Source organism: Vanellus vanellus (assembly GCF_965231255.1).
Source record: "Vanellus vanellus genome assembly, chromosome: 1".
Taxonomy (NCBI): Eukaryota; Metazoa; Chordata; class Aves; order Charadriiformes; family Charadriidae; genus Vanellus; species Vanellus vanellus.
The window spans coordinates 192,887,676-192,959,764 of NC_138905.1; the positions used below are offsets into that span (position 1 = coordinate 192,887,676).

Consider the following 72,089-nt stretch of genomic DNA (forward strand, 5'->3'; position numbering starts at 1 on the left):
TGAGAGATAAATGCCAATTTTAAAGTGATTAGCTTTAAACAAAACTACCACAAACCATCCCCTACCAAAGTTGGGTGATCCCATTGAACCTCTGTATCTCCATCAGCATCTTTGGCACTGCCTGGGAACTGCTCCTCTTCCTCTTCAGCAGCCGGTGTCACCTGGGAGCTCCTCACGCTGCTGGGGGCTGAAGGCAAGCGGGGCTACCGTGGTTTAAATTTTAACACAGAGTTACAGCACTTCGTGACAGCAGCACTGCTGCATTTCACAGCAGTGACATGCCATCTGCCAACCACATACACGTGTCCCACACCGTGTCCATCTTAAAATGAGGTGACAGAGGAGGAAAACCAGTTTAGTGAATTTCTTTCAAGCCCGGTCTATTTATTTATTTTAAAGGAAGTAACCTGAATTTTGGGTAGCTCCCTAAGTGTGTGGAGGCCTCAAATATTCAGATTTATGCCTACTTTTTTTTATATCTATCATGAGATACATGCAGCTGTAGTTTAGAGAAGCGTTGAGCATATGCCTTATCTTCATTGATTCCAAAAGGATTTACACTTGTGCCTTGGTGCTCCCCTGAACAGAAACACATTCCTGGAGCCTTATGGTGGGTCTACACCGTGAATTCCCCTAAAGTAAGAGTCTGCAAAAAAACCAAAAACCGACCAAACAAGCAGTCTTGCACCCTCAGCTGCCTGGGGAGTTTAAACTCGCATCACAAGGTGCAGGTTTGCTCTGAGGGCGCAGGCACCATGCTTCACCTTACTGCAGCACTGCTTTTCTTCTCGAATCTCATCTTGTCGAAGGAAAAAGAACACCAACAATAATTTCAGCAGACAGCATACGTGGAGCTCAGGATTTACTTAAGAGTCAAATAATACAAACAAAGTAGCAATTCAAGCTCAAGGCAAATAAATGCTAGCCTAAAATGTGTTCCTGGGCTATATAATGCCAAGTCAGCCCAAAATTTTAGACATGCTATATTATTTGACTTAAACTATTCCCTTTGCTTTTTTGTCCCTTGCTGCTAACCAGCATTCAATGTATTGGATTTTCAGAAGCTTTACAGATTAAGGGGATTCTCTGGCTTGGGCTGGACCTGTAGTGACATCTCGTGGTCCCCAGTGAGGTGTGAGGTGCTGGCTGTCAGGCACTACAGCCCCCCGACCCGAAACTCGTACCAATGCCCCTAGACCATAGCACTGACCAGCACGAATCTCCTGGGGGATTTACCTCCACCTGGGGCGGCTGAACGCCCAAGTGGGGAAACAAACACACACCTTCTCCTGTGACATCCCTTCCCCTTCACCTGCAGCACCAGGGGAAACTTCAGAAATCATCCTTTTATGCATGAAGGTAAACAAAACATGAAAATCAGATCAGTGCACAGAGAGCCTGTGGGTGGGCTGTGCTTGCCTGCAAAGTCTGGGTGCTTTTAACTTGAGACAAGGAGAGGAATTAATCTGCCTCCTCCCATGTTTCTGCCTGTCTAAGACTCACATGTGAGCAGGATGCTTTGCCCGTCACCACGTCTTTTGTTGTGACTCTCAAATGATTTCCCACTGAAAACCAACACGCTTGCTGTTGGCGTCTTGGTAGAGGAAATTAAATCCGACATTTCAGTGTTATCTGATTTCCCATCCCTGTACACCATTGTATAATTTCACCACCTACTCGTTTGTTTTCTTTGCACACAAGTGCATTTAGAGAAAATACAATCCTTGGAAGAATTTTTAGTCAGAGAAAGGTTGTAATTAGCTCGGATAGAAATCAGACAGTCATTTTGACTAAAAAAGGGGGAAGGGAGAAAGAAATGAAATGGAATAATTTCTGTCCTGTGAACTTAGGGCACCAAAAAATTTTATGGCAAAACTATAGCGTGAGAAGAAAAACAGTTGAAAAACTTCACAGGAAACACTGCTCCTGAGCTATTGCACTAAAAACTACATGAAAGCCAAAGATCTGATTCATTAGGTGTCTTCTGTGTTCCTAAAATAAAAAAAAAAGTTACAGGAAAAGGCTCGCTCCAGGGCAAAATAACAAGATGTCCCATGTAAATCATCAGATATATCAATATTTAGGGTCAGATCAGCAGTAACTGAGTCATGCAGGGAGAACACGTGCAATGCAGACACCTAAGGCCAAAGCTGGGATTTGAAAAGCTCCTCCACACTCTCTAACCCATCAAGATACTCAGTCCTGGGAAAAAGTTGAAGTGTGGTGTACTGGCAAGCAGCCAGGGCACCGAGCTTAAGGATTACCCCAGGAGCCCGTCCTCTCGGGCACTGTCCTCCAGCCCTTTTACTGGACCTGGGTCACAGCACAGAGGACCACCAGTTCCAGGCCAGCACCTTGCTCTGCTGGAGGCTCTGCAGGCACGTGGTCACAGTGAAGTTAAAGAAAGGTCATAATTATGTTACACAGAAATGTAGATGCTGTCCTCTGTCGTACCCCTTCCAGTGAGTCAGCTCAGGTTTAACAAGAGCACATGATCACAAGTGTCAGAACTAGCACTTATATTTATTTTTCTTGACTATGTGTAGCTATGCTAACTTCCTTATCGGCATTTATGCAAGTTTCACAGCAGTTTACAGTCTAAGACATAATGCAAATATAGTTAGGAAACCTTAACATATTTTCCAGTTCAAGTTATTAGATAAGTCAAAGCCAATTTTTCTTCCAGTCCTTTGGCACCTCTTGAGAGCAGGTTAGTGTGATCAGTCCTCTACTCCAATAATTTTCCAGTTCATGTTACGTTCACAGAAATAAGAGAAAGGCCAGCTGGAGAGAAGGTCAGGGGATTGTCCAGGGCAGTTGCCTGCCCCAAGGCAGAATTCACCTCTGGCTAACACATTGTCATCAGATACGTGCCTGATGATTGCCATGTGCATCCGAAGAGCCCCCTTGGTGATCTCTTCCAGTGATCCATAATCTTTCCTGTTACACAGTTCCTTCCTAGTGACTAATCTAAATCTACTTTGATTCAATAAGCCTATTATTTCTTGTTCTAGCCACCACGAACATAAAAGACACTGAAAAGATGAAAGGAATAAATTGTTCTCTTTGTGTTTGGAGGTTTGTATTTCCTTTGAGTATTCTGTAGGCAAACCTACTTAAACTCTTCTTCTTATATTTCTCATTCTCATGTACTTATGTTCACATGTTTTCTAGATTTCTGTTAAATCTCATTGCTTTTCTCCGTTTTTTCCTAACAAGTATGCCATATAAAACTAGACCTGATACTTCAGCTGATGCCTCTCCAGAGTTGAACAGAAAGAGGTATTTTATGTCATATGGATGATGCAGTCTTTATACATCTCAAAGCTTCTGTCCATTTTGTAGCACCACTATGTTTTTAGAAGGGGTCACAAAATGAATGCCAGCCAACTACCTGACCTTTTTCTGCCAAGCTGACTTTTAATTCCTCTCTTTCCTGTTTGCAAAGTTTGTCAGTTCTGTCCAATTTCTCAAGATGATTTTGAATCCTAACTCCATCCTTCAACATGCTTGCAACCTCACCTGCCTCAGCATATAATATGAAACTGTCTCTTTTTTCCCTGCTATATACCCTGCCTGAAATAGATCACAAAGCAGTCACAAAATCTCTCTTGTGCATTTCTATCCTGCAAACCAACAGTCACTGCTTATGCTCTTTTTCTTTTTTGCTGTACCCCTCTAAAAAAAGAAAAACAAAGACACAAAGTTGTTTGTTTGTTGGTTTGTTTTTTAAAAAAAACACAATATTTTTACTGTAAGCACTGGTAAGAAAACATAAAACAGTGAAACAGTAGACCATCTTCCCCACAGGGACATGTATAGGAACCTATGGCATGTTTGAAAAGTGTGTGTGCTGTGAAAGTAATCTCTAAAGGAAAGTAACCTTTTCCTCTTTGACGTGTTTTTCATTTTTACATTAGGAAGAGCAGGATTTGAACCCGTGTTGGAAACAATTCTGTATTTAAGTGAGTGAAACTAAGTGGTTATTTCACATTGCTGAGCGCTGTAATTCCTGTTCATTCACTTTTTAGATTAGACTATAAAACTCTGGTCTGCTTGCTTCAGAGTCCCACAGTGGAGCAATGCAGTACCCTGAGACCGGATCCAGTGCACCAAAGCCATTGATTCCTACTGTCCTGACTAAAAGGTGTTAAGGGATGAATCTGACATTCACAGTGATAAAGTTACTGCAAGCTTTGGTAAAGACGTTAAAGTGAAAAAAGGGTTGTTCAGCACCTTGATTTCTCATTAAACTAGAGCAAAGAAGGAAATTAAAACCAATTCAAAACATTAATACAAATTTACATTAAAATTCACCCTATGACAAATCTTCTTAGTTCAAGTCTTTCTGTAATAAGAACAGGTTATTTACATGACAAAAGCCTCACATTTTAAGGCCATTTTTCCACCTTTACCATTTAAACTTTTGGCTCCATTTTAAGCAACTGGCAAGCTGGGGTTAACTTACACAATAAACTCACTCCATTTAGCCATGCTGGAGTCACACCAGTGCTAGTTCTGCTCTCAGTCACACAATGGTAAATACCACCTTCACTCACACTGGCATAAATTTTTCACTCTGTCAGAGAGAAGAGACAGACAACTGCCCAATTGTCAGGAGCTTCACAGGGTTCTTCAAGGTCTCCACAGGTAAATGATATGCTAACTTGGACCAGGAATTGTTTTGCCTTCGTGGACTTCAATAGGAACAGAAAAGTTCCTGGTGACTTAAAGGAGTTTGTCCCAAACAACAATGTCTGTAAACACAATAATAACTCACAGAACATATATTGCGCAAAGAAAGGGGAAAAAAAGGGCTCATATGGAGCAAAAGAGAAAATCCAGGAGAGCAGTGGAAATGACAGAACAAGTTTAGCACTGGAAATGTGCATCAAAAGGATGCTGTACTTGAAAGCAAGTGAAAATCTTTGAACCAGACCTTTCAGACAGTTATAGTCAGTGAAACACCAAAGCATTTTTGGTCCAAGGAGATGCTCGTGAATCCTAAATACAAAGTGCTCTCACAGTGACATGACTAGTTAGGATTCTGTATAAAAATACCACTTCCAACCACAGAGCTCCTTATGCCCTGGCTGTTTTCACTTGGACACAGAAATCAATATTTGGCATCTCTGAAAATACTTTTGCTTCATGTGTTCTTGAAAGCATTAAGTTAGAAAGAATGAAAAGTATGAAATTTGGTGCCCAACAAACAGTTTAGAAGACAGAAATTCTCTTAGACTCTGAAAATTATCATTTTACATTATTTCACTAATTGCTCTGTGCAAAGGAGCCAGTTCATTATAGAGCCACAGATCGTTTCTATGACTAGAAATAACTGGTGACCTGAAAAAAATCCACAATCAATACAACTCAACATTGAGCTGAGTTGCAATTGTTTTGTGAGCTGAAGGAATGACTTCACTTACAACCTTGAAGCTCTTGATGGCATAAGTTGGTCCCTCCCGTCGCTGGTGAGGAGGAATGTTTCCTCCTGTATTGAGTACAGTGCTTCAGATGTACTGTTCTTCATCTTCTCTGTTCATGAGCAATGACCACTTGTCCCCTTCCTCCTCAACAAAACTGTTACGTCTCGGCAGCTTGTCTGAAGTCAAGGAAGAGAGAGACACTTGGCTAATCTGATCCCAAGGAGCTGGTCTAGAAGAATCCCTCCTCCTATCATCCATTCCAATATGAACACTGATTTGGGAAGGAGTAAGTGGCTTCATGTGGCCTTGAGCTTGTGCTTCATAACTTTCTGTGTCTGGCTTCTTATAACTAAGAATAGAAAGAGAAGATATGTTTAGTACCAAGAGGCCAATGTGTAGAAGTGTCTTCGGCATTATAACAAATCAGAAACTTCTGACAACCTAAACGTTACCTGCACTTCATACACAACATTAATGGCTAAGAGTACTCATCACACGGCATTAAGACATTTCAATAGTAAAAAAGAGGGACTCTCAAAGTGAGATTCTTTAAGAAAAATTATGAGTCTGCTGGATTATGAAAGGGTTTGTAGTAGAAATTGCAGAGAAATTGAGTTGATGACCCAAAAATCACTTTCTGATTCAATGTATTCTAGGTCCAAAAAAGCCCAGCAATGGCAAGGATGCATAGTCTTCTTCACATATACGTATTATCGTGTTCTTTGGAATCTGAAGTTCTGTTCAGCCGATGTGGAGCTTCAAGAAAGGTTATTGTCCTACAGAGTGTACTGTAATACAGCTTCCATAAGTCTGAAGCCAAATATGTTTGGGGGGGGGGTTCTCAATATCTAACCACAATGGTGTCCGATACTTAAAGTAATCTGCACAAGATGAAAAGAATTGAAGAATAAAGGAATCCCTTTATAGAAATTTCTCATCCTTGGGATAACTACACACAGAAAGTTTTTAGGATGAAAATCCTGTAGCAGTAGTAGTGCTGATTCTGCAAACAGATATGAGCACATATGTAGTTTTTATTCTAGGTTGTGGCCTTATTGAGCATTTGCAAGATCAGAATCATGATGCAGCAACAGATTTCCTATATTAGTTTACACTATACTGTACTGTACTATACTATACTATACACTACAGAAGAGCCCAGCTACAATAGAAATATTTGAAGGTTTGGACTAATTTCTGACACCATAAAAAGTCTTATTTTTGACAGATGTTTGCTCACAATGCTGTTAAAAACAGGTCTACTGTAACTGCACCAAAAAAACATAGCATAAAAAAACTAATGGAATTTGAAAAATCTTGTTATAGTACAGAAATTGGTTTGCTTCCAAAAAATTAAGCAAAATACTTTATCTGTAGCAAGGTCCAAAAGAATAAATACACAGCTTCTCTGTTTCTCTCTGGCTAAATTAAATAGACAAAAATGAAAACCAGGTACAAATCCTTTAAAAATCATCTACTGCTACATTATGGAGAACTGTCTTTTGAATGATTTGTTCACTTGATATTCACAGCAAAACCAGTGCTGATCATTACCTCACTTGGTATTTAACTAGATCTACAACACAGGTGCTCAGGTGTCATTCAGTCACACTTTTAGCTGCTAGTTAAAGAATGCTCAGTACAGTCTTAGTCCAGGTGTGTTCATAATAGTGACATCTGTCTCTTTTGAAGCCAAGGATTAGAAAGAACAACCCTAAGCTAAAGGACTGTCAGGTATGCTCAGGTGTACAAAGCCCAAAGTAACGTCTCACTTGAGTCCCAGCAACAGCGCTGCCTACAGTTCCCCAATGAATTAGTATAAGACAACTTACCATTTCAGCTGCAAGGAAGACAGCACAACGGACACAGAAGAAGCTGCCATTGCAGCTGATCCCATCCAAGGCTGAAGCACGAGGCCAACTGGCATGAACACACCTAGCAAAAAAACATATGGACATCAGCCAGAGCCGCCTGTCCCAATACAGACATTTCTGTCCCTGCATATCGTGGAACAGATCAGCAGTTCTACAACACGACTTGCTGAGACCTCCATAAAGACAAATAGATTGATATACGTTTACTCACTTATTTTTAAATATGTCCCTTCCGTTGCAAGGGATGACCTTTGCACCAATTCAGCTACAACACTGTGGCCACAAGATCAAACTATTTGTCCCTTCCAGCTATTCTGCACATGTGAAACAAAGCAAAAGCAACAGAACGACAAGGCAATAGTCCAGGCAAAGGAGGAAGAAGTTACTCGTGAGGAAAAAGAGGAATGCTTGAAGTAAGCTTTAAGGAGGAATTTGGAGCATGAGAAGATATCTGACAGAAGCAGAGAGAATACAAGTAGTGGGAGAGAAAATGTGTGATTCAGGGTGAATAGAAGAGGAAACACCAAGAAGTGGGACGAAATCTCTGATTAGAGCTGCATTTGAATATACAGAAACCAATCCCCCAGTACGGCTATATGAAATAAGAGCTCGGTTTTAATTTCATCATGTAAGAATGTATTCCTAAGGGTTTTAAATTTGGGAAACAAAGATTTTCTCTATAACATGAAAAAAATATTTTTTAAAATTTATTTTGTCCTTCTTCTGCCAAGTTTTAAATACTCTGGGAAACTCTCTTTGGTTCCTTGAGCAGGAAATCCTGCAAGAGGCACCACAGAGCTCAACTGTGCTGCTGTCTTTAACAAGCTGAGCTCTGACAGTCACATACCTGCTGCTATGGGTATTCCAAGGAGATTATAAATTAAGGCAAGAATCAGATTTATTCGTATTCTTCGAACTGTTCTCTTTGATAAGTGGATACTGGCAACTACATCCAGCAAGTCATTCTGCAAAACATAAGAGAAAGTTTTCCACATGTGGTCTTCAGAATACCAAACCAAAAAGAAGAGTGTCAGTAATAAAAGAGGACAGGTCAGAACTGTAGTGCTCACTCGGATAAGAACAACATCTGCTGCTTCAATGGCAACATCGGTGCCCGTTCCAATTGCAATTCCAACGTCGGCCCTGGCTAGTGCAGGGGAATCATTGACTCCATCACCAACCATCGCAACCTTCCTCTTCCCATTTTGGAGCTCCTGGACCTTTGCAACTTTGTGAGAAGGAAGAACCTCAGCAAAGACTTTTTTGATACCAACCTACATACAAAGAAAGAAACATACCCAGTTGGTGACGTGCTTCATGCTAAAAGGAAGAGTCATTTGCTGTTCTGGGTGAAGGGGTAACAAAGGAAGATCAACCAAACTGATTCCAGTGGATGCAACACTTGCAAGCTACACAGAAAGCTGAAAAGCAACATGCCTTTGGCATAAGAAGGGGACTGATTACAGCCCCCTCGATCTTTACTGCAGAGATGCTGGCAAACCACGCTCTGCCCTTAGTGTCATGCCCCACAGCATTTCTGAAGCTCTACTGCCCTGGCAATAAAGGTTGGATGGAGACAGTTTTCAGCTAATCATGCTGCTTGATGCACCAATAAAGGTTTCAGTGAAATGCAACACAGAAGCCATATATGATCAGGCAGTTACCCCAGGGGAAACACAGAAAGGCAAGTATGGGCAAGCGTCAAAGAAACTGAAAATAAAGCAGATGGCTGGCTAAACACTTGTACCCATCCACATCTCGACTAACACAGGGTTGCTACCAATGGCTTCAGTGCCGTAGTTGAAAAACAGGTGGGTGTAATAAAGAGGGCTGGGAAAACGTCCCTGGTTTAGCTGCCTTACCAGACAGAGATCAGCTTTTCACTACACAAGATAGAAGCTCTCTTTTAGCCTTTCAAAAAGTAACATTTTAAAAAGTTTTTATGACTGGCTTACCATTCTTCCATTGGAAAGGAAGTAAGTGCCAAAAATTCAATGAAAATACAGGTTGGCACAGATGAAGCTTGTTTGCAAACTTCACTTGCGTGCCTGGAACCATAAATTGAAGCTTGTATCTGAAAGAAGACTTCTCTTAACAAAGAAAGGTGGGGTGGGAAAATGCTTTACCACAATTGAACACAAAAGTGAAAGCATAACTCAAAACAGGAGTAGGAGGAAAGCATCATACTGAGAAACAAAACAAAACTCACAACATACGAGAATGTGCATACCACATTGCTAGTTGAGTTAGCTGTGTGGTGGGATACCTTAGGAAAGCAAGGTGGCACACAGTAGATTAGAAGTAGATCGATGCAAAGGGAAAGAGGGAAATGAAGATGGAGAGGGTGGAAATGTAGCATGGTAGAATGAGAATTTGTCTTTGCCTTTGGAGCAACATTTATAGTTTGAGATCAAGGAAATCTCATATAAACCCAACTTCTTTTAGACTGCTGTGGTTCTTAACAATAATTCTGTTTATTACTACTATATTTCCTGTAAAGATAACGACAAATCCCCATTTCTCTTATTGGGAACAGAACTGGACCTTAAAGGAACTTTTCGTTGTCACTAACCAAACACGACTGCCTGGCAGTGAAAGGAGGCAGGAGGCTTCAGTTTAGCAACAGAGTAATTACTACAAGAAACTCTGTACCTCTGGAGAAGTACTGACTGCTTGTCTTCAGTGGGATCTTAATGCAGCCACTGGCCTTTACTATGCCATTGTACCTGACCTGATTTTCAGTCCACTTCAAGAAAAGTTAGTCTTCATTTAATGTATCCAGGAAACCTGAGTTCCTGCTCCGAATTCACTCGGCTAGAGCAGAGTTTTAGAACCTCATCGTGTATTTTTTTCTTAAATGCATAGAAGCAGATACCTGAGTAGCAATGGCTTTTGCAGTTTTTCTGTTGTCCCCTGTTATCAATACCACATCTATTCCCATGTTTTTCAGCGTGTGCACAGCAAGGGCTGCCTCCTGCTTGACAGTGTCTGCTATTGCAATCATTCCACACAATACACCTGCACAAAGAAACATCCTCTGTTAGACAGAACTGTGGGAGGCAAAGTGGCAGCAAGAGAACAGGACGTCCCCTCCATCACACCATGGTGGCTTGTGAAATAACACGTTCTGGGCAATATTGACATTCATAAGCCTGAACAACTATCTACAGTTTTCTAAGTGATGGTCTCTTTCTTACACACAAACACACTTTTCTCATTTATCTGTTTCAGATCAAACAACAAACATCTTTGCTGTTTAGGGACCAGGAGGAAGGGGAGAAAAGGAGGGCAGCTTTTAAATATGCCCAACTTCTAGGTTTTATGGTATTGACAAATACAAGAGTGGGCCAGAGGAAGTTTTGGTATTTGTGCCCAGGTCAGATATTGAAGCCACTCCACCAGGAGGAAGCATGTACAGTATCTAGGTTTATGTCCCCTAATCTTTCTGGGTTGGATCCCTATTATAATTAATTACTTTCATACAAAAGTGTTGCACCTGCGTTCCAACACATTGACTCAAAGGTGCATCCACATTTCCTTCACGCGACTTACAAAAATCTCACATTGGTTTATCATTGCATGCTACCTTTCAAAAGTAAGTGCTTAAGTAGGTTTTGCAGCCCTGTATCTCTGTTTGCTATCACCAGCAGCAATAGGAATGCCAGCTGTACATCAGAGCCCTTATTTCCATGTTAAGTGCACTTGATTTTCCTGGACTGCTGATGGAGCCCAGGCTGAGACACACAAATGCCTCTCAAAATTGCTCTGGAGGAGCACCAAGAATATTTATTCAGTAATTGAATCAGAGGCCCCATTTCAAGATCACAGATGCCATGGCAATCTATCACTGTTACAGCTGTTTCTCATATAAAGGTGTTTGGGATCTCTTTCTGTGTAGCACAGAACAGAACCCCTCTGGCAAAACCCATTTAGTCTAATCTATTACACTTGAATGATCTAATGAATCATCATGTTTATTCATGAAATGTTTTGAAATCTGTGATGCAATGTGTTGGCCTGTGATCCTTAAGTGATGTAAAGTCCGGATGGGACAGGGCACTGCACTGGCACTGCTTTTCTGAAAAACAGTCCTAGACAACAGGAGGTTCAGAAATAATTATTTAAATTAAAAACTACCCAACAAAATCTTATAAACACTGTTCTGAGGGGAAAGCTTCTTTTAAGACCACCTTGATGCTTTGCAGTTCTGAATTAAAAGATTAGTAGTTTCTTGACACTAAGACACTGATCAATTGCTCCAGACTTTGTTTTTATCCATTCCATGGTAGGATCAACTGATATGTATTAAGTCACTCCAAAGAACAGCAGTTACCATCTATAGCCACTAGTATGGCAGTCTGTCCTTTTGTTTCATGGTCTGTCATTGCATCATTTACATCATTTGCAATATGCAAGCCATTGCGTCGCATCCACTCACGATTTCCAATCAACACCGAGTATGTATGAGAAGCTGATGGACCTTTGTGCACAAACAAAAAGAAAAATGAGCAACTCAAAAATAGTGAACACAAGCCAGAGATGTTTGAGGATGACAATGTCAGGCTGCATTAGGTAGAGAAAGACATTCTGAAGAAGTTTTCCTAATTTGTGTGTGTGTGTGTTCCAGACCGGCAATGGTCACACCCAAAACACAAACAGAATTAGTCTTGTTGAAGAGCTGCTGTCATGGCCAAACAAAAATGCATAGGTACTACCTGAAGATGGCCTCACAAAATTTAACCTTCAAGACTCAATCCGTGCCTGTTTATACACAGAAGTGCGTCATGAACTTAATGGAAGTATTTGTCTGTATTTGCCTTTTCCAGTTGGCATTGTTTTTCTGGATAAGTGCAGTATGCACATTTCATAAATGCCATGCTGCTTTGTTCTCACAACTAATGACTTCTTTCAAATATGAAGGCTATTTCTGGTAAGAAAAAAGTAGTTTTGTTCTAACAAACAATGAAACAGTATGTACAGCACCTCATTATGAATTCAATCCAGCTTCACAGGAGCTGTACAAAGCAGGTGAGAAAATATTACATTAACACCATTCATAAATGGCACAGTTCTGATTATTAAAGTTCTTATTTTATTTAATTCTTCTAATAGCTTTCTCAAAAAGGTCAGGAGACTCACAGTCTTCTGAAGAGAACTGATGAGCTTCTTAAGGAAGGTTTTAAATACTTTTTCTTTCTCTCCTACACTACAAAAGAGCAAAGTGGCTTCCACAAAGCCAGAAACAAAACCAAACATATAAGCCTAAACAAAAACATCAGGCACTGAAACTTGGTTTGCAGATATAACACACTTTATTGTGCATCTGCTGAACAGATATTTTTTTTAAAGTAAATGCCTTGAGAGCTCTATGAACAGAAAACAAAAGGTCCAAGGTAATACAGAACTAAAGGCTAGGATATAAAAAGTAGCAGTAAGATAACATATGTTAAAGGTAATTGCTCTAAATGGGAAGATAATGTTAATTGGCAAACTTTGCTCCCTGCTGGACCACTCTTCTCTCCAAAAAGGACATTGCTGGATATGCCTTATTGCCTATGTATTGTATGGGCTTTTCGAGTACCTGTCACTGTATCGTGTAAATTCTTATTTAGGTTTCTGAATTGCAGAGAGATCGAGAGTAAGGGAAAGAGAGAGCTTCAATTTTTGTTAACGTGCATTTTTGTTCCTTGTTTTCTTTGTCTCCATTTACCATAAATCCATCTTTCTGTTGTTCCTAGTCCAATAAGATTGTTTTACAGTGGTTGGCACTGTTGATACACTAGCCCTCTCATTGCAACCGGTGGTCACTTCAAGAGCGCAGACATACCATGTGATTTGGAGAGTGTGATCAGCTTGTTATCTCCCAGAGGAGCATTGCTGTCCCTGCTCCTGTTTGGATCCAGCTTATCAAGACCCTCCTCAGCTGTGCCCAGGACAGCTTCGACACCTCCAACTTTGCAGCTGATGCCACAGCCTGGGACTGCCTGGAAGTCAGTGCAGTATCCCAGGCTCTGAGTGCCAAGCTCCTGTGGATATAACCAGAGTTCATCATCAGTCTGTGCTGCTCACGTGGGGTACAAATATTAGATAATTCCTGCCAAAAAGAGGCCTCATTCCTCCTCTTGACAATGACTGACTGAAAGACAAGCAGCATGGAGTATCAGTAGCACAGGACTAAAAATAAGGATGTTCTGGATGTGCTGTGGTTTAGACTGGAAAGGGGCAGTCATACAGATCACATCCAGGTCTCAGCCCTGGCAGCAGCAAACCATAAAGGACAGCTTTTCCTGGTAGTTCAAGGGCAAAGCAGTTACATTGGTGGTTCATGACCCCAGCCAAGACGAGGAACTAAAGAGAAATACTGTAACAATAAGCCATACAACTTCTGGAAAGATGCAACTTCTAATTAAACTCACAGACAACTGGCTGTGGGGGATCAGGCCTTTTATATATATGTAAAAGTGCAGTGAAAAACTGTATCTAATTCCTGAAGTGATCTGGCTGGATGACAAAGAAACTGGGTCTTTCTGTTGAGTTAGAGAGAGAAGCCAGCGAGCACCTTCAAGATGAGAAAAGGGATTACCTATGAGTTACAAAAAGAATGGAGAAAATATGCATTTATAAACATGTTATTCTGGGTTGTCTCTGGAAGTTGGAATTACATGTACCTTTCAGTGACCTTCTTACAACAAAGGGATGATAAGGCAGGTAGTTAGAATATTAACAAAAAGTATAGTATTGCAGTTCATGTAAGCCATGATCCAGTAACAACTGTTGCATAGGATGACTACAGAAGTGTCAGGGAACTAAGACAAATTTGAAAACAGAAAATGTAAAATGCAAGAGAGAAAACTGAATCATTACCCATACTCTCTTTTTCCTTCTAAATTTATATGTTATCTTCCTAATTTTACCACTGAACAATCTATTACTAATAAGTTTGATATATTCATGCCAATGAATTTTTCCATAAATTAATTACTTGTCTTAGCAGAAATAACTTATTTATTTAAACCAGGCTTCCAATTTTGGTTGCTATTTGTGCTTTCATTCTTCCTGAAACATTTGAGGAACACATGCAATATATAAATGACCTTTGAGGATTTGCAAAATTTGCAAAGACTTGAGTAATCTATTAATTCATTTGTGAAATTCACAAATATCACAGTTTAATATTCAGGTTTAAAGCCTTTTGCCTAATCTATAAGCAAGTGACTAATACAAATTACTACAGTCAGGTAACATATGAAATGGCACCACACACATTCGCTTCATAATTCTATTCTAAGCATAAGTATTTCTCCTGCGCATATTCCACAATCCCTATTTTCTCATTAGTTCAGGAAAAACTTTTCAAGATCTTGAGAACTCCACAGCGTTACCAGAACAGCAAAGCTTAGAATATCCCTCCTGGTATTGTCCAGACTAAGATGCACAATCATAAAATCTGCCAGCTTTCCAGCCTGTTGCTTTTCAGGCAGGCCTGTCCCTCTGGGACTTGCTCATTTTATACACCATTACTGCATTTGCACACATTCCTTCAAGCCTTAGATGAAACAGGAAGGCTAAGTACCTCTTTGCAATATTTAGTGACTGCCACTCCTAAAGGATGCTCACTGCTGGCTTCTGCAGTGCCAACCACTGCCAGTACCTTCTTCAGAGAGAGCACAGCCGTGTCTCCCAGCAAAAGCACCCTCATGACTTTAGGAACTCCGCAGGTGATGGTCCCAGTTTTATCAAACATCACAGTCTTGATCTGCAAGAAACAAACCAGATTTACTGCTTAACCCTGCAAGCATAGGGATGCTCATATGCTTTAGGCACATAAATATAGGCAAGACCTTAATAATCAGTTGACTATATCCACACCAAGACAGAATAAATCTACAAAAGTAGGGATTCTTATATGTACCTTGACCTATCTGTACAGTAGGTCTCCTTAAGCTTTCTTATTCAATCCTCATACAGTGATTTCACTGAAGCTACAACACCATCTTGTATCTATATCAGGACCTCAGACAACAGAGTCATTGCAGGACTAGTACTGTCCTTTGTATGTGCATGTACGTATCCACACGCAGGATTCAGGTAAGGGCACCTTAATCACTTTTACCACAAGGCATATGATTCAAGGAGGGCTTTTACAAATCCTGTTCTAAACAATTAACAACAGCACTGAGGAAAGAGGACTCAGGAAGTTATTTGGTGATAAGAGCAGGTGGAAAGAGTGCAAAAAGCTGCAATAAGTTCCAGAAACAATTTAACCAAACCCAACCTCATGCTATTCACCAAATTCAGCAATCACTTGTTAGCCAGCTCAATGGGTCTTGAGGAATTGGGAATGAACAAAAAACCACAGCCCTGCATACCCTGAAACCCAAAGCTAAAGTCAATTCTAATCCTGAAAATAAACACATCACAGAGAAACAGACAAACCAAAAATCTCAATACAGTACCAAAAAACTCAATAAAGTAGGCACTATTTCCATTCCCAGTTATTCCAACCTGCCAACCTCGCAGAATCCAACAGGACACCTAATTTTCCAAGCCCTGACCCTAGCGTCACTTAGCTTCAAAAGGTAAAAAGTCCTGACAATATTTAGCAGTCATTTGGGGGTTTGATTTGGGGTTTTTTTGCAGAGCCTTGGAAAAACTTCTGGTCTATGCTTTATCATGTCCAGTAAGAACAAGAATTATCAGTCTGATTAACTTATTCTTACCATTCTTTTCACTTAAAATGTTCTGCCTATGTCTAATCCAGTCTACCACAGCATGCTTTAAACTCATATTCTTTTCACTGGCCAGGGACGTACCAAACCTCCTCCTCCTTCAAACTTCTTCTCTTTTCAACAGTTTTCTGTCTTTGAAGTGCTTTTCCTGCCTCCCTTCCATCTTTTTTTTATACACTAAAAGAACTTCAAATCATTTTGGTTTTCTCTTACACCCTACATTGTAAACTACTGATCATGAACAATATGCATTTCACAAGAGCCCTCTGAGGAAAGAGGAAAAACACCGGATTATGCTCTTTCACGCAAGAGGTAAAGGGAGTGCAAAAGTCAGAAACCTCCAAGGTCATGCAGAAGATTAGCAGCCTCACTGGCATAAGATTGCAGGCACTGTTAGCTCTGAACACTTTGCTGTGACTTCTTTGAAGAAAAAAGGTCAGATCTGTCTTCTTTACCTTAATGAGCAGCAACCAATAGAAAACAAAACAAAACAAAAACAACATTCTGCAGTCTTTCCCTGGACTAGCAGGATTTCCTGGGAAATTATATTTCACGTAGCAACAGCTGGGTAAGCTACAAAAGTACGGAATGAACTATTAACCTTGTGTGCCATTTCCAGGGGTTTTCCACCTTTGATGAGAATACCATTCTGCGCAGCAACTCCTGTGCCCACCATCACAGCTGTGGGGGTAGCCAAGCCTAAAGAACAGGGGCATGCAATGCTCAGCACAGTGATTGAGGTTTGAAATGCAAACCTCAGTATTAGTTCAGCTTTTGAAACGTGTTTGTTCTGATTCTGCAAGAAGAGGGAAGAGAGGGGGAAAAAAAGAGAGATGTATGATTGCTGGTAGAAGATAATACAAATGTATAATCAATCAAAGCCATTTCAAAAAACACATTTACCTGGAAACCTCCAGTATAGGAAAGCAATCTATTATTGCTATTGTAATGGCAGAGAAAGATCAATGTTACGAATTGTTTATGGCAGTATTTTCTGGCTTTTTTTCTGCTCAAGCACACATATGCTTGACTCTGGTCTCAGCTCCCAGATGACAATATGACTTGCTGGCATTTCCTTTACAGCTTAGTAAAGGAGAACCCTGTTTCCAGGTACACGGATCCCCAAAGTTACTGAGCATAGCAAATACACATCCTAAAAATAACAGAAGCTCATCTTCTTTCTACAGCCAAACCCACTATCTGCCATCAGGAACAAGGACATGCAAAAAAATTACAGGCAATATAGGAACGGCTTAGCTCCTTGCAATGCAGCTATAGATCATGTTTAGTCCAGAAAGACTGCCAATAATTTCAGTTTGTAGGAGCGCTGTGCAGAACTATGGGGTAAATGCAAAGGTATACTTACACCTGCAGACAGATTTTAATTAGTGTAATTATCTGCCCTGTGTAGAAAACACCACATTGTACAAAAGTATTTGCCAGGTTGCAACATCAAACCCTATGCACAGAAGATATCTTAATTACACTGGAAGATAACCTAACATGAAAATCCAGCTCTTAATGAAATTACTTACAGGAAAATATTTTTGAATAACATCAAAATTTATAAAACCGATTGTGATCCATGCTATCAATGTCAGTGTTGAAATGATGACGATAAATGGAACAAAATATCCACTAAACTTATCTGCCAGTTGTTGGATGGGTGCCTATAAAAAAGAAAAACAATTATTTGTATGTTTATGATCAAAACATGTAAGTATGTAGAGTTCATGAAAATATCTAATATTCTTCATCTGATTCGACTTTGAAGTCTGGAAAACACAGTTTGTTGAACAAGTAAATATATAAAAATATAGAATCTTTTCCTAATATAAACAAAATCTGTGAAGTTTTTCTTTTCTATTATTTTTACCTTTGACATTTGAGCTTCTTCCACCAATTTCACGATTTGTGCTAGAGTGGTATCATTACCAACATGAGTTGCACTAACAAGAACTGAGCCATGTGCATTTATAGAACCAGCAATCACAGTGCTCCCAGGCTTTTTAGTGACTGGCATAGCTTCCCCTAGAAAGAAAAGGTAAGAATAAATGAAGCAATACCACTAATAACAGTGAACATAGTTCATTAGCACACAGCTCATTATATGCTGGCAAAATCAGCATGCTAAGCGATAATAACAAGAAATCACATATTGTATACCTCTGTCAAGTGAAGACATGTATAAGTGCTGTCATACTTATATAAACCTTTTACTAGGTTTAGTTTCAAAGCAAGTGCTGTTTCCTTGGTCCTAACCCTCCAGTATGCCATCCTGCAAAATGGCCAGGAGCAAATTGATTGTAAAAGGAACTGCTAAGAATTTATCCAATTAATAATTTTCATAGCTATAGGAACTTGAGAAATCTGTCTTTATTTCCACCACCCTCAGTTTTCAAAGACTAGAAAAGTTGTCTCTGTGGGAAAGCCTCAAACCAGGACACTCCTGTTCTCACACTGCCTCTTCAAGAAGACTAGCTGTACAAAATCTTTATTTTATCTGTTTTTAGGGTTATTGATAATGACTGGTTCTCTTAAACTAAGGGTGTTCCTGTTCCCCAAGCAAAGTAAATAAATAACTAAAACATGTAAGCCAGTGCCAATGTAAAGGTTTTATATCCTTTATCTTATTTATAAGAATTACACAATGCAATAAATCCTTATTATATTTACAAAATGAAATGAAAATTTCAAAAGCTGTGAGAAAGTCCCATCACCCTTAATCAGTATCAAGTTCTGAGGCTTTCTTTCCCTCTTCTTGTTCACTGGGAGATCCCTGTCAGAAGCCCTGTTCAGTGCCCATACATACGCACCCCAACATCTCAGCAATATTTCCCCATCGCCCTTTAGAAGTTATTTCTGAGAAGGTACCATCCCTACAAATACATTCAGGGGAAACTCCCACCAGATCTATGTAATAATGACAATAGTGTTTACATTCTACCCATCTTATCTGTTAGTAAAAATGACCAAACTGAGCGGAAATTCTTCAGCTTTTTAGGGTGTGTGCAGACGAGGAATTTGGATTCAAGTTAACAAAGGCCAGGCACAGTGTCTATTAAGGTGGGAGGTTATTCAGACAGCAGCTTTTGGGTTGGGTCTACTCTTTTCTTGTAAGATAGTGTTTTAGAAGATGTAACTTCTTTGTGTAAGCGTAAGGGAAGTTACCAGTAATGAGAGACTCATCTGCCATAGAACTGCCTTCAATGACCTTTCCATCCACTGGGAACTTTCCACCAGGAACAACCTTTACAATATCGCCCCTTTGAACCAGTTCAACAGCTACCTGCTCCTCCCTGCAAAAAAACACAAGAAGAACAGAGATTATTTACGCCTTCAGCTTCAAAAGAATAGTAATGCTTTCACATTAACTGCATCAAGCCTAGTCTGTGCACTCAGGCAGGCTGAAGGGATTTTGGTTCACAAATATATACCTGATGATAGAGTGGTCAGGTCCAAGAGTGACCACAGTGGCTTCTGTGGCTTGAAGAGATATAAGTTTAGCAAGAGCTTCTGAGGTCTTACTCTAAGAAACAGAGAAAAATGTTTAAGATATGTTGAGATACATAAATGCTGATGTCTACTTAACACAATAAATGACCTTGTATAATATAGGCTACATCAGAAACATCTGACTCAAAATTCCTCTGAATAGTTTTATTCTCCTTTCATGATAAATACACAATAATTAGTGTGAAAATGAGTTACCTTTGCTATGTGTTCCAGCCATCTCCCAAGGGCAATGAACACAAACAGCATCGGAGGAGTGTCAAAGAAAGTGACAGGGCTTTTCTCTGACTTTTCAATTATCGCTACCAACAGGATCACACACGAATACACATAAGCAATCGTCGTGGCCAGTACGATGAGCACATCCATATTGGCCGTCTTGTGCTTCAGTGATTTGTAAGCTTGTACATAAAAATACCATCCACCAAGAAACTGTTGGTGTAAGCATGGACAGACTTGTATTAAGATCACAGCAGTGAAAGCACAGTACATAATACTGCCTATAGCAGAATTATAAACACAGAGTAGATAAGGGAAAGCATTGCTGCCCCATGCAAATTTTATATTGATAGAACTTCAGTGGAGTGGTCCACTAGGAGGCTGGCTCCACTGTCATCCTCTCACTTGCCCTTTCTTGTTCTCAAAACAAGTCTGCCAGCTAAATAGCATCCTTTTCCTCAGCAATGCAAAGTAAATAAGACACAGAAGCTGAAGCAATTTACCTATAGCTATCCAATTAATTGGCACCTGATCAGGTATTTCTTCATTTTAACACTAGCTTCCCCACTTGGAAAGGGGAACTTTGACACAACTTTGGCAGGAGTAAGTGCTGTGAGCAATTACAGAATGGACAACTTGCTGAAAAGTGCTACTTCATTCTGCATAGGTGGTACAGACAAGAGGGCAGTGCTAATCCACTAAACCTTTCCAGTTTCCTGTCTTTATCACATCAGATTGCTTAAATGGTAGGTGAATAGAAAGCAAACCCCTAGGAAGTACTGTGGACATACCTGAACAAAAGTGCAAAGGACAAAGAAGAGAAGATTTAAAATAGACAATCCAGGAATGAGATTCTGTTCCAGCGCCATAGACCCATGGTGCTCACCGCCGGGTATTAGCATATAAATCATTAGGATTAAGACAGGGATACCAAACAGTAGGCTGCACAAGAAAGATTTCCTCCACCTGAAAAGTAGAAGCTGTAAATCTCTCATTGCCATACATCCCACCGTACCCAGGCCAAACAGCATGCTTGCAGTGCAGAGCGTGGGGTATTAGTACCATACTAACACACAGCTTTGGGATATTTGGGACAGCGTCAGCATCTCCTACATGTTTAACTGTATAGATTTCTATAGACTTCTATCAGTTAAAAACTGAAATTAATGAAAGGAATACTCTGAAGGCAAAGGGGAAGGTCTGGAGAGAGGAAGATTTTCCCTCAGTTGAGGAGGACCGTGTCAGAGACCACTTGGCCAAGCTGGACATTCACAAGTCCATGGGCCCTGATGGCATGCAACCGCGAGTGCTGAGAGAGCTGGCGGATGTTATTGCTAGACCACTCTCCATTGTCTTTGAACGGTCATGGAGAACAGGAGAGGTGCCTGAGGACTGGAGGAAGGCTGACATCACTCCGATCTTCAAAAAAGGCAAGAAGGAGGACCCAGGGAACTACAGACCAGTTAGTCTCACCTCTGTCCCTGGGAAGGTAATGGAGCGACTCATTCTGGATGTCATCTCCAAACACGTTGAGGAACAGGAAGTTATTGGAAGTGGTCAACATGGATTTATCAAGGGTAAATCATGCTTGACCAATCTGATAGCTTTCTATGATGTTATAACTGGTTGGCTGGATGAGGGGAGAGTCGTGGATGTCATCTACCTTGACTTTAGTAAGGCTTTTGACACTGTCTCCCATGACATCCTCATTAGGAAGCTGAGGAAGTATGGGCTAGATGAGGTGACAGTGAAGTGGATTGAGAGTTGGCTGCGGGACAGAACTCAGAGGGTTGTGATCAGCGGCACAGAGTCTAGTTGGAGGCCTGTAACCAGTGGTGTCCCCCAGGGGTCAATACTCAGTCCAATTTTGTTTAATATATTCATTAATGACCTGGATGAGGGGACAGAGTGTATCATCAGCAAACTTGCTGATGATACCAAACTGGGTGGGGTGGCTGACACCCCAGAGGGCAGTGCTGCCATCCAGCGTGACCTGGACAGGCTGGAGAGCTGGGCAGAGAAGAACCTAATGAGGTTCAACAAAAGCAAGTGCAAGGTCCTGCATCTGGGGAGGAAGAATGCTAGGCACCAGTACAGCTTAGGGGCGGACCTGCTGGGAAGCAGCTCGGAGGAGAAGGATCTGGGGGTTGTAGTAGACAGTAAATTATCCATGGCCCAGCAATGTGCCCTTGTTGCCAAAAAGGCCAATGGAATCCTGGGCTGCATAGGGAAGAGTGTGGCCAGTAGGTCAAGGGAGGTCATTCTCCCCCTCTACTCTGCACTGGTGAGGCCACAACTGGAATACTGTGTCCAGTGTTGGGCTCCCCAGTTCAAGAGGGACAGGGAACTGCTGGAGCGAGTCCAGCGAAGGGCAACTAAGATGATTAAGGGCTTGGAGCATCTCCCTTATGAGGAAAGGCTGAGAGAGCTGGGACTCTGTAGCCTGGAGAAGAGAAGGCTGAGGGGAGACCTTATTATGGTGTACAAGTATCTAAAGGGTGGGTTGAAGGAGGATGGAGCCAGGCTCTTTTCAATGGTTCTAAGTGACAGGACGAGGGGCAATGGGCACAAGTTAGTACACAGGAAGTTCCGTTCAAATACACAGAAACACTTCTTTACGGTGAGGGTGACAGAGCACTGGAACAGGCTGCCCAGGGAGGTTGTGGAGTCCCCTTCTCTGGAGATTTTCAAGACCCGCCTGGATGCAGTCCTGAGTAATGTGCTCTGGGCAATCCTGCTTTAGCAGGGGAGTTGGGCTAGATGATCTCTAGAGGTCCCTTCCAACTCTGAAAATTCTGTGATTCTGTGAATAAAAGTACTTGAACTAAATGGCAACTTGTAAAAATTAAATATGTTTTACACAAGGATAAGGTAAATTAACTAGGTGGGGGGGAGTTACAAGAGATGATCTATACACATTTGTTAGTGAGAGAGAAAGAGAAATACTTACTGCTGTATTTCCTTTTTATGATCCAGGTTATGTGCATTTGGAACACTTCTAGCCACGGAAGCATGAAAGCCAATTTCCTTTTTATTGAAAGGGGAGCAAAAATGAGTTAGTTTTGATTAAACCAATTGTATTACTTATATTCAGACAACATTACTTTTAGAAGAAATGTCAGAAAAGGACACTATTCCATATTCGATAAATGCCAACCTCTTATATATTTTTAGATGCTGCCAACATGAGAGGATATTTCAGACAGCACTCAAAATGTGGACTGCAAAGGATTTCTGCTACCTACATATGGACACAGTGTATAGATGCTGTAAGTGTCCCAGGTTTCTTAGGCACAGGAAGCTCCCACTCATAGCTGGAGTTCTGCTGCCCTCCTCCTCAAGGGAAATTTATGCCCTTTCAATTCCACTGGAATGAGAGGTGGGAAATACCACAAGGAAGGTAAAAAAGCACTGTAAAAATGCTAGTCAGCCTTGCAAGCATCTCTTTAACACTACAGTTGAGTAGATATACCTGAAGTTGAAAATAAAAGTGGCTAGAATCAATTTAAACCTGTAAAACAACAAACTCCAGGGCAAAGGATCACAGAAACAAATACATGCAAAAAGCCAGTTTTGACTGACGCTTCAGTGGATTGCTGAAGTAGAACCACCTCCCACACAAAAAAAAAACCCAAAGCACACTTGCAAGCACAATACATTTAAACTTCATATCTGCATCATGAGATGCTCCTGTGGCAAGATGCACTCTACAGAACTGCTCTGCCAGCCTGAAGAGTCTACTAGATGACATGTTAATCAGGGCTGCCACACGAATTCTGCAATCTAGGAGCTTTTCTTCTGAGTAAATACGTTAGAACACAAAAGGCAAACAGTCTCTGCTGTCCTCCTGAATACTCACTGTGTGCACTTCATACAGTAAGTTCTCTTCCCTTCTGCTGGGGCAGAGAAAGAAAAAGTTTTATCCACACTTGGATCATGATAATGGCAGATTTTGATCTGTGTGGTTACTGGTAAGCCAGGATTTTTTTCCTTCAGTGGCTGTATCACAAGCTTTTTTGGTTTAAAAAGTTCTCTGAATTGACGTGGGAATAAATGCCACCGTATACAGAGATATGTAATACTTGTGGTATAAGCTGTTGTCCATTCTGTTGTTCTTTTACAGCTTCATTTACTGGCAAGAGAAGGTAGTATTTTCTTCTGAAGTATCAACACTTCACTGAAATGACTGGAAATCAGTGACACATGATTCTACACACAGAACTGCAAAGAATGACTATATGACACTTCCACCAGATATAGAGGAAAAAAGACTTCTTTTTGTAGTTTTTAGGGTGTGCTTTTAAAGTAACAACCTGGGACACTACGGACTACTGTGCAGCACAGCAGCTTCACCACAACAGCATAAAAACATATTGCAATTACCATGTCATCTGCAAAAGCCAGTGAAACCACTCAAATATCAGCTGCTTTATTTCCTTTTTAACTTCACCTTATAATTGTTCATACATAAAAAAATTTAAAGCTTACCTCAATTATTTTTATAATATCTCGAGGTCCAGTAATTTCAGGATCGAACTGGATGTGAGCTTTACAAGTAGCAAGTGCAACTGAGGCGTAGAATATGCCATTTGTTCTCATGAGTTTGGATTCAATACTGTGAACACAGGAAGCACAAGTCATCCCTGTAATCTAAAGAAAAGACAAATTTAGGTAGAGTTAGCAGTGCCCCACATTCACCTAATATTTTTGGGTGAATTTGAGACAAGGCTTCCTCATGTCACAAAGGTACTAACAACTATTCAAGCTCTGCTGGTACTGAGACAAGGCCTCAGCATGAATATTTTAGAGAGCTGTCTAAAAGAAACAAAGCTGAGAACATAACTATCTGCTTTTATTATAAAACTCTGCAACCGGCAGTTATAGTCACAGCTATGTATTTGTATATCAGCACTTGTACATTGTTATTAACTGTAGTAGTATTGCAAATATAGTTCTATCAGCAGCTATAGTAACATTGCCAAAGTCAAACTCTGCACGTGTAACTTCATCTCGCTTACTTAAATTTTCCTGTGGCTTCAATAAGGCATGTTCCCACTCTCTGATCTATTAGCACAATTGCAGACTATTGTTATCTGTCTTTTAGTAGGTATATGTCAGAGAATAAAAATAGACTGTTGAAGAATCTTTCCTTCATATAAACAATTTACTGATTTTACCCAAAGTTCTCAGACCTCTACACAAAGCATCGGGCATTACCAACACATATTTGGTGATACATTCTCAGTTACTCAGTCTGTACCGGTGACTGAAGAGCCTTTACAGAAAAGTTCTGTTTCGTTTCTTCTTACTAAGAAAAATCTATTCTGTACATTCAACTATCACTTTTTATTTCAGCACCTTTGGACAGGTTCTAAGACAAATTCATTTTGTCTTTTCAGCAATTAAGACAAAATAGTGTCACCAGCCAGAACTGACCTGCTGAAGCCACATCTCCTTAAACAAAAGCATTTGCAAGAAAATTAATCTTCTAGACCTGACTCTTCCAAAACCAACATATCATTTGAAATACACGTGACTTACAAGAAGCTCCACATTTCCTTCTGTTTCTGCATGATCTTCTATGACGGTAGCTTCAAAACCCAAATTTTGGATCAGCTGTGCTATTTCGAGAGGCTGTATGAATTCTGGTTTGTATTTTATCTCTGCTTTACCTGCCATCAGTGCTACCAACACTGAAACAATTCCTGCAGTGGCAATAATAAAAAATATTAGATAATGTAGCTCCTTTGGTGGGAAGAAAAATAAAACATTACAAGTGTTTGTTAATGAGGGCTGTAACAATTTAGAGATGTTATAAACCTAATGATTTCTCTCTGCCTCCTTCTACTGTTGTTCTCTAGTCACAACAGCAAAGTTTTTACTGAGATCCAGCAACGCTGTGGTTCATGAGGGTAACCGCATGAGTTACACAGGGAAGGAGGTGAGTTTTTGCTTTGATCTAATGAGACAAAAAGGATGTTCAGAAGCAATCTTTGTACTCACTGCTCCAAGCTCTACCCTGGACTCTCTGAGTTTGGAAATCCCTAAACAAACCCCACAGCACAATGCTTTTTTCTTTTCTTGTTTTTCCCTTTGTTTTTTTTTTCTTAAAAAAAAAAATAAACCCACAGAAATCTACACTTAGAATTGAAAAGCAAAACATAAAATTCACAGGCAAAAAAAATTGTTCTAAAGTGCTAATGGTTTCTTGCATTTTTAAATCAAGGCAGTGAGACCATCCCTGGGAGACTAGGGGCACAGGAATCAATAAGCAAAACCCTCCAAAGGGATGCCTATCCAAATTAAATCAGACATTGCTGAGGCTCATATGTTCATCTTCTATATGGCCAGGGGAAAGGCAGCTCCAGTCTGCAGACTTCTAACCTAATAAGCTTTGCTGTGCCTAAGCTAATATAATTACCCAGACACTGGAGCCATGCATTTGTTTGTACCTGCTTGTGCAAATGTGCCCTGAAGGGTAAGTTTCACATTGCAAATGTGTCAGAGCTCTCAACAGCTCTGGAATAGATGGATTGCTCTATAAAGGAATAAGGCCCTGAAAACTAAATGAGAACCATTTCCCTGTTCTTGTCTTGTGCCTTATTTGAAATTTTGATCACATTACAACTTAATCTTACAATACAAGTATGTCCATTGTGTTTGTCCACCAGTGCAGTAGGATAAACAGTGATGCAGTTACATTAGCACTAAGAAAGAGCATTGTCTATTTAACCTCCAGATGCCGTTCCACAGCCTCTTCCATCAACCACATAGAATACCTTTTCCATCCCATAGTCCTTTATAGACTCATTATAGGAATCTTAATTTTATTACCGTCTTCTTTCTGCAAATTTCTTTCAATGGTAGACACACACGATGCACAGGTCATGCCTGTGACTTGTAAAAAACACTTTTCAGCTGTTGCTCCACTTGGCTGGTTTGGCTCATCAAGGTGAGGACTGTCTGGAAGAGCATCCGAGGCACAGCCTTGGGGAGGAGGCTCTGGAGCTCGAGGCTGCACGGCAGCATTACTGGCATCAGTAAGGTGCCTACATCCTCCGGCAGCAGTATCTTAAATAAAAGCACAACAAACTGAACAAACACTATTTACAGTGCAACCAGATGATGTAAAAATAAAATCAGGTCACATTTATCAATCATTAAAAGTCTTTTAGTTGTTTGAAAGGTGACATGGTAATCTTGGTCTCTTCATGGAAATAATATAGTTACTATGCATATAACAATATAAACTCACCAGTACCACTTGCATGACCATTTAACTCTATGGAACTGATTTTCCACTTTCAGATGGCAAATGATTCCCTCCAATTTCAATGCCTAGACCTGACAGCTACCTCCACTCAATAAAGATACAGTGGTATCTAGAGGATACTTATCCAGCACAGAGAATGTGGTCCAGTCATATCCATTCTGTCCTTGTGCAGGACTCAGCACTTCATCTCAAACAAGGAAAAGGACAAGTTGCTCAACAGGTTTCTCTTTATGGCACAATATTTACACTGCAAGTATGGCAAAATGAGTAGTGGAAGGATTTGCAGCACCCAGAAGACCTCCACACTTACAGGTCTATCACAATCATTTTTGTTCTTTACCAGATACTGAACAGACACCCAACAGCTCCAGCTGCATTCACAAGCTGCCTCCCTTGGGCAGAGGTTTGTATAAAGGAATAAAAGCTGCTTCTGAACATGTTAAACACGGGAGCTCCCCTCCTTCTCTACAAATGATCAGAAGGTCTCCCACAAACAAATTATAAACAAAATAAATCATAATTAAACACCACATACAGTCTCCTGCTCCTCTGCAGCAGTTCCACAGACTCAGAGGGACTGGACTCATGAGACAAGCTAATAGGATGTGGTCTATTGTGATCAAACTCATTCATTCCAGGTAAACTACATCAGTATCCCAAAGCAAATCTGTTGAGTTGAAGCAGACAAATATTGCCATATTTGATATTCGCTAGAGAGGAGATTGTGCACCATAGCAACTTCTTAAACATTGAGCATGTATACAAAATGTACCAACTGTGCTGCAGCTGATATGTAAAAGCACCTGCTCCCAACAAAGAGTACCTGCACCCTGCCACTTGCCTCGCTTAAAGTAAGGCTTAGTAAAGTAGGGATAGTAAAAATACTCAAGAAATAAAGGTCAAAGGATTGGAACACCAAAAAGAGATTTTAACTAGGTAAAAAGTGGTTTAAAATGAAAGAGATTTCATTAAGTTTGTGGGGTTTAGTATTTTGGAACATAAATTAAAATATTTGGTTTGCTACTTCCAGCAGCCTATAGACATAGGAGGAAACCTACTTCAGTTGGTAAGGGGATCAGCTATTTGAAAGACCTTGTACCAAGTTCCAAAACCTTTTGGCTTCATAATGTAACTCCAGTCTTCCTCCCACTATTGCAGTTATTAAGGGCTGAAATAATGTACTTCATAGCTGAAATCTCTCTCCTTTGCTAAGTGAGGTCAGATCAGGCTAGTCACTCAGAAAAGACAATGCCAATGTGATGTTTTAAGAGTTTCTCTCCAGAAGAGAGTCTCAATGCAGGTGTCACACGGCCCAGCTTGGCATGCTACCCACGGAAGAAAAAACACTGTTACCTGTCAGCACAGAAGCATCAAACCCCATGTCTTCTATGGCAGCTCTTAACTCTTCTCCATTAGTAACAGCTGGATCATAATGTATGGTCCCAGTTCTGCCAGCTAGAGAAACTGCTATATGTTGTACTCCTTGTCTCTGTGATATGGTCCCTTCTATGGACTTTACACAAGAATTGCAGGTCATGCCATCAATTCTAAAAACAGCCGTGCATGTCGTGTCTTGCAGTGGCTCTCTGAAGAGATCGCATAACGAAGCAGGTGATGGAGATGCTCCTTTATTTGCTTCTGAACCATTAAGGAGGCATACTTTAAAGTTTCCAGGTGGAAGGGATTCAATAGCTTCCTGCAAAGCTGATAGGGTAATTAAATTTGGGCTATACTGTACCACAGCACGTTTATGCTCCAAAGACACTTTAATACTTTGTATGCCGGGAAGATCTGATATATTTCCTTCAATGTTTCTGACACAGGACTTGCAGTGCATGCCTTCTATCCGTACAGCCACTGTAGCTGTGCTACTCATCTCAAAGACCAGTGAATCCACCCCATCACTCTCAAGACTTGCTGGTGTCTCCTTGGGGTTTGCATTCTGCAAGCGCTCAAGATCGAGGACGCCCAGCTTCAAAGGGGCTGATTTACTTTTAATGGTGCATTCATACCCCAGATTACTGATATGGGTCTTGAGGTCGTCAGGCTGGATGATGTAAGGATAGTAAGCAATAATTGCTTCCTGGTTACCAAGTGACACCTTTATTTTTGCCACACCATGCAGTTTCCTAATCTTTCCTTCAATGTTGGTAACACAAGACTGGCATGTCATGCCTTCCACCCGAAGCTTAACTACTGCTTCTCTCAAGCGCGACAAATTTACGGTTGCTGTTGTCAACCTCTCTTCTGCAATGTTGGTGTCAAAGCCCATATTCTGAATTTCCTGGCAAATCTGTTCAGGACTTATTTCCGACTGCAGATACTTTATTACAGAGTTGTTCTGTTCAAGGGAGACTTTAATACTCACAATGCCCTTCACTTTGGAAATTTGGCCTTCTATCGACTGCACGCATGATTGGCAAGTCATTCCCACAATGTTGACTGCCACAGTGTGTTCTTGGGAGGATGAAGAGGGCACGGTTTCAAAACTCTCCTCATAGCCCATGTTGTCAAAAGCAAAATTATGTTTCATTGTAGGCTGCAGTTCACGGTCAGGAGAATCAGTGTTGGACAAAGCCTAAGGAGCAAGAGGAAAAATGAAAATAAATTGCATGTACCTTTAGACCTGTAAAGCAGCAATATTCTGCACGTGCTCTCAAGCATGTACTAGAAGTGCTCTCAAGTCAGTCTATAACGCCGAAACGCTTCACAACGTTCACTTACACTTTCACTATATTACCAGTGAGCTATGCCCAGGATGATGAATCAGGCCTCTGGCACTTCTCTTGAGCAGCAATTTAAAAAATATTCACTAGGGATATAAAAGCAAAATTGTCCCAATATTTGCACCCAATCCAATCATTTAAAGCTTGACCTCTCTGCAGCCATGGGCGCTTTCACCATGGAGCCCGAGCCCTGCTCTTCAGAGCACACTGACACTGGCACAAAGGGTCACAGCAGAATGTGCTGAATGCCCCTCCACAAACGTCAGAAGCTTGCTCACTTTGGCCAACCAGCCACTGCTCAGCAGGAGTTCAAACCAAAACAAAACAAAATACCCACAGAAAACAGAATCAAGAATTTCCCAGGAGCCTAAAACAAGCTGGCACAGGGAAGACCAGCTGTATGATAACTGAAGAGCTATACTCATGCACACAAAGGCCTGGGCTTTCTGCATATAGACAGATCTTTTAAGTTAAAATCTGACAAAGATTTTAAAAGACACAAAACTATATGCAGACACTTCCACTATGGTTTAGCTTCGTCTACCTCCTTGTGAGGCACCTAAGAAAGACCATATATCGAGCCACAAGAACTCACTGGTTTATCCAACACCAATTTTCAGGATGCAATGGCAGACCGGCCAGAAGTGGATTATTTCTCAGTCATATCACAGGCTCCACAGTACTAGGACTCTACAGTTTAATGCATTCAATTCAATTAAAAATGAAATATTAAAAAAAAATAGTGATAAAGGCAATGCTTCTCGCAGAACAGGTAATGGGAGCACAGCCTCTGTTGCCAAAGGAAATTGCTGGCGACAAGTGATGAGGAAGACTGAAAAGGGGAGGGACAAGTCCCACATTGTCAGATTTCATGGAAAGAACATCAAAATTCGTGTCCGTGACTTAAGGCAGTTTTAACACTAAAGATCTAGATACAACCTACTACGACACATCTATTCTGTTGTCTGCGAAGACATGGGCTCTCCAACATTCAATAAAGCGCCTGATACTGGGCATTACTGCAGGGAGGATCCCCTCGGAAGGGGCCACTGGATCAGGCTCAGTAGCACAAATCTTGTTCCTACCACCCACAAGAAAACTCCCTCCTCAGTACCACAGCACAGATGAGAAGCATTTAGGCTGCTTATTAACACTAGACTGCATCCAGTTCATTTGATGCAGTATTCAAAATTCATTAACTTGATTTTGTTTCACGCTTAGACAGCTTGGGAATAATGAGGTCTGGGGTGATGGCCAAAACGGCAAAAATTTAACATGAGAAATTTGCTTTCAGCCTTCTCCATACTGTGGAGGAGGAATGAGCAACTTCAACTCTTCAGCATTACGGTGCAGCCCCTCATTATTCCGACCATAAGGTCTCCCCCCGTGCCTCCTCCCTCTCTGCTTGGCCTCAAGGCTGTGCTCGAGGGATGCTGGGGAAGAAGAGTCATGAGAATATTTTAGCCTTGACATCCGTTTTTACTTCCCTCTCCCACAGGCCTGGCAGCACCTGGGGCACGTAGCCTTGTCCTTGCACTTCCCTTCCCAGAAGTTACTGAAATCCCCAATATACACGGAAACGTGCAGCCAGCCCCTCCTTTCAAAAGAAAACATAAACAGTTAATTGGACACCCCTGCAAAGGTGGTTCCCTGTTTAAGCGCACAAAGACTACCTCATGCTTATTTCCTCCTATTTGTGCCTTCCCACAGTTTAAAATAATATGGCCTTGTATACAGAAAAGAAGCCCATGTGAAAATGAAAACAGTCTCTCATCCACCGCATTTCAAATGCTGCTTAAACTCAAGCTTGCATTTATTATAATGTCTACCTCAAGAAATGTTATTTGAATATTGTCCCTCAACTCCTCTTCCCTATCTCCTGTCCCCAGCCCCCCAAGGACACTTTGCTCACGGTGGCCAGCTCTTATTTTCACAAATACCCAGTAAAGTGAAAGTCCACATGGGAGTTACAGGAGCTTACCCTGTACGTTTACTTTGGCTCGAACGACAAAGGCATTTGCCTTCCACATCCTTTGGTGAAACAGAGCGTGAGAGGCGGGTGAGAGGAACATCCTCCGCTCTCCTGCTCCCCTTCACCACCTTTCTGGCAGCCACTTGCAGATCAAAACCAGGAACTATCACAGGCCTTATGTCCTCCACTGCATTCCCTCCACACCCACTCTCACCAACTGCCTCAGTTTTCCTACGTACCCAGTGATATAAAAGCAATTAAAATTAAACCTATAAAAAGAATAAAGGGTATTTCTTATCCTCCAGTCTTTTGAAAAACATAAAAGCAAGGACTGATTGTACTATTTCAATGCATTGTAAGCCACAGAAACATCAAAACTTGGCCGCCGGTTTATATTTTGGATAAAAAGCTATCCCAACATTCAGAAGAATTGGCAAAAATATTTTGTTTATTACTTGGCAAAACCAGATGTTAATGCCTGTAGGAGAAAAATCCTTGCAAACAAATTTTTCAGTGAGAAGGAAAAAATTAGAGAGGGGGTGTGGGTATATAAAAAAAAAGGTTTATTTCCCTTTAAAAAAAAACCAACTAACACCTCCCTCCCCCAACATGCTAAATCATTGAAGAACCTCCCCCCCCAAAAGTGCACAGGTTCACATACAGTATTTACAAATCCTTTAGTATTGTTTAACAGCTTAAAAAAAAAAAAAAAAAAAAAAAGGTACAAATACATCTATGTGTGTATTTGCGAGAAGGGGTGTTTCTACACCAGATCAGAAGAAAACAGCAGGTTCACATAAGGACACAAAGACAAGGCATGCAGAAATGTGCCCATAGTTCTCCTCAGGCACATGCTAGGTCTCAAAAGAGGGTTTCCTGATACCAGCTAACACCCACACATAAAATGGCATCTATGAGGCGGTACAGTAATTCAGAGAGACCATCTGCAAGAGCATCAGAGAAGCAATCACTTCCAAAAACACCAATAAAGTGCCTGGGATTCTCCTCCTTGTCTCTGCCTAGAGAGAAATCCTAATGAAATAATGAAAATGCATCTGACCACATCCATACGAGAGTGTGAAAAACCAGTCACAGTTACCAACTGTTTTGTCTCTCACACCAAAGGAGTCCTATTTACTTTGAAGGGCAGGTGTACACCAAGCCTGTTAGTCTGTTTGCTCTACCAGTCTGACACATATTTTTACAGTGACTATGTAAAAAATATGTAAATAACGAAAACATGAAATTATGACAATTCTTTCCCTCCCCATTCTGCACATACAATTTTCAATTCAAAATGCACAGCACAGTGAGCCTCTAGTCTGAAAGCAAAGAATCCCTACAGAAAGCAGTGTTATGAAGTTCATTTAAACAATATAGAAGAAAAAAAAAAAAAGAAGGAAGAAAATTAAGACTCATTGACACAGAAGCAGCAGTAGCTGGAGGGAGCTTTAAAGGAAGCACCAGAGCTGAATGGAAAACATTCCCACCTGATGGCTCTAAACCAGTCCCAAATTGAGCCACAACTGAAACTGTTGATGTGCAGGAGTGAGGCCTCTGAAGTCCAGCTCTCAATATGAGAATTTCAGAGCAAACCCCCTGGCATGAAGAGGAACCCTTGCTACCCCAGACAGGAGTGGGAGCACTCATACCTTCCCTGGGGCCAAGCATGGCTTGGGGGCAGCAGGAAGAGGCAAAGGCTCCTCCTCCCCATCCTGACTGCCTCTGGCCAGCAGGAAGGACATAATCCAACAGGAATATGCCCTGGGGCTGGAAAACTTTTTGGGAAAGCATGGAGGTGGAGCAGGGCAGGGAGACACTGCTGGATTGGGAGCACCAAGTCTTGAGCCCTGGCTTGGCACGCAGCTCTTGGTGTTACGGCATCCAGAGCTCAGTGGCTTGTCCTGCGGGAAAAGAGGTTGTTGTCCATGGCCTGTGTGACTGGTGGGGCAAAACCACTCCATCAAGGGCTGCCCTCAGTGGCCTGGCATCAGGCTGACCCACTGTCCCCTAAAATGAGCTATTTCTTTTGGGTACTCACACTCAGAAGTGCAAAGGCCGAGGATTTAACACAGCAGTGAGGCGATACAGACTAAATGTAAGAAAATATGAGAAATAATAATAAATGTATATTTATGTATGAGAAATAATAATAAATGTAAGAAAATAAGAAAAATGGGACTCTTTAGCCTGGAGAAGAGAAGGCTGAGGCGAGACCTTATTAGTGCTTACAAGTATCTAAAGGGTGGGTTGAAAGAGGATTGAGCCAGGCTCTTTTCAATGGTTCACAGTAACAGGACGAGGGGTAATGGGCACAAGTTAGAACACAGGAAGTTCCTTTCAAATACACGGAAAAACTTCTTTACAGTGAGGGTGACAGAGCACTGGAACAGGCTGCCCAGAGAGGTTGTGGAGTCCCCTTCTCTGGAGATTTTCAAGACCCACCTGGATGCAGTCCTGAGTAATCCTGCTTTAGCAGGGGAGTTGGACTAGATGATCTCTAGAGGTCCCTTCCAACTCTGAAAACTCCGTGATTCCGTGATTCCATGAAAATCAACTGAACTGGGGAAAAACAACCCAAAGAACAAGAAACCACAGCACTGGGTGAGACCCTCCTGTAAGTGCACATGGTCACTGGCATCCTGAAAATGGATACAGCCCCATGGCTGTAAATTCAACAAGGTTTGTGCCCTCCTCAGCTTTGCACCCCAGCTGCTAGCTGCCCTTGGCTGGGTCCCCATGCTCTCCCTCCAACCCTGTGGTCCAGGGTCACCCTGTGGGGTGGTTTGTCTCTGGGAAAGCCATCCCTCTCCTCCTTACTTCCTCTTCTCAAGAGGTGCAGCCACCTCTAAAACACCAATGTAAAGCTCTCAGCCCCTGCAGCACAAGGCTGAGGCCATGCCCAGTGCGCTCCACACCTGCCTGAGCATCACCCACACCAAGATCCCACACAGCTGCTGCTCCTCTTCGGTGCTCCAGCAAGGCTCTCCCTCCAGAGCTGGCACTGCCCTCCCACCCTCCTTCTCCTGGCCTGCAGGCATGCCAATTTTCACATCCTGAAATTCAAGCACAGCACTTCTCACCTTGATGCCAGGCAGTCAGATGGCGAGGAGACAGGGCCCAGCCCATTCAGCACCTTCCCCTCTGCCTTTCCCTGTCTGCTCATCTACAAATGCCAGACCTCACTGAATCTCTCACCTGGTGTCTCCAAAGGTTTTGGGCTGCTCTTCTCTCTGTACCTCCACAGGCTGAAACCAGCTATCACCCTCTCACCTCCAAGCACAACTGCCAAAGAATTATCTTATCTGTGTCGCTGTTTTACCTTTCCTGCTTCGTTCTTTCACAACCCAGTGATTCATGGCTTTGGATTCAGGCAGGCAGTAACACACAACTGAAAAGCCACATACTATTAATTAAATACTTCAGATGCTTTCCCAGTTTGTTATAGGCAGCCAGCAAACAACAAAACGAGGACAGAGCTGCCTCAGGAACATCAAAGGTCCCGAGTCTTCAATTTTGTGCCTATAACAGCAGCACTTCTGAGTGGGCAGAAGTGCAACTCTCATCCTCCTTAACAAATTACAGTGCAACTTGTCCATCCATCTTGTTAGCCTGTTCTGTTTAAATGTATTACAACTTAAGTGGTTGTCCTTCCTTCCCTTTTCCCCCAAAGCTTAGCAAAGATTAGCAAATGTCAGTAGCTACTATTTTCAGTAACCACTTGTAACACAACTCATTATTTTTCAAACAGTTCCTGAGTCTTAAACGAGGGAAAAAACACCCTCTCCACCTGGATACCAAGATTCAATGAAAGTATTACTTTAAAGAAGCCTTTATGGTGTTTTTGTTTTCAAAATACTAAGTTAGTTGCCCTAATGCATCTGCCAAGGGACCGCCATTCTCCATCTGGGAACGAGTTTCTCCAACACTACAGATGATGGGGAAAGATTCAGGCAGTTGCAGCTAGTCTTACTGAAAAGATATCTACATACACTGTAGATAACAAACCTTAGACACCTTAACAGGTACTCTTAAATTAAAGGGAGCTACGTAAAACATGCTTGGTTTAGTGGGAAAGGGGAAAGCCTTGTTGTAAATGGACTGTTTCTAATTCAGAATTAAAGCAAAACACTTTGTGATGTTCTTCATGGCTCCAGTACAAGCAACATGTATATCCCAGTGAACTGAATACAGAAAAGAGATCCTTTGGTAGAACAAAGTCATTTATGTCATGATTGTTTTCTAGCAAACATTTACAATATGAGAAGTAACTCAAGGCAGAAAAAGCCTTCGGGTATATTTGGTCTGTCCTGACTGTTATTTCATTCCAGTCTGACACTAATTACTTAAGCCATTCTCAGCATACACAGTTTCAAAGGACACAAAATTTGTTCTGAGAGTTTCTTTTCCTTAAATATTCCAAATATTCACATTCCAAATATCCAAATTACATAATTGTAATTTACATACCTTTTAAATAGCAAAACCTCTTTTTAAAAGAATAAACTTCATCATGTTTTCATCAGCATTTATCTTTCTATGCCTCTTCTCCATAACAGTTAATCTCCAAAAATACCATAGTTATATACAACACTGAATAAAAAAAAAATGTTGCCACAGATGTATTATCAAGAACTTTCATGAGCATCTACTTAGTAGTTATAAATAAACTACTTACCTACAATTAGGACCTTTTAATGTTTCTGAAATTTCTATTATTCCAGAGAATACCTGGTAAGAGCTGCTGTCAAACTACTCAAGCAATTGCAGTTTAAAAGGAGAAACACTAATATGTTTCCTTACTAAGAATCACCACTGTATATTATTAGAGGTGGAGCTGAAAAAATACTCATTAGTTACTAAGCATAACTCATCATTAACACCTGCTTTCAAAGATTACTTTCAGAGGATCTCCAGGGGACTTTGCATTTGAGTACTGCTTGTTATGGGGCAGGCATTTATGCTGGGGATTGAGACAATTTAGATCAGGAAGATTTAACATCCTTTAATACACAACCCACATCCACAATGCTTTGTTTTAAATTCTCCAGTTCAGAAACACCTCTTCCCTCCCAACACACACACACCAGCTCACTGACCTGTCTTTCAACTGTATCGACTTCTGGCATTCCCAAGGAATAACTCTGCAAAAGTTTTTCTTCTTTCTGCAAGTTACTGCTTGCTTTTACTGGAGATCCTGTCTTGGACTTTTCACCAATAATCAGTAGTTCAGGCACATCATGAGCTGCCTGCCGCTTCCGAATAGACACCAGGGTTATGTTTTTGTTGTTTAAAGTAGCTAAGCAGGACAGTTCCCTTTTCATTTTATTGTCCAGTTTTCTCTCCATTATCTTTCTGGGCTTTAAATATTGCAACGCCAAAAGAAAGCTTTACAAGAACGGTTATTCAGTGTCTTATCGGCCACGCTTCTTTCAGCTACATTTACAACAGCTTGAAGAGTTCTGCCCGCCTAATCAACGTGCTCATTAGGTATTCATCACGAAATCCCAGGCGGAACCTGTGATCCTTGTGTACACTGCTCGCTGCACTCAGTTACCTGCTCTTCCTGCCAGTTTAAATGCTTCCCACCAATTGCCATCCCTTGTGCTTACCGAGCGAGCGGCGTTCGGCACTGCTAATCTTTGCACACGGCGTTGCAGCAAGCTCAGCCAAGGCTGCCTTTCACAAGCTAGTCAAACATGACCTGTGTGCAGCAAGCCAGTGCATAATTAACTCAGCCAGCCAGGCATTAGCTCCTCGTGGCCATGTACATAATCACAGCTCCTACAAAGGGCAATGATATTCCATGTCTTTCTTCTACGAAATTGCTAGGGTTTCTTTTGGATAAAACGTGGTCCCTTCTAACATTGAAAATGTGCCTATCATTATAGCATTAGACAAGGTTCCTAGACCGACGGCCTTTCACTCATTTAGAACACAAGAACATTCATTCTTTATTTCATGGGGGGAGGAAGAGGGAGTACAATATTTATGCTTCTTAAAATACACATCTTTACCATCACCAAGCTTTACTAAAAAACAAACAAACAAAGAAAAAATTAAAGCAGCAATTAGTGCCAGAAAGTAAAGAAAAAATAATAAGATATTCCCTTTGGCAAACTCAGTTCTTCTTAAATCCTCTGGGCAACTACAGGAACATCTATCTAATTTAGACAGCCATATACATGATAGGTACCATCACTAGAAGTGCCTTGTGTCAAGCCTGGATATATTTCTCTGGGATTGCCTGCAGCAAATTCGCAGCACTGTGTTAACTTGGTGAGTGGGATCTCTAGTTCCCTAAGCCCACAGTAGTGCAGTCCATTTCTGAAGACACCCCTGAACAGGGACACCTAAAGAATGGCCATGCAGGGAATTTATATAATATGGCTGATGTGTCATCAACTCACACCCTCCCTGGCTATGCAGTGACCTCACTGCACAGGCAAGCCTTAAAATAATTGCTTTACATTTAACCAGAATCTCTTAGATTTGTTGGGAAAAGTCACCAAATTTACTCCTATGCAGAGGTTCGCACACAGGGTTAAAATCTCAGCATATCTCCATCACAACACAAAAACCTCAGGGAATAGATGATACTCCATCTGCCTGGCAGGACAAACTCAGATTCTGTTTACTTCCAAAAGCAGAGGTAGGTCCCTCACACCCTTGCCACAAACACAGCGGTCCAGAAAGCCACCATGCATGACGTCAGCATCCTGGCTTGTCTTCTTATCATAACTTCCCCACAAAGATGAATCCTCTGCTTCACTCACACCATTTGGATCTTGACTCCAGAGTTAAGAACCATCTTTGGAAAAAGAAAGTCTTCTGCCAATGAAGCGAAACTCAAAATACTGTTGTAGCACTATTTTGTATCATTGTCTTAATATACAAGATGAGTGATAACATTAAACTGTTTAAAAAGGGTTATTTTGAAAACATTTTGAGAAATAGCCCTTCTAAAGAGTAGTATTACAAAGAGTAAAGCACCTGTGTTTGTTCTATATTTATCAATGAAACTGATTAAAAACACACCTGAATTCAGATTAAACTCTTTTCTGAAAAAAGAAACTGCGTTAAAGGCGAAATATTTTCAGGAATTACTGATTTTAACTAATTTTGAAACAAGCAATTGAAAGTCACACAATTTGACTTATGTGGAAACATGTCATTCCAGTGTCTTTAAATACTAACGCTACATCTCCATATTAAAGATACGTATATATTTAAAGTCTGGTTTTTGTCTGCCTAGAACAAAACAATTCTCTAATCCCAAATCAAAGATATTCAGAAATTCAGCTCTGCCTCCTAATTCCAAATAATGTCAATTTCAAATTCTAGAATGTTTAGGGAACAGAAATTCCAGTTTCTGTCCGGCTCTAAAGTACATACTTGGTCCACTCATCTCAGACAGTATCTTTGCTATTAAAAATATCCCAGACCCTACAGAGCATGTCTCTACAAGTGGCTAATATTCATGAAATTACCATATGATGAAACATACTGTAAAAACAAGTTGGGTGTTTTTTGTTCTTCATTTCAGGTTCACCAACAAAGCTCAATTTAGGCTGACAGAATAAAGAGATGTTTAGTAAGTATCTTCTCTCTGTTTCCCCTCACTCATCCTTTTTCTTTTTTTTCCCCAACATCTGGTAAAAATCTGTGTGTTTCTAAAAGCAGTGGAGACAAGTTCTTACTTAGTGCCCCATAGTCCTTTGCCTTCGGCAGAGTCCTGAATACTGATTTGGAGGTAGAGAAGAAACATGCAAGGTTGTGCTTTGAACACATTCAATTCACAAGGTATTTTCCCACATTAAAAAGAATCATTTGGCAGGAAAAAAAGTTTGCTATAGTTCTTCAGATGAAAGGGGCACAAGATATATTTCAAACAGTCTAGCTGATTTAAAATAGTTCAAGCAGAGCTATATGGCAATGGCAAATGAAATCTGTGCAGCTGACTGAGTTACGAGCACCAGCTCTTGGAGAAGAGGTACCATTCACAAAGCAGAAACCAGTGAGCAACTTGTAAAACCAAACATTTCCCATTTACCTTAATACACCAGACCGAAAGCTCAGAGGTCCTTCCCTATCCCAACCACTCTACAAGTCTCTTATCATTCAGGAAGGGATCCAATGTCAGCACCTCAACGGTGCCATTATCTGCCAGGGAAGGGAGGCAGCTGCTTGGAGTTAACCGTTGTGATTTTCTGCTGCTGAGCTCTGACAGACTCCTACTTTTTTAGCATTTTAGTGAAGGCTGAAATAAGAAAGGCAATATTGCCTGTATCATCTGATAACACTATCATGACCTGGTTCAAGGCTAGATTTTCCACAACTTAGGAGTTTCGCCAGGAAGAGTCACTCAGGTTTGGTAGCATGAGGTTTAGATGGTAAACAGAAAATACTCCTGCTGCCTTTGCAGCTCTCTGCTAATGTCAGGCAGAGATGCTTGCATTTGCATGTCAGAAAATGCAGAACATCCCAAGAAAATGAAATCCTTTTGACTTAAAGGCTCAAGAGCTGCTAAAACATGAGTTTTGCCCCTTTACATTACCCGTCACTATTGGAGAGTATGATAAACACACAAGCACTACGTGTCTTCAGGTAAATTATGCTTCCTGGGTGCATTCATCCCCAGCTTTATAGGATGATCTGGCCTGTGTCTAATCCCTCTGGCTCCTTGCCCAAATAAAGTATCTTAAAATAGTCTTAACAATGCCGTGTAAGATGAGAAGCTTGGGTTCAGGGAAAAAAATAGGAGCCTGGAGGTAAGGGGGTCATATTGCCTTAATCTGACAGAGAGACAAGAGGAACCGGTTCAGATACATGCACATCACATCAGTGCAAAGAGGGATGTATTAGTACTAATACATCACTCTAGAAATCCAGTCTGCCTTTGAATGTTAATCATTTTCCTACTCTTCTCTTCAGACATCATTTTAAACCACTGAAATACAATCCATGTCGAAGCATACAAGCAATGATATGAGGCTAAAACCTAAGCAATTTCACATTTGACGGTATTTTGAGTTCTTTTTAATCTGTCTTCAGGATGCAGACAGCTGATTTTTTTTAATTTTTTCCCCATCATAACAGAGCTAGATTGACTTTGGTTTTTACACAAGTAATGCCACTGCAGGAAATGGAGCTTTAAGAAAAAAAAAAAAGGGGGGAGGGGGGGGGAACAAAGTATTGCAAAGGTCCTAGTAACATCACAAACAACGGTGCTGGTAATAACTCACAGATATCAACAAGTTGTTAACAGCATTGCTTGGGGGAGGGGGGGAACCCATGAAGCACCCTGTCCTTGCATAAAACAACTATTTCTCCTCTGCCGGTGTCCTCTTTAAGCCAAAAGAGAAGTTGCTAGTAAATCTATACACTTTTTCTTCAAGCAAATCCCTGTGCTTTCTCAGCAGCCATTTTTCAGTCCTACTAAGCAACACAAGCCTCACATTTCTCCCCCATGCAGTCAATCAGTTGCAGCTGAAAGTTCAGTGAAAGCTTGGTCAGATTCATGGTACATAACTATGTCCTTGTCTTCTCCAAACTAACTAACATACTTATTACAGGAAATAAAAAAAAAGGCCATACCTTTTTAGCATTGAACAGGTAAAAAACTCCCTCCTCACCTACATCCTAGTTTTGAGCCATGAAATCAGAAAGAACTCTTTGGCTACAGTCCTAAGAAAACTGGCAACCATAAGATACACAAGTGTTTCTACAGCATGAATGGTATACATATTTCTTTCAACAGATGAAGAAGCTTGATCATATTTCTTACGCTAAAGTAAAAAGGAAATCATACATAACTCTGAAATAAAAGGAATTTAATTCCTACCTGCCATGAATAAAATCGCTTAAGAGTTGATGACCTCATTTCAAATCAGATCAGCTCAGACTTTGGCTTCAGTTTTTCAGGAAGCAGTCTCAATCTTCGTTAAATATTTAAAAAAGGTTTGTTTGCTCTAAACCAGCAAAACTTGGTGGAGTGTCTCTTTTGTAACAGGGCCCCAAAACGCATACTTATTTTTTCCTTCCATGGCTTCTAATACAATTGCAAATTGTGTGGACTTGGTACTTTGTCTGCTTTTAGCAATGTTGATTTCATTGTGATAATTTCTGTTATCTGTTTATTTATACTGCAGGAATTTGTTTTCAAGTGCCTGGAAACCTCGTATTACCACAGGAAAAGGCACACCTTTTGGGTCAGGGTTTAAGTGCAAAGAACAATTGCAATCTGCATGAATTAATTTGAGTTCAGATTTCCAGTAACGTTCATTCACCCAGCAGGTGAAGAAGGCTGGCAGAACTCATCGGGTAGTGCCACTATGAGACCAGTATTTTCACTTCTGTGCTTCCAACTTAATTTTCTGACGTTGTCCGTACTTCGCTCTTGCTTGGATCTGGTTTTGGCTTGAAAAGTGTCAGCATAAGCTTTTTTGAATTCCATACAGAGTAAAAGGACCTACAATTTATCTACCTTAACTGCAATATTTCAAATATAACTTGAGAACGAGTAATATTACAAAAATAACTATTTTTAAAGGCTAATTTGAAAAGACAGAAAAACACATTTATCGTGAACTATATCAGTTATTGCTAAAGATCATAGCTTTTGTCACCTACGTTTGCTATCCACATTTAGAAATAAGACTCAAGTTCTTAATTACAGTTTTGTTTTGTAAATGCCTCAGTATTTTTTGTGGATTTTTAAAAATATCCTTCACACTTGTTTTGAATACATAAAGTTATAAGTATCTGAATTGTGATTTAAGTAAATGCAAAGCAAAAGCAAGCTGCTGTTTATCTTGTAGAAGGCAAACTAATACCAGACCCTAAAATGCCTTGCCAAATCTGCAATAATTTTTTTCCCTACACAGATCAGGAATGTAAGCCTGTGGATTAAGTGACATTCATATATAATATGTATCCTTTAAACTGTCCCTGACTGTAGAGTCCACACCATTTAAATTTACTATTACTTCCTTGCCAGCAAGTTTCAAATCATTCTTGTCATGTTTGACAGCCACACAGAGAGTTTTTGCTTTGATGAGACACCTTACACTATGTAAATAACATAAAGCACATTGTAAATGTAAAGCATGCAGAAAAAAAAGAAAAGTGACTAGAAAAAAAAAAAGTAAAAGGAATGTAACTCTGATTTAAGCCTGTATTTCTGGTTCTCTGGCCAGTGTTTAATCCCAAATCAAACTGCTTGGCCTCTGAATAAAAGGTTATTTCATCCCATTTCATTTATATACACCACAATCACCTTCATTTCAAGAAAAAGACAAACCAGCATCTTGTGTTTGCATTACAGGTGCCATGTCTAAAGTACAAATATACTGCCTTTGTTAGGACAGGCTAGATATGTAAAGGCAAGCCTAAATTCAGTTTCTCCTAACAGTTGTTTCTGGCTATCTTATCCTGTCCGAAACCACCTCTTTAAAGAAAGAGAGGAATTTCCAGCAATTCCCAAATCCCTAAGAAATCTTGACAGCATCACTCCTCACCACAGGACCTGAGCTCCTCCAACATAAGAGTCCTGAGCAGAGTCCTACCTGTTTTCTTGGTGTTCCAGGCAAAACTCTGTCTGGGAAGTAGGGTTTCCACTTTCTATATGTCATCTGTTTGGTTCTTTTACTCCTTTTTTTCCCTCTCCTCTTGTGGACTGTTTGCAGTTACTCGGTAGAAAAAGGTATGAGGGTGTTAGGGCCCTCTCTATGATCTCACCTTTGCAGAGAGGGTAGACTCTCAGGTGACCCTATGGCCACAGGGGCTCAGCCACAGCCCAGCCAGGCTGGCACAAAAGCCCTTCTCAACTGTCCTCCACTACTTGCCCTTTCAGGCTCTGCTACATACTGCCAAGACAAGGCTACTGCCCTCCCACAAGCAAACAAACCGGGGCACCACTGGCATGCCACTGACCTCAGCATCACTGTACTCACGGTGGGACTGAAGGGACAGGAGGATCCAGGCATTCAGCGGCAGGGGCCTCCCTAACTAGAGCACTGCATCAGGCAGGTTTTTCTTCCTGATTTGGAGATAGATGAAGATCTGCCAGCTCTCTGGCTGACTCCCTCTGCCACAGCAGGCAAGAAGTGAAGAGGGAAACCTATGATGAGGACACTACAGGCTCATGGGGTAGAGGTTTTGCTGTTCCCAGTTGTCAGAGGTCCAAACTGTAATGTATCTGAGCTGCTGTTTAGCCAACTTATTTTTCTACAAAAATCCTGTTAATTATTTGCTCTTCAGGGCTAGGAACTGTTACAGCACTGCCCTGTCCAGGTCTAATATCTCGCATGAACTTACAGTTAACTCTCAGGCAAGAACCATGGGCAGGGAGGTGCCAGTTTCTATCTGGGGATAAAATATACTTCCAAGTGACCACAAAAATACATGGAGTTTGCTTGGATAGGGCCACACTGATTCACTGCAGAGGCTTATAGAAACTGAGGGGAGAAATACAAAATAAAGATGAAAACATATTTGCTGCTATTTTTATCTGCTGGAATACCTGATAATAATTCCCTACTACATGAAATAAGACCAGCAGCCTACAACAAGTAGCAGGGAAGAATTCAGGTGGAAATGTCAGACTAAAGTGACAGTCAGGGATGAAAGTATAAACACAGGAAACTGTGCTACTAATTTTATGCAATCTCTTCCATACAAACAGATGCTTCAAAAAACATCTAAGGGAAATGGCAATACAAAGTAAACCTCTTTCTGTTTACAAGTATTTTTATCTGAAACATTTAACACTTGGATTGAAATATGCAGGAAAAAATACTGCTTTCAAACGCAGACAGCTTTTCTCAGGTTGTTCTCTATGGCATGCATGCTGGCTCATCACAACTCACACTCACTGTAAAAACAGTGTTTGTTTATTGCATGAGCACACAGAGGAAACTGGAGACATGTGACTCCTAAAGAAAGAGTTCCTGGGAGCCTGCAGTTGTGAGAAAACGGAAATAGAAAAAAGCTTTCTGATAGTGAAATGGAGGCTTTTTTCAGCTCTCAGCAATCCTGCCATTTCCAGATTTCACCTCAGTCCGCTATCCAGACAAAGAGCGTTTCTTCCATGGACATCTTTAGTCAAAACTGATGCATTCCGCAGCTCAGTATAAAAAAAGGTAACCATCCTGAGAGTTGCTGCGCAACCTTCTGAGATTTACTAACTGCCTGGGAATTCCTGGGAATCAGAGACGCTAATCCATGGAAATTCAGGCTCAGTTCATTTATCGTTTCCTCCCGGTATCTCTGCTTGTTGAAAGAAAAGGTAGTGCAGCAGGGAACTACTTTTAAGCAGCCCTAGTTCACCCCCCAGAAGAGACTCTCTGATTGAATCAACCCCATGGGAAAATCACCAACCTTTCAAGCTTTCTTCAAACCCAGAGTAGAAATAAGTCAGAGGAGGTGACGAGGCACAGTGCCTGCATCTCTCATGTCTGGACTAGCCAAACATTCTCCTCCAATAATTGTAACTCCCTTCTGTCCTGCTCTGCAGCCAGTTTCTGGCTCCTTTCTCTTTCCTGATCAGTGCCAGGGAGCCAGACGTGAGCACAGAATGCAAATCCTGCCTCATGTGAAACAATTTGAATTTTAAGCCAAATAGCATTCTCCCTTGCTTCCTGAAACAGGCAAAGAGAAGCACGCACAAACACATATGCACAAATGCACCTTGAACAAATTAGTGCAGTGTGTTTCTTTTTCAATATGTGAACCTTTTAAAGTTTGATGATGGAGGTGCCTAACTCAGTAAAAATTTCACACTGAAGTTTTGCAGCTTCTTGAGCAGCTTCATAATTGATTTAAACAGATGTTAAGGTACGACTGTGAAAGAGATGGGTCTTTCATGATCCCCTTCATGTCCTGATTAGGTGCAGATGGCCACAGAAACATTAGTATCTGCAGAAGAGAGAAAGAAGAGCAAGAAGGGTTTGGGTCTGCTGTTACAGGCACTCAAAAATAGTCTCCAGCTCCACAAGAACCCAAACTTTCAGCTGAAAAAGCTGAGATTCAGGGTGAGTCTACGTGTTACTTTGCAAGTTCAGTGATGTTATTAGTAAGGCTACATCATTTGTCATCTCATTTCTGCCTGTGCTCTGAGTTGCTTGAATACATTTCTTTCACCCACCCTAAAAAATGGCAGATATTTTTATTTCTCCTGCTGATGACTGTTAAGAGAACTGACAGAAGAGTCCATGGGAAGCTAAAACACTAGCACAATCTACAGGATTAAACTCCAATATGGAATTGATTTGTTTTCCTACATGGTCCCTGTCCAACTGGGACAATTTGGGTGAAAATAATCTTCTGTTAATCAAAAGCTATGGGTTCAACCTGCTTAAATTGCATGGTGATACAAATAAATGTGGTTTATACGAGATCTTGCAAAAATTCTGTTTATACCTGAGCTGCTTAATTCTTCATTGCTTCTGCCAAAAAAAAAAAGGGCAGCTTTTGTTCACAGATATATGGTGCAAGAACCCATGCCCTAGAACATCTAGCTCGAAAGTAAAGATGACAGTTTAAATTTTTTTATGAGAATTGCTTATATTTAGCAACTTTAATATTACAACATATCAGTAAAAACAACACCATAGGGTTTTGCCCTCGATATATTAGCACCACAACTTATTTCCAATACTTGTTTTTTGCTTCACAAACATTTAGCACACAACTGTTGCAACTTTATTTCTGCCTTCTGCTACTATGTAATGAAGAACAAATGTACTGTAACATTTAACAGTGTATCACAAGACACGTGCAAAAAGGAAAAACTTACTGTGTATATGAATGATCTAAGATTCCTTCTGCTAAAAACAGTCCCAGGCATTTTGGTAGCTGGGACAGCAGCCTTGAATGAGAGACTCAGAACTACACAGTTCATGCTTCTGACAGAGAGTAACCAACTGTACAACAAAGTATAAAAGACCACATGACTGTCATATGAATCTCCTTACACAATATTAATCCAGTTTCTTTGTGTTATTACTGGCCAGTAGTTTTATCTTACCAAATTACCCGTATGTGGAATACTCAGCAAGAATGAGAGTTACAAAAACATACTTTAAAACTGTCTCAGATGCCTTGCAGGCTTGCAGAGAACACACTGTGAGTGGATTCTGCTATTTGTTCTGAATACCACTCATTTCACAAGGCCTGTTTACACGGATTTTCCTCCAGAGTAAGGACCTTAATAAGGAAAGCAATTAAACCAGGACAAAAACGCTTACAGAGGCAGCAAAAGATTAAAAACTTGGTACATCTCTGGGAAGGTGAAAACAAAGCTGACTTCATGACAAGGCTAGTTTAATTTCGTTGGCATGTCAGCCACGTGGTTTTTAACAGTGTTCTCACTGTGGAGTGGGAACACCACAGAAAGCTCAGCACTGCCCCTGCTGAAGTTATTGCCAATACCCTAAATGCATGCATACAATATCATCTACTACATATGCATTAAGGTGGGAAAGTTGTTAAGCAGCGACAACTCAATTAGTCTGTGTTGGACGTTCACACATTAAAGGTATCCCTTGTAGTCTGCAATGCTGTCAGCAACAGAGTTTTCATATTGCTCACGTCAGAAGCTGAATAGCCTATGATTAAAGAAAAGTTAACAAAAGAACTTTGAAAGTATTAATATTTTTTTTAATTACCACTAGATGAACTACAGAAAAAATAAAACAGCTAAGATGATTAAGAGATTGGAGCACCGCTCCTATGAGGAAAAGCTGAGAGAGCCAAGATTGTATACCCCAGAGAAAGCTCAGGGAGGATCTCATTAATGTATACAAATACCTGAAGAGAAGATGCAAAGAGGACAGAGCCAGGCTCTTTCCAGTTTGTGCCCAGTGACAAGACCAGAGGCAATGGGCACAAACTGGAACACAAGACGTTCCCTCTGAACATCCAGAAACACTTTCTCACTGTAAGGGTGACTGAGCAGGTTGCCCAGGGAGGCCGTGGGGTCTCCATTGCTGGAGATATTCAAAAGCTGACTGAACATGGTCCTGGGCGACTCGCTGTAGGTGGCCCAGCTTGGGCAGGGGGTTTGGACAAGATAACTTCCAGAGGTCCCAGCCAATCTCAACCGTTCTGTGATTCTGCAAACTATAAATTATTAGAACTGAGAAAAATATTTGATACTCCCACCATCATGCAGATTTCTCCCTAAAACAAGCAAGTGAACACTACTTCCAAAATAAAAATAGTCCTCCATGAAAAGAAGACCATCTGAGGTGACTACAAAACACATAGGAAGAACTGCAGAAGAAATAGAGGCCATCAAACAAAACATCTTCTGACTTCAAAGTCAGGTCTGAGGAATTTGTGACTGGACTGGCAGAGATTTCAAAATTATTATTTGAACTTGAGTGACAGTTTGTGTGTGTAGCAATTCATGTTGGTTTTGAGACCAAAAAAAACCAGACATATCTAGACTGGGTAGAAAGTACAAGCAGATGCACTGCAGCTTTTCTTCAAATCCTTTTCTATCTAGTCTGGTTGTATTGTGAAGAACTCTGCCCCTGTTTAGCATTGGTAAGGATCTGGAAAAGTTATCCAAATACAGAATATCTATTTGTTTATGCAGATGCTTTATTACAATGTGCCTGAACTACAACTTATAGGTCATATGGAGCCTGCAAGGACATCATGTTTCCTGGCTTAGTCCACTCCAGAAACAAGCGCACATGGTAATGAAAAGGCTACAAAGCTTAAAAAAAAAAAAAAAGAAAGAAAAAAGGAATATGAATCAGAGAGGGCTTCTACGAAAATAATTCCTCTGTTCTATGTGTTGTTTACCATGGGAGCAAAAGCAAGACGAGAACAGTGTCTATGAATTGTTCTCCCAAAAACAACTCGCCCAATTTGCTGTCACCCGGAGAATTATGTGACTGTATATGCTGTGTAATACTAACACTGGACAGTCAATCTGCATTCATGCAAAAATTTCAATATTTCTGGGAAGTGCCAGACTTACATCTCACACTGGCTATGCTGTGCACGCAGCATACATCTGGCTGTGCAGCTAGTTGAATCAAGTCTAAGGCTCACCCTGCCGGAAAGTTCATGCACTGCAAATACGGTATGCTGCCACGAGGCAGCTGTCAGATGCACAGACACACATTCACGAATAGGAGATTTGGGGAACTTCCAAAAAATTGATTAGGTGGTTTTGGGAAAAGCAAGATATTTTGCTGGGCTCAAGCTAAAACATACTTCTGACACTTAGGACTGAAACCTGAAGAAAGTGTAGGACCTGTGCTGGAAGCTTCATAGGGTAAATCCTGATTTCAGTACAGCTAACTTTGCAATGAGCCTTGACTGGAAAGAACAAGTTGTAATCTTCTAGCCACGTGAAGCCAAAGGCTTTTCTGAGTACCTTTGCTATATGATTTACCGAACAGAGAGCTGAATATAAACCCAAAACACTGCATCTGCCATTTATGGCCCAGGGAACTCAAAAGCCAGGTATGTAAGTGTCTCCCTCATTAATTATTCTTACTTCCTGGAACTCTTGAGCATTACTTAAGTCTAATCTTAATTAAGCCCTGGCTAACCTGTGATCCTTCAGCTTCATAAAGACACTCAAAGATTCATACCTTTCAAGGGAGTGGCCATAAGCTCCTTTTCAAGTCAGTGGGGAGACACAAACTTCCTCATCTAAAACAGACCGAACTTCTTATTCCCTAGAAGAACTGTTCCTCTTCTCTGAATCCAGACAATTATCTTCAAACGTTGACATTACAAGAGAGGTATCTTGAGCTGAGAAATGTGAATCCAGCAAAGGTCTCTTCTGCAAGCATCTCACATGCTTCTCAGGCAACTGGTGGTCTGTTGGGGAAGAGGAAGATTGAGGAAAAGGAACTAATGCCTGTGGCATTCTACTTATGAGAGCTGTTGGTTCAGAAACTAAATGTTAGATCATGCTTGCTGGACCTCCCAACAGAACTGTTCCAATTTACCTGCTTACATTAAGGCAGAGATGACCTGGTAAAAACTACAGTCAGTGGTAGATAGGTTGGTGAAGATATTTAAATAAAAAAAAAAAAAAAAAGCACCTAGTGATGTGACAAGAGATCAGAAATGTTGTTGCCCATCCTGCCTAAGCACCTCCTCACCTACAGTCTGGTGTTTTCACTCAACACATCCCAGCATCCAGGAGAGCAGGGTTAGTTTCTTACATTGTTCCAAGGGAAGCCATTTTAGAAATACTAAGTCTTGCTGTTTACTCACACATCATTACCAGCATTTTAAAAAATAACAGCACTGTTCAGTCTTATCTCTACACTAATCCTCAGGTCTGTGCACGTACTCCAGAATCACGACAAAACAGGAGACAAAGTATGTTAGCCGGCAACACCATGGACACCCTCCAGTGGGAATTGCCCAGTGAGCATGTTCACAGGGATCTTTTTAGAGATGACACCAGGCACCAGGGTATTTTGGACATCCTGTCCTTGGCCTCACAGAGGTGACTTGCACACGCTTACAGAGAGCAGACCAGGTACCCCTCTATAAAGAGGGATTCACTTACAAGCAGGAGACTACTGCAGGGCTGGAAACCAGGGCATCGACTGCCATCCTCCTCTGGCCAAAGAGAGGCGCCAGTATTTACAGGGACAAAATTTGCGTGTGGTGGACGCAGGAGAAGAAACCCCCCCCTAGTGCCGGGGAGGCCTCTGCCTCCTCCTCACACACCACAGCGTCCCGCCACGTCCCGGGCCTGGGCTCTGCCCGCAGGGACGGGCGGGAGATGTCCCCTGAGGGGATCCATCGCCGCGAAGGTGGACGAGGAAGCTGAGGAAGAAGAAGAGGAAGAGGAGGAGGAGGAGCAAGAGGAGGCGGCAAAGGCCACAGCGACGACGGCGCCGCTGCCTCCCCCCAGGGGGCGCTGCCAGCCCGCGCAACCGCCCGCCCCCCTCCCCCTCAGGCACGGCCACGCCCCACTAGCCGCTCCCGCCCACTCGGTTGGGCCGCGCCGCTCCTAGCCCCGCCCCTTCCCCTCCGCTCTGTCTATCTCCCGCGGAAACCAATGAGAGGGAGGTAATGCCCGGCTGGTCCCGCCCCCGCCTAGCCAGGAGACGCCCTTTTCCGGTGGAAAGGCGTAGTGGCGTTGTCCAAGATGGTGGCGGGAGGGTTGTGTCTGTGTGGGCTGATCAGGTACCGGGGTTGCGAGGGACGCGTGTGGGGGCGGCGCGTCGCGTCGCGTCCTGGCAGCTAAGAGGGAGAGGAGAAGGGGGCCCCGCGACTCTTCGGCCCTCTGCCAAGCCGCGGTTCCCTCATTCCCGCCCCCGAGCCTGCCCGGGCGTCACGCACCCGCCCCTGAGGAGAGCAGGCCGCCGGGCAGGGCGGGATGGGACGGGTCCCTGCCCCGCTCCTTCTCGTTTTGCCGTCGGCCTCGGGTGGATTAATGTGCTTTTCCACTTCTTCATCCCGAAAATGAAAGTGTTTTCTTACCTTACGTGTCAGTCGTGATGCGTGGCTCGCCGTGGGCAGCCCCTTTAGCGTCGTGTAAATGTTTATCATAATGCCTAATGCAGCATCAGAATCCACTCTCTGGAGCCTGCGAAGCTCTGTAGGCCAAGGAGATTTTCTCCTGTGAGAAACCTCCCGTTCCTGGGTTAGGAGAGCTGTGCAGGGAGGTGGTGGTGAAGAAAGGGAAGGCCTCTGTCAGAGGGTGCTTCAGAGACCCGAGGAAGCAGGTCTCTCCTAACAGAGAAACTGCTTGGAGCTTTTCTGGACAATTGGCACAGCTCTTCAAATCTCCAGGGAATGGGAAATACAGGTTCTTGATCATGTGCTGCAGGCTGGCCCAAGTAGTTATGAACCAAAGCAGTTCACACCAAAGCCGAACAGGAGCTTGGACTGATGAAAACTGTTAGAAATCTATTTAGAAATCGCTTAGCTAGCTGTGTTTTGCCAGATTGCTAAGGGCATGCACCCTTTATAATATATATAGCACATGGAGATAGATACAGATATATGGCATGAATAAACAGTAATAAGTGTTTGACAGGTAACGGTAGGAAAAAAAATTGTTTGGTGAAACAATTCAGATTTTTTTCTGTAATTGTTGAAATGATACACTGATACTGATGATTTCTGGGAGTAGGACTCAAGAAATTGTTAAACTCACTGTAGCTCTACCTATGAGCCCTTCTCTCTCAATTTCATATGCAGTAGTTCTTTAAACCATTTTATCTTTTAAAATTTCTGGCTTGTTTCAGATTGCTGTGCTCATTGATAATCCCTGCATTATTTCTAAGTGGAATTTTGTGTGTCTGCTTGGTGGTACTACTGTGGGGAATACAGCTCTGGATACAACAAAGAAAAAAACAGTTGACCTCGGCAGGAAAAGATGGGAAGCGGCCATTGCTGGTTGCCTTTTTTCACCCGTATTGCAATGCAGGTGGTGGAGGGGAGAGAGTCTTGTGGTGTGCCATAAGAACGCTCCAGAAAAAGTAAGCATATATGTTTATCAAATACCGTATTTCATTCTCAGTTACTGATGGTATTATTTATGTATGTTTCTGCATTTTACATATTTAAATAGGTGTCATTAATCTACTGCTTCTACATCTTTTTTACATCTGAGTGTCACCTGGTTGCACCATTCCACTTCATCCCTTTACACAGATTTTGATCTTTCTTGTGGTGGCGTCTTTCACTTCTTTTCTCTCCTTGGGAGAATCCCTCCTCCCACATCAGTTTTCCACTACTGGTATGGAATTTTGTATAGGCATAACTTGTCAGTACGTAACTGGTAATCTTGATACTGACCTCTTGGTGCAGGAGGCAAAACAAGTTAATATCTAAAATGGATTTAACATTGGCGCATCCACTGGCTTGCACAGTCTTCTGCATTGTACTCATGCTGTGCACTAGACAGACATCTAATGTAGGGCAAGGCGTTGTTAACTCTGTAGAATAATAATGACCTCCTTTTATGTTTTACTAAAAAAAAAAAAAAATTCCCCAACTCTTCAGCCATGTGTTTTTCTGCAGATCAGAAAAAACAGTGGAAGTATAAGAAAAGTGTCATTTAGTTAAAATCATTTCAGAGGTAGGCCAGACATTTGTTCTCACATGCTTTTTGAGTATTTTTGAATTTATAATGTTTTAGTTTCATGTTACAAAATTTGAAGAAAAGAATGTATGAATTTGTTTTTCTTTACTCTTGCAGGTACAGAAATGTAACGTGTGTTGTTTACACTGGTGATAGAGACGCCACTGGAGAAGAAATAGTGGAAGGTGCTTTCAGAAGATTCAATATTAAATTAACTCATCCTGTGAAGTTTGTGTTTCTAGAAAAACGCTACCTTGTGGAAGCTTCTCTTTACCCTCACTTCACTTTGCTGGGACAAAGTTTAGGATCAGTGTTTCTTGGCTGGGAAGCACTTCTGAAGTGTGTTCCTGATATTTATATTGACTCAATGGGTTATGCCTTCACGCTTCCCCTCTTTAAATATTTAGGAGGTTGTCGGATTGGATGCTATGTCCATTATCCCACTATCAGCACCGATATGCTTTCTGTCGTTAGGAATCAGGATACCAGGTTTAACAATGCAGCCTTCATTACAAGCAATACTCTTTTCAGCAAATTTAAACTTGTGTACTACTACTTCTTTGCTTTCATGTACGGATTGGTTGGTTCCTGCAGTGATGTGGTTATGGTTAATTCTTCTTGGACGCTAAATCACATCCTTTCCCTCTGGAGAGCTGGAGCTTGCACTAGCGTTGTGTATCCACCGTGTGATGTTCAAACCTTCCTGGATATTCCACTGGAAGAGGAAAAGAGCACCAATGAATATTCCATTGTTTCTGTCAGCCAGTTCCGGCCTGAAAAAGATCATCCTTTGCAAATCAGAGCCTTTGCTGAATTGCTGAAAGAGAAGAGACTGGGGCAGCAGCCGTCATTGAAGCTAATCTTAATCGGAGGCTGTCGTAACCAGCAAGATGAAGAGCGTGTAAATAACCTTAAACATCTCTGTGAAGAGCTGGGAGTTAGTAACGATGTGAGGTTCAGAATAAACATTCCTTTTGAGGAGCTAAAGGGACACCTGGCCGAGGCCACCATCGGCCTGCATACGATGTGGAATGAGCACTTCGGGATCGGTCAGTATCTTTCCTCAGTGTTCAGCCATTTGTCCCAGCTGGGGACGCGGTTGGGGAGGACTTCAGTTCATGATTAAGGCTCCTCAGTGTAGGTGTCTAAGCATAGAGGCCTGTATGCCAAGCAGGTGTCCAACTCCTGTTCTACACAGAGGCACTCTAGCTGAGGTACAGCCTACAGGACCAATTCAGATGACTAACCACTAGGTGCTGCTGTAGTGCAAGTTGAAGCACTGTAGACTTAATTATGGGCATCCTCTAGTCACCTAAAGCGCCAGCTAGTCCCATCTGTGCCGCCCAGGATGTCCTGCTTGACCTCCAGCTATTGCTCTGCAAGGTCATGGGTCACCCTAAGGTCTTTCGTTAGGTTTGCCAGCCTTACAACAGATACCTTCCATACCCAACAGAGCACCAAAAGGCAGCAGGTACTTCTGTTGAAGCACCTTAGATTGTGCTTACACCTCACATCCATGTGTAGAGATTTTGATCATATTTCACCTGCCTCAACTGCCATTTGAAATGTCTAGTATATGTCACGGGGCTCTAGCTGCTGCCTTAGAGGTGAGTCTCCCACAGATCCTGTCTCTTTATTTGTAAGCCCCGTGTAGATGCCACCAGGTACCCTTGGTCATTGCATTCCACTAGACAATTAAACCAAGTCCTTCAATCAGTCGCCCTAGCTCGGAGCAGAATGCTGAAGAGGAGCTGCAATGTGGTTTGCAATGTGCTGTCACACAGAATTAAGGTAGTGGCCTCAGTTTATGGGGATTACTTGAGTGCTGACCTTGAAAGGGAATGCAAGGTTGCACATCTGCCATAAATCTACAAGAGGGTAAGTTATCAGCCAAACAGATGGATGTCATGCCTGGCTACAGTGTGACTAAATTGCAGTTAATGTCATCAGACTTTATTAGAATACAAGTTAAGCAAGTATACCAAGTAGTAAGTTTATAGTCTGTAGGAATTTGGTATAAAAATATTTACTCTGAAGTGCCTCCCAGAAGCAACTGCCATAAAATGGAAACAATGGTTTTCTCATATTTTCCCCCAAAACAGTTTAGTTAAGTAAAATAAAATAAAAAAAAAAATAAAAATCATACAATCACACCGTGATTTGAATTTCAGCATGATTTCACCTTCATCTCCAATGGCTTTTTACCTGTAAAATGCATGTTCCAAAGCTTTGGAGCATTGTTTATAGTTGGCAATTTTTGAGCCAGGGGAGCTTTTTAGAAATCAAATCAGAACTGACAAGAATTGGCAATTAGATTTTTGATGTCTGTTCTGGAACTATGGAGGAGAACTGAAGTTGATGTATGCATTGTATGCTATTGCTGTCCCACTGCTTTTGGCTGAGGAAACCTTACTATCAGGTTCCCATTTCATTAAGAATTCTTCTATCAAAAATACAGATGTAGTGATAACAATTTTTAGTATTTTATCTTGCTGAGTTGTCAAAAACTATAAAGATTTCTTAATCTGTAAAATACTGAACTTCTGAGTATCATCTGATTGAAATGTGCATAGTCAGCTTTTCTCTCAGTACCTTTCTAAATGTTAAAATCTTCACTGTCAATGAGAAAATGAATACGGTTACATTCAGCTCTAAGTTTTAATTATTATTTGTAGCTGCCACCATACCATAAAACCAGTGTTCTGTCACAGAGCTACCTTCCATGTTTATCTTTACATTAGTTTCCATATCTCGCTTTTTGTTTCACTGTATACACTGGTGATACAATCTATCTCAGGTAAATCAAATATGTTACAAGAACGACAACCAATTGTATCTGATTTTTAATTTCAAATTTATGTGTTTAAGAGGAACTGTCATTTCAGTCCTTAGGACTCAAAAACTTAAAATTTGTTTTTCTTTTGAGACCGCTTACTCTGTATTTTTCAAACTGATCTAGAATGGTAGTTTCTAGTAACATATAATTCTGGGTGTATTTTACTGCAGTTGTACCGTTCCAGTGCCTTACAGAAAGCCAAAGTACCTGATGTGCACATTCATATCAGCATGTTTTGTGTCTTTTACAGGAGTGGTTGAATGTATGGCAGCTGGCACAGTTATCCTGGCTCACAACTCTGGAGGCCCCAAATTAGATATTGTGGTACCCTATGAAGGACATATTACAGGCTTTCTAGCAGAAAACGTGGACAATTATGCTGAGACAATGGCTTATATCCTTTCTTTGTCTCCTGAAAAAAGGTTAGAGATTAGAGAAAACGCTCGTCGCTCTGTGCGTAGGTTTTCTGACCAGCATTTTGAAGAGACATTCCTGTTATCTGTGGAGCCATTATTTAAATAAATGTATATTAATAAAAATGTATATGAATAAAATTAACTTTTTATATTTGACTATGTGTCACCTGATAATATATCAAATCTACGGTCCCTTGGTCCCATTCAATAAAGAGATTTTTTTTTTCTTTCTGTCAGGGTATCTGCTTTATGTAATAGAGATTTTTTTTTTACTGGGAAATAAACACTGCTGAAAATTTTCTGTGTTGACTGCATAACAGTACAGTGCACTGCAAAACCCTCTGCATTCACAGAACCATCATATTTCCTTGGTAAAAGAACTGTATTTGGAAGTTCTTTTATTTATTGAATACTTTCAGTCTCTACCTATTTCATGACTCTTCACCCACAGTCACACTTTTTAAAGTCAACAATTTTGTTTGATAGCTTTTGTACCCAGAAGGATTTTTTCCAGAATCGGTAGCACACTTTCACTTTGCTGTCCCCCATTGTGTGGCGAAATTCTATTACGTGGGATTTTAATTGTGGTTCTGGAGATTTCATTACCTATGGTGATTCCTTTAGGTTAATCATAATGAAGAGCAAGCTAGCAAAAACACCATAAATGTAATAATTGCACTTGCCTATGATCCTTATATTACCTATTTCCTCATGCTGTTTCACAGTATGGCAACTTAATGATATTTTTCTAACCCTATTCTATTGAAAGCTTTTCTTTTCCTAGGGAGTAGAAAGATCTAGATTAGAGGGCATAATTAAATGCTCTACAAACACGAACATCAAAGCCCTGAACTACTGCTTATTATAAAACTGAGAATGCTGAAAAAAATGGTCAAAAATTGGACATCTGCTTTTGTATCAAAAATGGAAAAACATATAGTCCTTTTTGAACCATCAAAGCAGTATTTTATATTTTAGCGAACTAAGAGAAGTACAAAAAGCTACTGAAATCAGACCTAAGAATGTGGTTTTCCCTCTAAGCTTCACCTGGATTATATGAAATTTTGTATGTGAAAAAGAAGGTTAGAAGAACTGACTGTTTCATGTTTTATTAGGAATTGGGGAACGCACAATTCTCATGGTGCTAATAAACCCTTTTACTGCTACTATATAAAACTGCTGAGCAGCTGGTGATACTATGTGGGGTCAGTACTGTGTAAATGAAACTACAGATTATAAAGCAGTATTGGCAGTACTTAGAGATTATGAAAAGCTGGAAGAGCTTCTTAAGGGGTTGATTGAGCTAGGGAAATGGTTAACAAGAGCATGCAATCAGAAATTTACTGAAACAAGTGTTGTCAGAGATGTCCCAAGTAGTTCAGAATAATAAAGATGAAAAGTGCATTTCAGTCTGGATGAGGATTTTTCAACATTTAGACATCTAAAAAATAGCCTGATTTTTTTCCTTTTAAACAAACTAGTAACAACCTTCTATTAATTTTAATTAAGCATTTAGCAATGTTGAAAAGCAGTTGATTTACTTGGCATTTAATGTCAGCTATCCTTAAATTTTGTTACCGATGTGGCTGCAATTTCAAGCAAGTTAAAGTTTTGAAACAGTAACTGTGCTGGTGTTCTAGGTAGCTCTTGCTTCCTGCTTGCATTTTTCATTATGTGTGTCAACACTAAATGACCTATGGTTATATTCTAAATCATCATCAGATTTTCCAAGTAGTTTGCAAGGTAAATTCATCTTTTCTTCATCTCTTTGACCTTTATTTGTTGAAAGGATCGGAGACTCCATGGTTGTCTCTGCTGGAAAAGTTGCCACTTTTTCCAGAGATTCCTCCAGCTCGTGTTTGAGTTCATCTTCAGAATCTTCAAAATTTCTGTAAAGTAAAACAAGGTAATTATATTAATTAAAAATATATTCATTATAAGCCTTTCTCCTTTCAAGGTCTTTGAGATTTTTTTTAAAAACTTTATAAAGAATATAGAAGCGACACACATAATGCAAACTATTTCTTCTTTCTCTGTGAGATAGTTTACCTGTATTTATTTATAAGGTAAGAGAACAGGAGCTGCAAAGTCATGTCAATACTTCTGCATAACATTTTTAATGACAGCATTGATGTGTGAAATATGAAATTACAGAATTAAAAGTTAAATTAGCAAACTAAAACAAGTAAGTTTTGTTCATTTATGAATTTAAAAGTACAGAAGAAAAACTTGAGGCAACGCAATCTGTCATTTCTTGAAAACTGTTGTGTGGATTTTTCTTCTGATGTGCTTGACTTACGTGTCTTCATCATCTGATCTTGGCTCAAGTCTGCCATCAGCAACAGCAACAGCAGAGTATGTTTCTGAATCATCTTCCTTATTTTCTTTCAGAGGCAACATTGTTAATCTCCCTTCTGGAAAGGAAGAGAAACGTTCCTTTATTTGTATATTAGCTAACTAGAAAAGCGTATGTGAAGTAATAGCAAATAAGTAAATGCTTGATTTTTTTGATGTTCAAATTACAACAATGTAAACACCATGCTTCTGTTATTATTGATCACACATTTCAGTCAGTGGTTTGTAACTTCTGCTTAGTGGAACCCAGTGTGTTTGTAGACCATAATCAAAGGACTATAAAAGTTAAGTAAGAAAGGCTATCTGATGTTAATAAGTTTAAGTTCCTAATACAGGAGTCTGCATTTTCAGTGGAAAACTTAGAGAAGTACTGTTTGGGAAAGACTGAAAATTACTGTTTGGATGTAGCTATGGTTACCTAAAAATGCTCACTTTCAAAGAATGAAAGGCAACCCTAACCTGAAGTTGGGAGAACAATGCTAAGAGTTCTTGTTTTAGTACAAAGACTAAAATTCTGCACGTGATCCAACAGAAATCTGTCAGTTTGGGTAACACTGTGTGCCACAACATCAGCTTGAGTAGCAGAACAGAACTGGGTATTGAGAGTGTGCCATGTTTTAATAAATGTAACTGATAAAAGCAACAGCAATTAGAATACCTGCGTGACTTATTATTGCTTTAGCTCTATGAACTGCTGACATGAGTGGAAAGTGGTTTGAATTTTATTTTGGTTTGTTGTTTTTTTATTTAATGTGTGAGGAATAAAGCTAATCTTAGGAGAGGAATGTAGCTGGTACCTTTAGTTGGCTTAGCCTCCAGGATGGGGCAGTTTTAAAAGAGCTTGTTATGCTATGAGAAAACACATATGTGAGGCACAATTAGCAGGAGAGTGCTGACTGCACAGTTGCAAACTAAAGATATTTCTCACGATCCATTAAAATTGTTGAAACTTGGCATGTACAATTTAGCTGCCTTAAGAGTCCTGTCATCCATTATACGTTCAGTAGGTTGGCAATTGTAAATAAAACCCCACAATATCCAGTTACATTTACAGCATCCTTTTGTGGAAAATACTCATTTTTAAAACAGTCTATTACTTTAGGAAAGTGCGCTGCAGTATAAGTGAGTTTGAATCAATTTCAGTGTCAGCTGTATCAGCATGGACCATGTTGTAAAGTCACCACTGTAGTTTAAGCCATCATGTACTACAATTTACACCTGTCCTACAGAAATACATGTATTTGTATAAATGCTTTTTACAGGGTTCTTCAACAGTTGCAGGGGCTAGATCCAGGCTTTTGGTACCTGCCAACCTCCTGGCAGTAGTAGCTTACCTCCGTCTACCCAAGCAAATGAAAGCATTACACATCAAAGTAATAGCCAGTAAAAAGGGATTGCTCTTTTCCTTGCTACTGAAAACAGCAGTGTCCTGAAAGAGGCCTTTCACTGCTACAGGACAGAGCAGTGGCTGCTGGGACAGGCTGCCCATGTTTTTCTGGTTTGCCAACTGCTTCAAAATGTTGGTTCTCATCACAGACACTGTGACAACGGTAGAAGAAATAATACACTAAAGAAAAACTTGCAGAATTTACAGTAACAAACATCCTATCTATTTCTTCAAGACAGATTAAGGAATCATTAGACAGCTTTGCTTTTGCTAAGATGTTCAGGAGTGTCCCTGGTGGTGTTTGTTTCCACTGCTTCCTGGTTTCCAAGATGTCTTCAGGCAGAATAGCATGGTCAGCTGAAGAACAGCAAGGTTCTCGGGTCACTAAAGCATGACTGTACTTGGCACTGTCTTTTGCCAGATTCAGACTTTCTAGTCTTGACATTGATTTCTTCCTTTTGGGTAATCATAGAACCATAGAATTATAGAATGGTTTAGGTTGGAAAGGACCTTGAAGATCATCGAGTTCCAATCCCCCTGCCATAGGCAGGGACACCTCCCACTAGACCAGGTTGCCCAAGGCCACGTCCAGCCTGGCCTTGAACACCTCCAGGGATGGGGCCTCAACAACCTCTCTGGGAAACCTGTTCCAGTGCCTTACCACACTCAAAGTGAAAAATTTCTTCCTAATGTTGGAACCCATTTTTTTTTCCTTTGTGGAATACTTCTGAATTTTTAAAAAGTATTTGAACTGATCGATACAGTAGAGAAAAAATAGTTTAGACTATTTGTCACTAAAAATTTCTAACACCAGCTTTAATACTCAAGTAACTGCTTAATAAGTCTAGAATAGACAGGTGCAGCTTCATCGACCATCCCTTGCTCTCAAACTTGTTGGCCTCCTGGTGCTGAAAAAGCTTCAAAGAATTTCCTGTTTCTTTTGTGCCCTATGCTCTTTCATCTAAAGCAGAATAAACAAGAAGTGGTGTATTAAAAATATTCTGCTTTGTCTTCACTGTCCATGGCAACTCTTCATGTTATTTTTGTTTATCTGGGGTGTTGGGAATGGTACAATGCTGGAAGAGCTCCTTGTTTGCAGCAACCAGGAGCTGGAGATACCTGGCTGCCTGGGAATACACGCACTGGTACTGCAAGAAACCTACTGATCAGCATCTTCTGAAAAGGAGCATCACCACAGCCACACCTGTGTGAGGATGCACTTGTGACTGTGTAGCAACACTAGTGTGAGGAGTAGGAAACCAGAACTTCACCACACTCTGGGACGGCGTTGGCAACTGACTGCCCGAGTGCTTGTTTGTCATCAACTCAAGGCCCGAGAAAGTGGTGTTGATTAGTTGCGTAGACTGGCGTTTGTAGCTGTTGTTACCCAGGTCACAGTGATTCATAAAATGCAGCCCACATAATATGTGTGAGCAGCACAACATGATTGCAGTATTAGACAGAGGGGAAAATGATGACTGCATTCTATGGTTTAATACATACAATAACCTGTTATGATGAAGTCCTGCAATTAAAAGCCTGCCAGATCATGTGCACGTTCTGGTATGGAATTGTTTTGGCAAAGGTCTGTAAGTAGTCTGGCTGAATTTTAGCAGCTCCCTACTTTCACTAAAAAAAAAAACTTTCTTACCAAGTTCATCTTCCACCATAGTAGGACATACAGATGTGACATCAGCATCAGCCAAAAAATTCAGTAGTGTCTGAGGCGCTCTAGCTTGCCAATGTTTTCTGTTTCCTTTTGTATCATCTATGTCATTGGACTCTAAGGGGAAGAAAAAAAAGGAGGCAAAGTTATTTCATTTTTTTAAGTAGATTTCAGTGGGATTATAATATTATGTGATATAAAGAGAGAGCTCATCAGATACATTTGCTATAGCCTGGACTTACTGAGTTTACTTAACTCCTATGTAATTTTCAGGATTAATACTCAACATTGTATTTCCCCAAGAAATACCTGCTTGGTATCCATATAGTTCTTCCAAAGCTCTGTCCACATGATCTTCATAAACTTCCACCAATTTCTCCTTTAGACACTCACCATCCACAAAAGTTAAAGTCTCACTGAGTTTATCTTGTCCCTAAAAAAAAAACAATAGGTTACTCTGGAAAGAGAAAATAAATATGGAACAATAACTAATTACTTCTCATTTTACTGTGTTTGCCAGCCATACTCATGTACAGGAAAATCGTGTAACAAAAGATGAAGCAGCAGAACTCAAAAGTAACATTGTGATTTGTGTATCAAAGGGCTGTGTGGGACTCTACAGAGATGTGAAAAAATGGAAGGACAAAATAGTGCTTTATTAATTAAGACTATATATACTAGAAAGAAATTATATTTTCAATGTTGCTGTTACAAATATTTCAAATCATAATAAAAATCTTAATAGGTAGCTATTACATGTCAATCAGCCACAAATGTCATTTTAATAAATGAAAACACATAATGTTGTCTATAGTTTCACTTGAACTTTTTTCTAAATAACAGCTGGTTCATCACAGTATTATTCTTGCTTTGTGATACAATACTTGTGAAAAGAAACGTAAATGTACTAAAATGTACTGATGAGTGGTGTTCCTCAGGGGTCGGTACCGGGGCCTGTACTGTTCCAACGTCTTTGTCAGCGACATGGACAGTGGGGTCGAGTGCACCCTCAGCAAGTTTGCCGATGATACAAAGCTCTTTGGGGAGGTAGACATGCTGGAGGGGAGGGATGCCATCCAGAGGGACCTGGACAGGCTGCAGAGGTTGTCCCAAGCCAACCTCATGCAGTTCAACAAGGCCAAGTGCAAGGTCCTACATCTGGGTCGGGGCAATCCCAAGCACAAATACAGGCTGGGCGGGAAATGGCTGGAGAGCAGCCCTGAGGAGAAGGACCTGGGTGTGCTGATTGAGGAGAAGCTCAACATGAGCCAGCAGTGTGCGATCGCAGCCCAGAAGGCCAACCGTATTCTGGGCTGCATCAGAAGTGTGGCCAGCAGGTCAAAGGAGGTGATTCTGACCCTCTACTCCACTCTCGTGAGACCCCACCTGGAGTACTGCATCCAGCTCTGGAGTCCCCAACAGAAGAAGGACATGGACTTGCTGGAGTGTGTCCAGAGGAGAGCCACGAGGATGATCTGAGGGCTAGAGCACCACTCCTATGAGAAGAGGCTGAAAGAGTTGGGGCTGTTCAGCCTGGAGAAGAGAAGACTCTGGGGAGACCTTATTGCGGCCTTCCTGAATCTGAAGGGGGCCTACAGGAGAGCTGGGGAAGGACTTTTTACAAGTGCATGTAGTGATAGGACGAGGGGGAATGGCCTCAAACTGGAAGAGGGTAGATTTAGATTAAATGTTGGGAAGAAATTTTTCACTTTGACGGTGGTAAGGCACTGGAACAGGTTGCCCAGAGAGGTTGTTGAGGCCCTATCCCTGGAGGTGTTCAAGGCCAGGCTGGACACGGCCTTGGGCAACCTCGTCTAGTGAGAGGTCTCCCTGCCTATGGCAGGGGGATTGGAACTCGATGATCTTCAAGGTCCTTTCCAACCTAAACCTTTCTATGATTCTATGATTCTAAAACAATTTACAAATCAAATTTGCCATTTGCAGACTAGCACAATTTTGAGATGAGTTCTTCTCCTCAAGCCCAATTTACAAAAAGGAAATATCTGCACATTCCTTCATCTTCTACCATGTGAAAGATTGACCCTGATATCATCCAATTTTCTTCTAAGCAATTATCCTCTTGAAGAAGGTCAGATATATGCAATATGTCAACAATAGGAAGCTTCATTATAACAAAGGTCGAGGATGATGGTAATGGAAACAAACCTTAGATCATGGAGCTACTGTCATGGTTTCAGATTACTAATGTAAATGCTTTGACTATAACTAAAACATACCTCTGCTTCTCGAATGCTGTCGTCCTCAAGAACACATACATCTAAATTAATTTCAAACTTTACTCCTCCCTAAAGAAAATTCACATACTTCATTAATTTATTTTATTAAATAAAAGCATTTAATTAAATGTGCATAGTTTATATGGAACTAAAAATTTGAAAATTATTCTTCTATCAAAAATAAAATTTATTTAACTATATTTTTCTTCTATTTGACAAGATCAAAGTCACACAAATTGGACAAAAATAGAATTCTCAATATAGTTCATGGATATTTTCAAATGATTGCACCCAGCTTTGATTTTAAGGAAAGGTGTCTTTGATAATCATTTAATTCAAATCCTTGCAATACACAGAGTTGGTTCTTACAGATGGTTCTCAACGAGTCTTAAAATTTGAACACTGTACTGCTTCCATGCAATATTTCACAAAAGACCTTTAGTCCATTTCACAATGATCTTGTGGTCAGAAACCTTCCTAATATCTTATGTGCATTTCCATTCTATCCTCATCCCCTTTTACAATTTAAAAGGCACTATTGAAAAAAAATGCTTTATAACAAAATGTTAAAAAATCAGCAGCCTGACTTGACTTCATGAGTAAACCTGAGTTCCCATACACTACTAACACAGTTTGATATAAAGATGAGTAGGTAGGGATTGATTACTACCTGGGAATATCTAAAGGGATTCCCCCTCAAATGATCAGAAAAGCTAATTTATGTTCTTATTAATTCTATCTTCTCATATAAACTTTTAACAAACATTAGACCAGCACTCTCAATTGACTCTCATATAACTTGATTTCCAGAGCTACTGTGATAACACAATCATTTGAAATGTACAGATGAAAGAAGAAAAAGGAAAAAAATACAACAATAAGGATAGGTACCTTTGTGTTACGTTTCTTTTCTAAGATTTTTTGGTCTGGCCTGTCCTGGAGTCTGGCTTGTTTAAAGTTTTCTTCCATGTCCTGGAAGGAGAAAAAAAACCCCGACTTTAAAATACACTCTTTAGAACCAGAATATCCGTATACCCTTTTAAAAAAGGCTTGTTTAAGTAATAAATGTAGTTACTGATTTCCTTGTTTATATATCTGTAAGAATATTTCATTTGTTGCTTTCTTTAGACTCTAATACTAAAAGACATAATAATTCTGGCTTATCTGGTAAAAGGAAAAATAGGAAACCTTGCATAAAGTGCAAACTTTTGATTTTTCAAAACCCTATTTTTGGAGGATACAGTACCGTGTCAAGAAATAAATAATACATATTTTATTTTTTATAATCATATGCAAGGTTAATCAGGCTGATTGCATTCTGGAAAACTTTGGAAGTGATGAAAATCAAGATTATAATGGAAACCTATGTCTGTAGAAAGTATACCCATGTTTCATAGTAACTTGTTTTCTGGCAAAAAATATTTAATTACACCTTTTCATATTCGTATGGCCTATGTTAGAACCTGTCAGATAAAAGCAAAGTAAATAATTGTATGCAGCTCCTTCAGTGATCTGCTGCAACAAGGGCACGTCCTCAACCTCAGGTGAAACCACAACAATTCACCGATTTTACTTTTTTAAAATATCTATGCAGTCTCTCCAGTAGATGGAGTGCCCATGAACTAAGGTGACGTCAAGCAGGTGCAAAATCTAGTGTTTCTTTTTCATTATCATGCATGTCCCATTAAATCACTGGGAATATAATTTCTGTCCTATCATGGCTCTGGCTGCCTATAACCTACTTTATCCCATCAAGTGATGCGTGTATTCATTTTAGTAAAAGCCAGATCCAGGATCTATGAAAATCACTGAAGAGAATCCTACTAATATTGGCAGGTTTGGCCCAAGTTCCAGCTGCAATAGGGCTGCAATGTTTGTCACCAGTTTATATGGAAGTCTACTAAACAGTGCAGGAAGTCCTGCACCGCATCCTGACTGAAGAATCCTAGTAGCTAGATCAGGACTGTGTTCCCTTCAGAATAGGCTGGGACTTTGCACACTGAGATGAATTTTCATAAATTGAGGCTTTCATTCATTTCACTTGAAAAGTGGACATCTTGCTGCAGAACTCCATGTGGTCTGGAAATCTCATCTGGTGTTCAAAATGCCAATATTGCAAAGTAAAAGTGGAACAATTCTGAAACTCTGTTCCAGCAGCTGCTTTGATAGTATTTGATGAGAAAGAGGTGGAGGAGTATTGTAGCTGGAAAGCATTAAGTCTGCCTCTTCCTCCCACTTCTCCCAAATTTTTGTTTAAGTAAGAACTCCACATGAAACTGGGTTCTAACTTCCCACACAGTGCTACTATGGGCTGTCATGAAGTGCTCTATCTTCTGCACAGAATTCTCATAAAGATTTGCACTGTAAGTGGCTTCTTCTTTACTTCACTCAGAAAGTAAGGAAAAGAAATATACCACAAACAGACATTAAATAAAAGTACATCCTAATATTTACAGATGAAAAAGAATTACCAAAACAAGACAGGACTCAGCCAAAGAAACTTTCCAAGCTGTTCCATGAAGGGAACCTAGGGAGACTTTCACATACGGTGCAAGCATCAGGTGAGATTTAAGCTTTACCATTTTTCAGGTTTGCCACAAAGAGTGAATCAAAGACCATGCAAGACTTGCATAAAAACTTCTGTTTAGAGTAGGAGATGGTACTGATACCTGAAGTGATTCTTCTCCTGTTCCAGCTGTATCTTTGGTTTCAGACTGGTACTCAGCCTCCCCTTGACTCACAAGATAGGTTTTATCTTGTATTTTTTGATTCTCCTAGGGAACATTTTTATAAAATTTTTATTTCAATTTCTAATTAAGTGTACTAGCTTAAAAAAGAAAAAGGAAATATGACTGTATGTATGTTTGAGCTTTGTTACCTGGAGTACTCCTGCTCTAAATCTCAATTCTTTTATATCACTGCGGTATTCTTCACGAATTTTCTGCAATTGTTTCAGGTACTCCTATTAAAGAACAATAACGTAGAATAAATGTGTATTAGAAACACATACAGAAATAACTCTAGATAAACAAAATATTCTACAGATATCAAAGCGTGTATATACGAGAAAAAGGGACTTCAACCTTTTTGATGTTTTCCTGCCTGTTTCATGCTAGCTTTTCTGTAGAATTATATCTAAAACAGCTAATTCCAAAAATAACCTAAGAACTGTCTCAGTCATGATGCTAAGGTTGTAATCCAAAAATTAGGAGGACAAACCTCATGTAATATTTATTGTATTGCAACCTGCTCCCCAAAACGAAAAAAATACCTGGTAATCTTTTCTTGGAGAAGCTTCAATATTCCTATGCTTTGGAGCAAAAACTTCAAATTTCACCAAAAGATAATTTTTGCGTTAAGGATATGTCTCTAGTGTGAGTCTATCCCAGTTTGCCCATGTTACAAATAGACAAATCTGTAAAAGTTCATTTTTTAGTATATTTAGTACAGGCTTTGTGGAACTAAACAGCAACAGTCTCTGAAGAATGTGTACATGATGAGTATGTTCTTATTCCAAACTCTGACCATTATGTAAAAGTTAATACATTCATATTTATTCTGCCACATTTTTATAAATCAAAGATAGAAAGATTAAATGTATTTATATGTGTTCATGTAAGAAAGAAGTATCAGGTTTTTTCCACTGTCACTCAAAAGCAAAACCAGAAAAGTAAATTGTTTCTGTATAAAATAATCTCCAAAAATTTTAATGTACCAGGGAAGTAGTATGCATCACATACTATTATATACGTTCTACAAGTCATAGTGAATATATTGAATATACATACATGAATAATGTATGCATGCCTATTTTCTCTGACTTGTAAATGCTAGGATCTGTTGTCCTCCAACATTAATTTGTTCAGTGATAGAACTCTAATCCTAACAGAAGTGAAATCAAAATCAAGGCCATGGTTTATGGAATTGTTATGGATATCAGCTTTTGTGCAAGTCCTCACCAGTTTATGTAAGATGGAACCAGATGAAAAAAACCTTATATTTTCGTAGTAGTCAGATTAAAAAGAATCAATTCTTATGTAAAGAATACTATTGTCAAGGAGTGTAAGAAGACAGCTTTAATCAGCTGTCTTAAGGAAGATATTTCGTTTACCTGTTCTTTCATTTCATTTTTTCTAGACATGTCCTGCTGATGGTTTTTGAGATGTTCTTCCTTTATTTTTTGCTGCTCTATTTGGTCATGATATGGGTCAGCAGAGGATGGTCGCAGTCCCTATGAATGTACAAATAAATCCCTGAGCAAAGGAATTTTTATTTAGAATCCTTTTTTTCAGTGCTCACTAAATCACTCTCCCTGTTCCACTGAAGAGTGTAGTAAGTCAAGTGCATATTTTTGGAGGAGAAAGTTATAGTAGAATTTTACATCACTACAGTTTTGTATTAGAAAATAAAACCTCAAGATGCGCATTGTGGAGCAGAGAAACAAATTCATTAGAGTAGAACTTTCTCCCTGTTCATGTTACAGTGTGCTGTTAGAAAGACAACAGTTCATCTTTCAGATTTTCACTCAGCTTCTTTTACAGATTTTATTTTATGATTCAATATTTACTTACCAGCTGTTTTTCCACTTTAATCTTGTACTGTTGGGCTTCGAAACGCCTTTGAAGATATTCTGCAGGCCTGAGAGAAGAAAGTGATGTTCATATACTATATTTTATTTCACAGATTCTGCTATCTTCTGCGCAAATAATTCTCTGTAGGTTCTATCACATATGACAAACAGAGCTCTCTTTGTACTACATGTATATACAAATATGGATAAAATATATATAAATATGGAACCACAGTAAAATAACAAAAAGAAAATATATTCACTTCAGGCATTCCCCTTCCTATTACTTCAGTTACATTAGCCTTCTAAAGAGTGCAGCAAAGTCCTTCTCTACCTTTTATTTGATAAATAGTATGTGAAAGTGTTAATGAAAGTAAAGTTGTTTTTCCTGATCCTCAAAATAAGTGAAAATTGTCAGAATGGAAGTTGTACATTCAGCAACTTTTCCATTTCCTTTCTCCTCTGTGCCTAATTCTATCAGCCTAACTTTGTATTTATGTAGTTTGGGGGTTTCTAAACATTTACCTCTTTTTTTGGTATAAAATAACCAGCAGTCACTTGTAAGCTCCCGAATTTCTGTTTACTTAACTTCCTACCTTCAGAATCCACTTGTGTCCCAGGGAGCCAAACTGAATTGACCTTGCCCTTAAATAAGGCACTAGAAGTGCAGCTCAGACAAGATGTTCTAAAGCTGATGATCCTTAACTGAAACATTCTAAACACTGCCATCATTGAATGAAAATTAATGATTCAGTCAACCTTAAGAAAGGATCCCAAAGTAGGCAGTATTAAAAATTCCTTACCTTCCTTTCTCAAGGTTTTCAAAGCTCATCCACACCTAAAATGGCCAATCATGGAATGGACAGGCAATCTCTAAAGTATTAAAAAGGTTATACCTCTACTTTGTAAGAGAAAGGCTTTGAAGTAAACAAACTGCTGGAGAAAAGAAAGGGTCTTTATATCTGAAACCAAAATATAAGCTCTGCAGGAAAAAACTCCACATTTTCATGGCCTGCCTCCCACTGTTTCCTCAAGTGGAGAACTGCTTTTGGTCTTTATATCATTCTGACCCTGGTTGGAAGAAGCGACAGTGTTTATCCTTTATATAATCAGAAAGCCTGTGTTTTATTTCTCACCCAATAAAATGCTAAGATTTGGGAGACATTTTGACAATGAAATGTCAAACATCAGGACAATACATTCAGAAGGAACTTCTGGATAGACAGGAACTCAATTATGCTGTTGTGCAATAAACTTATGTAAAAAAATAATCAAAGACCAAGCAGAGAAGGAATTATACTGAATGACTCATGTCCAGTGTTATCTAATCAGGAAGGCTGATAATTCAAAACATGCATGACAGTTCATCACTAATAAATAGAGAAAAGTTTACCAGTTGGATGTTGGGGGCGGAGGTGCAACTTGTCCTTTTAGTTTATAGTATTCCTCAACTCTTTGGCTGATACGAGAAAGATCATAATGTGCATTAGCTTTCCTCTGCAAGTTGTCAAGCTTATCATAGTAATGACCATAATGGCCATGTATGCTAATGCTTTCTGGCCTTTCTGCCATCTGCAATCTGGAGGTCTGTGGCTGAAAATATAATAAAGGAGGTTAATTTCCCTGTTCTCATTTGTATCAGTACAAGCCTGAATTAACTTCCTGTCCTTCTCCCCAATCTGAGTTGCGTGGTAATATAGACTGTCTACAGTATAGTTAGTGTAAGTTTTCCAGATCCTTTCAGATGTAACCCAGAAACTTCCTAACTTCTCAGGGCTTATGTAATCTTACCATCAACTTTTCCTTTTTCCCTGTTCCATCAACTCTTGTCATTAAGCAGCACAGCATATTGTTGTGCAAGTCAATCAGCATGGGTCTTTGTACTCTGTACTGTCATTGCCCTAGAGACGGTTCATTGTTCTGAAGCCTAAAGCACTGAATTAATTCCAGGAGAGCCTCATTTTGACATGTGAGAGCAAGAGGAACCTGGGATGTACTTTTGGGCAGTATACACATTGACTGCTGCTTTAAGGGGAGCACTGTGCTACTTCATTTCACCATCTCTTTGATTATGTGCCTGTGGGAGCTTCCCTTTCATTTCTCAAAGTCCTTAGTGTGATGAAACATCCCTGTATTTCTACTTTGTGACAAGACTGTCTTTTCCATTTCTCATAAGAACAATGGCGAGAAGGTGATTCTCTAGCTGCCACTGCATGATATAAGTGTGGTAAGAAATTCACAAACTTTTCAATGGTGGGAGACTATATAGCGTATGAGAAAAATCCTGAATTTTGCCTATTTTCTTACATAAACTAAAAAGCATCTAAGTATCCCTTCCATAGATGGTAAACACATTAACTATTCCTCCCCGTTTTCCTTCTTAGAAACAGTGAAAATAGGCTCATCTACCTATGGTATAGTTCAGATTACAGTAGAATATAAATTCATATCTAAATAAGAAGAAAATTTTCCACTGCCAATAATGTCCCTCATTGAAACAAGTTTTACAATCTTTTCTCTCAGTGAAGTAAGTTTTACAGTATGGTATCCGGAAGTATGGCAATCCCAAGCAACAGGGAGAACAAATCAGGTCATCTAAATAAATGTAAGAGGATTGAGAACTGTGACCAGTGAAGCAGGTGCCCTGGTGACACAGGCCATGGAAAAGGCTGAGGTACTGAATGCCTTCTTTGTCTCAGTCTTTACTAGCAAGAGCTGCCTTCAGGAATCACAGGCCCCTGCAACCAGTGGGGAAGTCTGGAGCAAGAAAGTCATACCCTTGGTGGAAATGGGTCAGTTTAGAGAATACATAAGCAGACTGGACAGGCTTTTGACACTGTTGGCCATAAAGATCCCCATAGAGAATATGATAAAGTATGGGCTGGATGAGTAGACAGTGGATTGAAAACTGGATGAATGGCTGGACCCAGAGGGTAGTGATCATAGTACAAAGTCTAGTTGGAGGCCAGTAACTAGCAGTGCACCCCAGGGGGGAGTACTGGGTCCAATCCTGTTCAACATCTTCACTAATGATCTGGAAGATGGGAGACAGTGGGGCAGAATGCACCCTCAGCAAGTTTGCTGATAATACCAAACTAGGAGGAGTGGCTGATACCCCAGAGGATTCTGCTGTCATCTAGAGGGACCTCAACCCGCTGGAGAAATGAGATGACAGGAACTTCATGGAGTTCAACAGTGGGAAGTGCAAAGTCCTACACCGTGTACCAGTACATAATGGGGGCCACCCATCTGGAAAGCAGCTTGGCAGAAAAAGGGGTCCCGGTGGACACCAAGGGGACGATAAGCAAACAATGTGCCCTTGCTGCAAAGAAATTGAATGATATCCTGGCCTGCATTAGATAAAGTATTCCCAGCAGGTCAAGGGAGATGATCCTTTCCCTCTACTCAGCACTGGTGAGGCTGCACCTGGAGGGCCGTGTCCAATTATGAGCTCCCCAGTACAACAGAGAAATGAACATACTGGAGAGAGTTCAATGAAGTGCCCCAAAGATGATTAAGGGACTGGACCACTTCTCATACGAGGAAAAGGCTGAAAGAGCTCAGACTGTTTAGCCTAGAGTAGGCTTAGGTGGGATCTTATCAGTGCATACAGATACCTGAAGGGAGTGTGCAAAGAGGGCGGAGCCAGGCTCTTTCCAGCAGTGCCCAGTGACAGGACCAGAGGCAATGGGAACAAACTGAAACACAGGAGGTTCTGTCTCTATATCAGGAAACACTTTTTGACTGTGGGAGTGACCGAGCACTGGCACAGGTTGCCCAGAGAGGTTGTGGTGTCTCCATCTTT

At 40.6% G+C, this 72,089-nt stretch overlaps 3 protein-coding genes across 3 annotated transcripts in view; 1 reads left to right on the forward strand and 2 right to left on the reverse strand.

The window, feature by feature from the left end:
* Positions 1-5,513: 5,513 nt before the first annotated feature.
* On the reverse strand, positions 5,514-37,083 carry ATP7B (ATPase copper transporting beta; the record flags this gene model as incomplete). Its single annotated transcript, XM_082498174.1, has 21 exons — positions 5,514-5,778; positions 7,262-7,364; positions 8,151-8,268; positions 8,374-8,577; positions 10,179-10,321; positions 11,637-11,783; positions 13,131-13,329; positions 14,877-15,059; positions 16,634-16,828; positions 17,568-17,702; positions 17,909-18,063; positions 19,204-19,331; positions 19,470-19,561; positions 19,744-19,977; positions 20,556-20,730; positions 22,715-22,791; positions 24,253-24,414; positions 25,306-25,469; positions 26,599-26,835; positions 28,391-29,615; positions 36,835-37,083. 21 exons carry the CDS (start codon positions 37,081-37,083, stop codon positions 5,514-5,516), a joined length of 4,590 nt encoding a protein of 1,529 aa, XP_082354300.1.
* A 13,790-nt stretch (positions 37,084-50,873) lies between these two features.
* On the forward strand, positions 50,874-56,225 carry ALG11 (ALG11 alpha-1,2-mannosyltransferase; the record flags this gene model as incomplete). The annotated part of the gene is made up of 4 exons (XM_082494974.1): positions 50,874-50,911; positions 51,979-52,212; positions 52,935-53,866; positions 55,904-56,225. 4 exons carry the CDS (start codon positions 50,874-50,876, stop codon positions 56,173-56,175), a joined length of 1,476 nt encoding a protein of 491 aa, XP_082351100.1. The 3' UTR covers positions 56,176-56,225.
* A 1,480-nt stretch (positions 56,226-57,705) lies between these two features.
* The window catches only part of NEK5 (NIMA related kinase 5), a gene marked incomplete at both ends in the record, with an annotated part of 34,046 nt that continues 19,662 nt past the window's right edge, over positions 57,706-72,089 (reverse strand). Inside the window, 12 exons of the mRNA XM_082495507.1 lie at positions 57,706-57,958; positions 58,369-58,483; positions 60,004-60,168; positions 61,463-61,594; positions 61,787-61,910; positions 63,715-63,783; positions 64,606-64,686; positions 66,384-66,488; positions 66,593-66,676; positions 67,826-67,945; positions 68,286-68,352; positions 69,678-69,877. Coding sequence (XP_082351633.1) covers positions 57,706-57,958; positions 58,369-58,483; positions 60,004-60,168; positions 61,463-61,594; positions 61,787-61,910; positions 63,715-63,783; positions 64,606-64,686; positions 66,384-66,488; positions 66,593-66,676; positions 67,826-67,945; positions 68,286-68,352; positions 69,678-69,877 — 1,515 coding nt within the window. The remainder of the gene's footprint in view (positions 57,959-58,368; positions 58,484-60,003; positions 60,169-61,462; positions 61,595-61,786; positions 61,911-63,714; positions 63,784-64,605; positions 64,687-66,383; positions 66,489-66,592; positions 66,677-67,825; positions 67,946-68,285; positions 68,353-69,677; positions 69,878-72,089) is intronic.